This window comes from Pseudophryne corroboree (assembly GCF_028390025.1).
Source record: "Pseudophryne corroboree isolate aPseCor3 chromosome 3 unlocalized genomic scaffold, aPseCor3.hap2 SUPER_3_unloc_78, whole genome shotgun sequence".
NCBI classification, from domain to species: Eukaryota; Metazoa; Chordata; class Amphibia; order Anura; family Myobatrachidae; genus Pseudophryne; species Pseudophryne corroboree.
Window position 1 is genome coordinate 56,756 of NW_026967572.1, and position 72,089 is coordinate 128,844.

Sequence of the window (72,089 nt, forward strand, 5' to 3'; positions counted from 1 at the left end):
CCTTACGGAGTTCCCAGCATCCACTAGGACGTCAGAGAAATGTGAATTGCGGCTCATTCAGTGTGCTATAATGTGAATTGCGGCTCATTCAGTGTGCTATAATGTGAATTTCAGCTCATTCAGTGTGCTACAATGTGAATTTCAGCTCATTTAGTGTGCTACAATGTGAATGTCGGCTCATTCAGTGTGCTACAAGGTGAGTTTCGGCTCATTCAGTGTGCTATAATGTGAATGTCGGCTCATTCAGTGTGCTACAATGTGAATGTCGGCTCATTCAGTGTGCTACAAGGTGAGTTTCGGCTCATTCAGTGTGCTACAATGTGAATGTCAGCTCATTCAGTGTGCTATAATGTGAATTTCAGCTCATTCAGTGTGCTATAATGTGAATTTCAGCTCATTCAGTGTGCTACAATGTGAATTTCAGCTCATTTAGTGTGCTACAAGGTGAGTTTCAGCTCATTCAGTGTGGTACAATGTAAATTTCAGCTCGTACAGTGTGCTATAATGTGAAAGGGGCACCAGTACTAGATAGTATAAGGGGTTCTACTACATGAGACACGCCCCTTTTAAGTGATCACGCCCCCTTTTCTGGAGCGCACGCACATGATTGAGTCCTTTGCTTTTGCTTTCCCCCACTTTAAAATTTCCACCTCGACCACTGATGCTACCCCTGTATATTATGACAATACAGGCCACTCCTACTGTATACTATAACAGCACAGGATGCTACCCCTGTATTTTCTGACAACACAGGCCGCTCCTCATGTATATTATGACAATACAGGCTGCTCCCCCTGTATACTATGACAACACAGGCCACTATCCCTGTATATTATGACAAAACGGGATGCTACCCCTGTATATTATGACAACACAGGCCGCTACCCCTGTATACTATGACAACACAGGCCACTACCCCTGTATATTATGACAAAATGGGATGCTACCCCTGTATATTATGACAACACAGGCCGCTCCTCCTGTATACTATGACAGAACAGGATGCTACCCCTGTATATTATATCAGCACAGGATCCTACCCCATGTATTTTATGACAACACAGGCTGATCCTCCTGTATATTATGACAACACAGGCAGCTCCCCCTGTATACTATGACAACATAGGATGCTACCCCTGTATATTATGACAACACAGGCCGCTCCTCCCGTATACTATGACAGCACAGGATGCTACCGCTGTATTTTGTGACAACACAGGCTGCTCCACCTGTATACTATGACAACACAGGCAGCTCCCCCTGTATACTATAACAGCACAGGATGCTACCCCTGTATTTTATGACAAAACAGGCTGCTCCCCCTGTATACTATGACAACACAGGCAGCTCCCCCTGTATACTATAACAGCACAGGATGCTACCGCTGTATTTTATGACAACACAGGCCGCTCCTCCTATATACTATGACAAGACAGGCTGCTCCCCCTGTATACTATGACAACACAGGCTGCTCCCCTTATACTATGACAACACAGGCTGCTCACCCTGTATACTATGACAACACAGGATGCTACCCCTGTATATTATGGCAACACAGGATGCTACCCCTGTATATTATGACAACGTGGGCAGCTCCTCCTGTCGGGTTCACTACGATCTGCCGGCGGCCGGCCTCCTGGTGACCAGCATACCGGCGCCGGGAGGCCGGCCGCCAGCTTACCAACAGTGTGGTGAGCGCAAATGAGCCCCTTGCGGGCTCGCTGCACTCGCCGCGCTACGGGCACGGTGGCACGCTACGCGCGCCACACTATTTTATTCTCCATCCAGGGCGGTCGTGGACCCCCACGAGGGAGAACAAGTGTCGGTATGCCGGCTGTCGGACTCCCGGCACCGGTATGCTGGTCGCTGGGAGCCCGACCGCCGGCAAACTGAAGACCACCCCTCCTGTCTATTATAACAACACAGGCCACTTCCCCTGTATACTTTGACAGCGCAGGATGCTACCCCTGTATATTATGAAAACACAGACCGCTCCCCCTGCATACTATGACAGCACCGGATGCTCCTCCCTTATATTATGACAACACAGACCACTCCCCCTGTATACTATGACAGCACAGGAGGTTACCCCTGTAAATTATGACAACACAGGCCACTCCCCCTGTATACTATGACAGCACAGGATGCTACCCCTGTATATTATGACAACACATGCAACTCCTTCTGTATAGGAAGACACTACATGCCGCTTATATATAATAATAGTAACAAGACACCACAGACACCTCCCCCTGTATAAAAGGGAAACACAGGTTGTACCCCCTGTAGAGTAGGACAACACATAGCGCTCCCCTATATAGTACAATGCCATTATATGTACAGAAAAGCGGTAACGGCGGGGTCTGCGCCACCTGTATTACGGTAACGGCGGGGTCTGCGCCACCTGTATTACGGTAACGGCGGGGTCTGCGCCACCTGTACTACAGTAACGGCGGGGTCTGCGCCACCTGTATTACGTAACGCAGGGTCTGCGTCACCTATATTACGGTAACGGCGGGGTCTGCGCCACCTGTATTACGATAATGGCGGGGTCTGCGCCACCTGTATTGCGGTAACAGCTGGGTCTGCGCCACCTGTATTATGATAACGGCGGGGTCTGCGCCACCTGTATTGCGGTAACAGCGGCGTCTGCGCCACCTGTATTACGGTAAAGGCGGGGTCTGCGCCACCTGTATTACGGTAACGGCGGGGTCTGCGCCGCCTGTATTACGGTAACGGCGGGGTCTGCGCCACCTGTATTACAGTAATAGGACACTAGAGTGTCAGCCACCTGTACAGGGATAATGCAGCACCAGAGGCTGCTCCAGCTGCACTATAACAAGGCACCAGAGGCTGCTCCCCCTGTAGTACAGAACCTGACACCAGAGCTGCTCAGCCTATAGAATAATAATAATAATAATATCATTACCTGCTGCCAGACACAGCAATGGCTGCTCTCTGCTCCTGCTGCCTTGTGGGAATGATAGAAGGAAGGCGGAGCTCAGACCAGGGGAAAATGGCCGCCGCTCCTGACGTCACTACACGGCCAGGGAACCTATTGTTGCTGCTGCAGCTGATGCAGGCCTGGTCTACAAGAAAATGGCCGCCGGCCACCTGTACTGAGGACATGTACGGTAATAATCATTACAAAAGGCGGGGTTAAGGAGGGAAGGGGCCAGAAACCAGTAAGCAGCCTGTGCCAATCATACCCTACTTCCTGCCTGTGCGGTCCACCATACTTCCGGACTGTGCGTTCCACATACAGGAAGTGAGTTTTTGTCGACTGTTGCAGACTCCTTTTGTCCGTGGAGATCAGGTAATGCACGCTTCGGGCACGGTGGCTCGCTCCGCTCCGCTTCGCTCACCACCTAATTACTAAAGGTAATAGTGGGTGGCGTGGATAGTAGAGGAACTATTCCGCTGCCGTAGCTCCTCCTCCTTGTGGAGTAACTCCTCCCCCTTGCGGAAAAGGTCCCTTAGCCCACTTGATTCTAGCCTCTACCATCAGGTAATGGCGTCTTACTATACAGGGGGAGAAGCCTGTGGTTTCCTGTTATTATTATACAGGGGGAGCAGCCTGTGGTGTCCTGTGATTATTATTATACAGGGGGAGCAGCCTGTGGTGTCCTGTTATTATTACTATACAGGGGGAGCAGCCTGTGGTGTCCTGTTATTATTATACAGGGGGAGCAGCCTGTGGTGTCCTGTTATTATTATACAGGGGGAGCAGCCTGTGGTTTCCTGTTGTCGTTATTATACAGAGGGAGTGGCCTGTGGTGTCCTGTTTTTATTATTATTCTTATTATACAGAGGGAGCAGCCTGTGGTGTCCTGTTATTGTTATTATAAAGGGGGAGCAGCCTGTGGTGTCCTGTTGTTATTATTTTTATACGGGGGGCAGCGGCCAGTGGTGTCCTGTTGTTATTATTATACAGAGGGAGCGGCCTGTGGTGTCCTGGTATTATTATTATTATACATTGGTGGGGGTGGTGATGTCCTACAATACTGGAGGAATGGTCTGAGGTGTCCTGCTTTTAAAGACATCTGTTATTATTTTTATACTGGGGTGCAGCCTTTGGTGTCATTATTTTTGTTATTATTATTAATTTTATTATATGTAATTGTTGGGATTGAAAATATTGCTCAGTATGAAGCAAATGTATATCACACCCCTGGGAGTGTCACAGTGACATCACTTATATCTATAGTAATAACACAGGGATCTGATTGGGGACGTGAGGGGATCTGGGAGTGTCACAGTGACATCACTTATATCTATAGTAATAATACTGGGACATGACTGGGGAGGTGAGGAGATCTGGGAGTGTCACAGTGACATCACTTATATTTATAGTAATAATACAGGGACATGAAATGGGGAGGTGAGGGGATCTGGGAATGTCACAGTGACATCACTTATATGTATAGTAATAAAACAAGAACATGACTGGGGAGGTGAGGGGATCTGGGAGTGTTACAGTGACATCATTTATATCCATAGTAATAGCACAGGAACATAACTGGGGAGGTGAGGGGATCTGGGAGTGTCACAGTGACATCACTTATATTTATAGTAATAAAACAGGAAAATGACTGGGGAGGTGAGGGGAACTGGGAGTGTCACAGTGACATACTTATATCTCTAGTAATAAAACAGGAACATGACTGGGGAGGTGACGGGATCTGAGAGCGTCACAATGATGTCACTTATATCTCTAGTAATAAAACAGGAACATGACTGGGGAGGTGAGGGGAACTGGGAGTGTCACAGTGACATCATTTATATCCATGGTAATAGCACAGGAACATGACTGGGGAGGTGAGGGGATCTGGGAGTGTCACAGTGACATCACTTATATCTATAGTAATAATACAGGGACATGACTGGGGAGGTGAGGGGATCTGGGAATGTCACAGTGACATCACTTATATTTATAGTAATAAAACAGGAACATGACTGGGGAGGTGAGGGGAACTGGGAGTGTCACAGTGACATCACTTATATCTATAGTAATGTAACCCCTCTTTTACCTGGGGGTACAGTGTATATGTGCAATGTGCCTCCACCCAAGCTATTTAGAGCCCAATACTCTAATCACTTAGGAAATAACCTACCCCTGTAGTGGTCGCCTATAACATTAGTATGTGATGTAAGCAGATAGGACTATGCACATTTACCTATCGTACCTTTCCTTTGTGATTTCAGGCTCTTCCACAGATACGAAGAGCGGTAAGTATACTAGTTTTAATATGTAAGAAGTTATAGGCCACCTTATACAGTTATATCATATAATACTCAATCCATGAACTGTTCTAATAATATACCCCACCTATACATAATAATATACCTCACCTATACATAATAATATACCCCACCTATACATAATAATATATCCCACCTATACATAATAATATACCCCACCTATACATAATAATATACCCCACCTATACATAATAATATACCCCACCTATACATAAGGTAATGCATGCAATACATAAAATACGATTCCACAAGAAAGTTGTGGGGTTGTGTTTGAAAAACCACCCGGGTTCTCTTACTATAATCGTGCATGGTTGGGGCCCTTTCGTGTCTGTGTATAAGAAGTACTCTGGGTTATATGGGTATCCACTTGGAGCAATTGTCCTCACGATTGTTGAGCAATCCCTACTTCACGGCAATGAATAGCATGGTTTCCATGGAAGATCTAATTGTAGCGCTCCTAGACAACCTGAAACAGGGAGGTAGTACGTGGAGCTGTCCACCCTGGAATCCCTGACACCCGTGGTCTACTCGTTACATATAGTGGGGTGATGATCTGTGTTACCTGTCCCAGTATAAGCATAGCCCCACTGTAGATCCGTGGCGGTTGCTCCAGAACATACAGAAGTCCCGGTTATTGGCACCTGTCTCTGATAGGCGAGGGGTGATTAGTCTCCCCAGTGTATCATTTCCAAGTTTAGGTGACCCTGCTCCCTCTCCGAGCTGCTTTCATCATTATACACCACCGCACTCTATGACTGCTACCCGGCTGGTCATTATCTAATGGATATGGAGTCTCTAGAGGTGATATTTATACTCCTCAGATCCACCGATGCTGCTGGTCCCTGTGCTACTGTGCTGGGGGCTGGTACTTTAATAGTTAAAGGATGATAGGGGGGTATGCAGATTAGCAGGATTTATATGGGTGCATCCTGCACTTACAATGATAGTGTGCCCGGTCTGGACCTCCCCCCGACTCCGCCTCCACCAACAACTGGGCTCTCCCTGCGGGTTGGATGGGATGAGGGACACAGCTCTGCCTTGGGGGGGGGAAACTGTCTGCTACTGCTGGACTCCTGGTAGCTGCTGCCTGCACTGCGGTCTCCTTCCATGTACTAGCCTGCCCCGCCAGTGCTCTACCTCCCAGCACTCTCCGTGACAACCAGGCACCGGGACGTCCCTGCTTGGCGTCCACCAGGGGAAATTAACACAGCGCTTCCCACCCGCAGCAGAAGACATCCAATTCCTTTCCCCCACAGGGGCTCTCTCACTCGCAGGGAGCCGCCTTCCTGTAAGCTCCCTTGTCTCAGCCGCCAGCCTTTTTCTCTCCCCTTAGTCACCCCACCAACAAAACCACCACTACACGCGCCCAGCCACCTCTCTCAGCACACGGGACCTCTGGAAGCTTCTCCATGATCTCCCCCGCACACTACACGCTTACCAGAGTCCCCTCACCTTCAGCAGGCACAGAATAATAACATGCATAAACACTATACATTATTGGATCACTAGAAACATCCAAGTTATTATCACATATATGGTATACATCAGTTGGCAGCATCTCTATTACCTTATAGAGCTACACATTCATTCATTGATTTGCCCCCTCATACGGGTAAATTTACTAAGGTGGGAGAATTTTAGAACTGGTGATGTTGCCCATGGCAACTAATCAGATTCTACTTACTATGTATCTAGCTGCTTCTAGCAGATAATATATATAATCTGATTGGTTGCTATGAGCAACATCACCAGTTCTAAAAATCTCCCACCTTAGTAAATTTACCCCAAAGTGTCCCAAGGCCTTCAGATCACTAGGGTACTACAGTAATAGTACAGGGACATGACTGGGAGGTGATAGGATCTGGGAGCATCACAATAATGTCACTTCTATCTATAGTAATAATACAGGGACATGACTGGGGAGATGAGGGGATCGGGAGTGTCACAGTGACATCACTTATATCTATAGTCATAATACAGGGACATGACTGGAGTCTGAGGAGACTTGGGAGTACAGTAGCACCGGGGGATGTGTCTGGGTGATGACTGGAGAGGTGACTGCTGGGAATATGGCATTATACAGTAACACCAGGGGATGTGTCTGGGTGATTACTGGAGAGGTGACTGCTGGGAATGGGACATTATACAGTAACACCAGGGGACGTGTCTCGTGATGACTGGAGAGGTGACTGCTGGGAATTGGTCATTATACAGTAACACCAGGGAATGTGTCTGGGTGATGACTGGAGAGGTGACTCCACCTCACTCACTAATACATGAGAGACACAATGACCAGAAGATCTTGGAACTCACCAACAAGATCATTCAGCTGCTGACTGGAGAGGTGACTGCTGGGAATGGGATATTATACAGTAACACCAGGGGACGTGTCTGGGTGATGACTGGAGAGGTGACTGCTGGGAATGGGGCACTATACAGTAACACCAGGGGATGTGTCTGGGTGATGACTGGAGAGGTGACTGCTGGGAATGGGATATTATACAGTAACACCAGGGGACGTGTCTGGGTGATGACTGGAGAGGTGACTTCTGGGAATGGGGCATTATACAGTAACACCAGGGGATGTGTCTGGGTGATGACTGTATCACTGTGTATGTCAGGTTCCTATAAGGTGACAGGATGTCACTGTCTATGTCTCCATGCAGAAGGGGGAGTATATAGAGGAACACAGGGGTCTGCACAAGGACGTGATGATGGAGAATCACCGGCCCCTCACATCACTGGGTAAGAGGAGACTGTCATGTATTGTACAGGGGAGAGCAGGTATGGGGGCCCCCTATATACACACATCATCTGATAATCACATATAAACACTGTACTCAGTCACTGTGTGTCTCCTACAGATGGGCCCAGTAACAGAGATACCCCAGAGAGATGTCCCCGTCCTCTGTATTCCCAGGACTGTACAGAGGAGAATCACAGGATCCCACAGGAGGATCAGGTAGGTGGGATTTAGGGTCTCATCCAATACACCAAAGTGACTGTCACTATATGATGTTCAGAGAAGCTGTGTGCGTATAGTACATTAATATTATACTGTTTCACCTCAATTTAATCAAACAATATGCAAATGCCATTGTATTTTTGGGGTTATTTAGGTAGAACGTCTTTCTCGTATAAAAGCAGAAGATATAAGGAGAGAAGAAAAGACGTATGTGACTGATATAAAGGCAGAAGATATAGAGGGAGAAGAAGAGACGTATGTGACTGATATAAAGGCAGAAGATATAGAGGGAGAAGAAGAGACGTATGTGACTGATATAAAGGCAGAAGATATAGAGGGAGAAGAAGAGACGTATGTGACTGATATAAAGGCAGGAGATATAGAGGGAGAAGAAGAGACGTATGTGACTGATATAAAGGCAGAAGATATAGAGGGAGAAGAAGAGATGTATGTGACTGATATGAAGGCAGAAGATATAGAGGGAGAAGAAGAGACGTATGTGTGGGGTGATCAGCAGTGTAAGGAGGAGGAGATCCCTATAGATATCAGCACAGGTGAGTAATAAACACTTATTACAGAAGTCACATATTCTCATTGCTCAGTCACTACAGCAATCTTTTATTCTACACCCTCCTCCGCCATCAGCCCTGTTCTCAGTTGGGTGTTTATAACACAAGGTTATCCATGACAAACATCAGATGAAGAGAGTTATTACACACATCACTATAGTGTTATTAAAAGTAACAAGCAGAAGTTTATTTTTAGGGATCATAAATAAGTAGTAGTGTGTTTTTTGTGGAGCGTTTCATTTGTATGGGATCTAAATTTCTCAGTTTAGCAACCTTTTATTAAACAACCTTCATTTTGTTGGAGGATGCAGGTATTAAATAACTCCTTGTATATAGTAGACCTATTTGGCCATTTGTGGTCAGGTTTATATCTTTACATTTAGCGAGGTGTAGTCGTGGTGTAAAGGACAGAGTGTGATTCCTGATTAGTTAAAAAAACAAATACCAAATACAGAGCAACATCACCAAACAGGTAATTTCAACTTTAAACTTGTCATTTATTTTGTACTGTCTGGACATGGCTACTACTAACAGATGCACAGACATAATTCTTAAAGCTATGTGTGCAAATGCTAGGAGCTTAGGAGACAAAAATTCCAGAGCTAATTGTGATAATGACCAGGGATAACCTGGATATTGTGGCAATTACAGAGTCATAGTGCAATGAGAATCATGACTGGGCCATAGCTATAGCAGGATACAATTTATTTAGGAAGGATAGAATGGTCAGTATAGGAGGAAGGGTAACAATGTATGTGGGGAAAAAGCATAAATGCTACTTCAATTAATACAAAACATTGAAGACAAATCTGAGGCCCTTTGGGTCACCACAGAAACCGGGGGTGATCTGTAGACCACCTGGCCAGGGGCAGGATTTGGACAGGAATCTATTGTTGGACATCACTAAAATGGCTTTAAAGGGAGAAGTCATAATCATGGGAGACTTTTAGTTTAACTGATGCAAATTGGGAGGAGTATTTTGCAAGTTCAGCTACAAGTGGCAAATTTCTATATTCCTTACAGGGAGCATCTCTCAATAAACAGCAGACATTTCCCTTCTGCATAGACGAGAGGTTGGGAAAGAAAGAAGTAAACCTCCTTTCTCTTTCATCCACTCGGGGACACTGAAGTCTTATACAGTAGGGGTGTGAAGCTTGCAACCGGATGTGTGGCACAATCTAAAAATTAGCATTGTCTGCACAGCCGGCTCCTCCCCCTTCACATCCCTCAGTTTGAAAAATTGTGCCAAGGAGGTACAAGCACAAGAGGGGAGCTCCTCCTCCATTTCAATACCGAGACTGAGTTGCCCTAATGTAAAGGGGGACGAAAGTCTTAAGAATAGAGAGACAATGATCCCTACTAAAGGGGATCTGCATCTCTCCTCAGAAAATCCGGAGCGCAGAGTCAGCAGTGAGTACTGGTTGTAAAGGGGCCCTAGTTACAGTTACACTTACGGTAACCATAGCTTCTTCATGGATCCAGGAGGCAGTTTGACAGACTTCCTCCCGCGGACCGCACACAACGCTGCTACCTTCTGGCTCTAAGCCCTGGAACTCAGCAGCGCAGGTTCCCCTCCTTCCGCTGGCGCTGTGACAGAACAAACGGTCTGAAACACTCCCTGGCCGGCTATACACTCCCGCTTCATGTCAGCTCCCCCGCCCGCTGTCAGCGGCAGCGTATACCGCCGCCTCTTAAACACACAGCGGGGCGCTTGAAAAGAGCGTCCACTCCCGCCGCTCGCTGAAACGACATATCTCTCATGGCTGCAGCCGCAGCTTCCCCTGCACTCGCCGGGACCCGGGCTATATCCCCCGCACACTTCCTTCCGCCGTTGGCGCTAGTACGAGGGCGCGGAGGGCTGGAAAAGATGACGGGGGAACGAGCAGCATCGGCTTCTCATACGCTGCTGCCTTATAACTTAAGCCCTGGTAGCTAGCAGCACAGCTCCTCCGCCGCTCCCCTTCTTTTATAGAGAGTAGAGGCTATTCCATTTGGGGGTTAGATGATGTTTGATGAGCTAGACAAGTGGATTTCGCAGGCAACTGCAGTAACATCTACCTTTCTACCTACTTCTTACTCGAGCACCACGTCACACGTTACAGAAGGTTGCTTGTTACCAGTGTTTAAATTCATTCGATCGCTGTCGTACCGAGCCAGAAGAGGTTTTGGAGCAACAGACTTGTGGAACCAGAGGTAGAGGTCGTTCATAGTCGACACCAGAAAAGAGCGTCCACACAGTCCATTTATTTGCAGCATGAGGGCCTAGGTGCCCATTGCGAGCAGGAGCATTACAGGAGGCAACTTCAAAGACTCCTGCATACAAAGGGTTAAGTCACCAGTCCCAGATCCTCAATGAGGAATGGGATTTTATTCAAAACTTTTGGTAGTGCAAAATGCCTTCATATCCCGATTTGAACCCCTCATCAGCCCCAAGAATCTTTATAAAGATCATAGCAATAGTGGTGACAGGATTGAGACAGTGGTCACGATCATACCTTATCTAGACGATCTACTGATCAAGGCCTCATCTCAGAAACAGCTGATAAAGGATGCTCAGACATCTCATCAATTTCTCATTCAACATGGGTGGATTGTGAACTTCCAGAAATCCAACCTCAGCCAACTCAACGGATTAATTTCCTCGATCTCATCTTGGACACGATACAATTAAGAGTATTCCTACCAGAGAACTAGATCCAGGATCCACAGAGGTTAGTGGCTCAGGTACTAAAGGACACAGACGGGTTCTCTACACCTCTGTGCTACTTCTAAAGAAGAGGGTGGCGTCATTCGCAGCTCTCCGGTATGGAGGACTTCATTCCTGACCATTCCAGATGAAACTCATTGCTCAGGGAGCAGCTTCGCACTGGCTTCTACATTGAAGAATCCAGCATCCACCACGCATACGAACCTACTTGATTTGGTGGTCGTTGCACAAGAATCTCGCAGCAGGCAAGAGATTCGGCATTTGGGATTGGAGGATCCAGACAACGGACGCCAGTCTCAGAGGTTGGGGTGCCGTCCTAGTGGAACAAATTCCTAACGGTTTGCAGATTCAAGATGTAATAAATCCAGTCAGTTATTGTGGGTTTAGAACATGGAGGGGTCATGGTATCCATGGACATAAAGGATGGATGTTACAGGAGTGCAGCCTACCCATAAACATTCTCGAACTGAGAGCAGTTTACAATGTGCTTCTCTTAGCCGCAGACCTAGTCATGGGTGAACACTTAAAGATACAGTCGGACAATGTCACGATGACGGCTTACATAAACCATAAAGGAGGAACAAAGAGCAGGATGGCGTTAAAGGAAGCCACAAAGATCTTTTTGTGGGCAGAAAGGCGAAACATCATCCTCTCGGCAGTGTTCATTCCAGGTGTGGAAAACTGGGAAGCAGATTATCTCAGCCGCCAGGACATGCATCCGGGAGAGTGGTGCCTACATCCACGGATTTTCGAAATGGTGGTGAGGAGATGTGGTCTATCTCAAGTCGATCTAATGGCGTCTTGGCAAAACCATCAGCTGCCTAGATATGTGTCCAGGACAAAAGATCCAGCAGCAGAAGGAGTGGACGCATTAACACTTCCTTGGTGTTACAGGAGGGTTTACATTTTTCCACCTTTCCCACTCATACACAGGGTTCTGAAACGGTTGAAAAGAGAACGAGTGTGGGCATTTCTAATCGCACTAGATTAGCCCCACAAGAGTTGGTACTCAGACCTGCGAGGGTTACTAGTGGAAGATCCTTGGCGGTTACCTCAGAGGTAGGACCTGCTATCTCAGGGACTGTTCCAACACCCACACCTGCACAGGCTGCATTCAACGGCGTGGCTATTGAAACCCGGATCTTAAGAAACAGAAGGATACCAAGAACGGCCATTCCTACAATGTTTGCCGCTAGGAAGCCGGTCACAGCCATGCACTACTACAGGATTTGGAAGAGGTACATGGATTTATGTCAAGAATGTGGGTGGAATTCGATGATCTTCCACTTATCCAGACTTCTACTTTTCCTTCAGGCCGGTCTAGATGTAGGACTGAGGCTGGGCCCTCTGAAGGTTCAAATTTCGTTTCTCTCTATACTATTTCAACAAGCGGTTAGCATTCTTGCCAGAGGTTCAAACCTTTTTACAGGGGGTTCTGAGGATACAACCCCCCTTTTCGTCCTACCACTACGCCATGGGACTTAAATTTGGTGTTGGAATTTTTGAGATCTTCAACTTTTGAGCCGTTAGCAAGAACAGACCTGAAATATCTCTTTTGGAAGGTCCCGTTATTGATTGCTTTGGTTTCGGCCAGGCGGGTTTCTGAGTTGGGAGCCTTATCGTGTAAGAGTCCTTTGAATGTTTCATGAGGATAGGGCAGAACTCCGTACAAGAGCAGGTTTCCTTCCTAAGGTTGGTTTCACGTAAACCAGCCAATTGTGGTCCCATCTTTTCAGGGTCTCGCAGATGGGGAAGTGTCCTTGGATGTTGTCCGAGCTTTAAGGGTATATGTACAAGTTACGTCGTCCTTCAGAAAGTCGGACCATTGTTTGTTCTTTATGATGGGCCAAAGAAGGGTTGCCAGCATCTAAGCAGCCTTTGTCTATAGCTTATATTTCCTGTGGCAAACAGGTTACGGTTCAGACGGGTGCTCATACCACCAGATCAGTGGGTGCCTCATGGGCGGCTGCCCGATGTGTTTCCACTACTCAACAGACAAAGAGGAGGGGGTGCAAATCCCCTCCCTTAAATTCCCTTCCGCACACTGAAAATTACCCTGTAACCATACCTGAACATCTGGTAATAAAATTCAGAGAATTAGTCACAAATGTTTGCAAACACATGTTTAGCTGCTGAGCCACGTCATGCCTTCTCTGATACAGCAGTCCTAACCTACATAATAGCAGTGCCCACATAGGGCCATGTAATTTGTCATAGTAGGCCTCATGATAAAGGCTATTACTAAAACACTTCCAGACAGAGAGCTAACTTACCCGGGAGCCACCCCCAGGATCTCCCATTGGCACTACAAGGAACAGCATGCCTTCCAAATGCTGCTCCCATTCAATTCCACTACTCAACTTTGCTGAGCGGCGACATGGTCCTCAGCCCACACGTTCGTGAAATTTGACAAGTTTGATACCTTTGGGTCCGGAGACTGTAAGTTCGGACGTTTTTTTGTGAGCATTCTTGTTAACTTAATTGCAAATAAAATATAACCTTTAAGAAATATTCACTAAAAATTCATATAAATTGATCCTACTTAATTAAAAGAAAGATTACTATTGACTGAATTGTCTTACTATCAGTATTATATCAATCAGGGTGAAAAATATTTTATTTAGAAGAAATATATTCATATGTGTAATACTTTACCATCTAGAACACTGCCAGACAGCCGTGGGCTCTCCCTATTGTTTCCTGTAAATAGAATCAGTTACATGTGCATGGTATCCACACATACCTTATTCATTATCATTTTCAGAAGGGAACGGCTGAGGCTTATATATACTGTCTATGTATGGTAGGTATCTCTTCCATACCTACCATACATAGACAGGAAAACTATGTATATAGGAAACTATAGGTCTGTAAGACAATACAGAAGGAAACTATAGGTCAGTAAAACAATACAGAAGAAACTATAGGTCAGTAAGACATTACAGAAGAAAACTATAGGTCAGTAAAACAATACAGAAGAAACTATAGGTCAGTAAGACAATAAATAAGGAAACTATAGGTCAGTAAGACTACAGTAAGCCACGATACGTCAGTAAGACAATACAGTAAGAAACTATAGGTCAGTAAGACAATACAATAGGAAACTATAGGTCAGTAAGACAATACAGTATGAAACTATAGGTCAGTAAGACAATACAGTATGAAACTAGGTCAGTAAGACAATACAGTCAGAAACTATAGGTCAGTAAGACAATACAGTAAGACAATATGGAAGGAAACTATAGGTCAGTAAGACAATACAGAAGGAAACTATAGGTCAGTAAGACCATGCAGTGAGAATAGTGGGGATGGCAGTAGTGAATGAAAGGGGGGAGTAGTAGGGGTTAAGGAAAGAGCAGCCGACAAGAGTATTAACATGGGTATTAAAAAAGTTTTTACCAAAACACTAATAACGATTATGGGTCACCGTTGCTGCATAAAGAGAATGATGCCCCTAGCACAGGGGGAAATACTGATCTTAATTGTATGTATGTAAACGCTAGAAGCCTTACAGGAAAAATGGGGTAACTAGAAATCCTTGCAGCAAGCAAACAGTATGATACTATAGGCATTACTGAAACTTGGTGGGATGAATCTCATTATTAGACAGTCAATCCTAGAGGGTTATACGCTGCTCAGGAGAGACAGACTAAATAAACGGGGTGGAGGGGTATGTCTTTATGTAAAGCCATTATTAAAACCTTATATATGGGAAGATATTCAAGAGTGGACTGTAAATACTGTTGAAACGTTATGGGTAGAAATTGCATGCGGGGGTAAAACAATAAAAAAGTTATTGGGGTTCTGCTACAGGCCGCCTGGTATTAATGTGTCTGATGAGAAATTGTTACTGCAGCAAATTGAAAGAGCAGCAGGAGTAGGAGACATAGGGGTATATGCAATTGCGGTCGAATTCCCGAAATTGGCGAAAAACTGGACTTTTTCGCCCCCCAAAAAAATCGTCAATGCAATTCAGAACTTTCCATCAAAAAAACAGAGTTTCAAAATTCGATTTTTTGAAATTCGACTTTTGTCAAATTCGACTTTTCTGCAATGGTACAAATGCTGCAATTCGACAAAAGTATATTCAACTGAAGTTTGGAAATTTGCCAACAGTGCTTTTAGACAGTAAATTCGTCAATTTCAATCCGCCACACTTTGGTGGATGAAACTAATAAAAAAAAATGTAAAACATGTTTTTTTTGGTGGTTTTTTTTTTTTTTGGTGATAGCATATCTATTTATATTAGAAGGGATTAGGTAATTGGTTTGTCTGTTTTGGAGGCACAAGTATTATTTATATATTTTGTAAAATAATATTTTTTTATTTTTTTAGATGGAATGGTAAAATCCCGGAAAAAAATGGCATGGGGTCCCCCCTCCAAAGCATAACCAGCCTCGGGCTCTTCGAGCTGGTCCTGGTTCTAAAAATCCGGGGGAAAATTGGACAGGGGATCCCCCGTATTTTTAAAACCAGCACCGGGCTCTGCGCCTGGTGCTGGTGCAAAAAATACGGGGGACAAAAAGAGTAGGGGTCCCCCGTATTTTTTACACCAGCATCCGGCTCCACTAGCTGGACAGATAATGCCACAGCCGGGGGTCACTTTTATACAGTGCCCTGCGGCCGTGGCATTAAATATCCAACTAGTCACCCCTGGCCGGGGTACCCTGGGGGAGTGGGGACCCCTTCAATCAAGGGGTCCCCCCCCAGCCACCCAAGGGCCAGGGGTGAAGCCCGAGGCTGTCCCCCCCCATCCAAGGGCTGCGGATGGTAGGCTGATAGCCTTGAGAATTGTGAAAGAATATTGTCTTTTCCAGTAGTACTACAAGTCCCCGCAAGCTGGTACTTGGAGAACCACACGTACCAGCATGCGGGAGAAAAACAGGCCCGCTGGTACCTGTAGTTCTACTGGAAAAAAATACCCAAATAAAAACAGGAGACACACACCTTGATAGTAAAACTTTATTACACAACTGCCGACACATACATACTTACCTATGTTGACCCGCCGACTGCCACAGTCTCCGTCGATCCGGGGTACCTGTGAAAAAAAATTAGACACAGCACCACACATGCGACTACAAAAAGGATATCCTGGAGTTAGAAAAGGTTGAGAGGTGGGTGACCAAACTAATTAAGGGCATGGAGACTCTGGAATACGAGGAAATGCTTGCAAGACTAGACATGTTTACACTTGGAAAGAGGAGACTAAGGGGGTAATTCTGAGTTGATTGCAGCAGAAAGTTTGTTAGCAATTGGGCAAAACCATGTGCACTGCAGGTGGGGCAGATGTAACATGTGCAGAGAGAGTTAGATTTGGGTGGGTTATATAGTTTCTGTGCAGGGTAAATACTGGCTGCTTTATTTTTACACTGCAATTTAGATTTCAGTTTTAATACACCCCATCCAAATCTAACTCCTTCTGCACATGTTATATCTGCCCCCCCCCCCCTGCAGTGCACATGGTTTTGCCCATATGCTAACAAGCTTTCTGCTGCGATCAACTCAGAATTAGGCCCTAAGAGGGGACATGATCAACATCTACAAATATATAAGGGGACAATACACAGAGCTTGTGAGGGACCTGTGTTTGGTAAGATCAGCACAGAGGACACGTGGACACTTTCTTAGGTTAGAGGAGAGAAGATTCCGCACAAAGCGGGGAAATGTTTTTTTCGCAGTAAGGACAATACGTGTTTGGAATTCCCTGCCTGAGAGTTATAATGGCGGACTCAGTCAACACTTTTAAGAATGGGTTGGATAAATTCCTAATGGATACGAATATCCAGGATTATGGTATGTAGTCACGCACTATAGTTATTAGAAAAAAGGAATAAACACAACGGCTGACATCAGCATCAGACAAAATTTAGTCCAAAAATAATACTGCACAGGAAACCACAAATAGGTTGAACTCGATGGACAAATTGTCTTTTCTCTTACATCCTAGAGGATGCTGGGGTCCATATTACTACCATGGGGTATAGACTGGTCCAGCAGGAGCCACTGGCACTTTAAGAGTTTAATAGTGTGGGCTGGCTCCTCCCTCTATGCCCCTCCTACCAGACTCAGTTTAGAAATTGTGCCCGGAGGAGCCGGTCACAGCTAGGGGAGCTCTACAGAGCTTTCTTAGTAAAAGTTTTTCTTAGAGTTATTATTTTACAGGGAGTCTGCTGGCAACAGTCTCCCTGCATCGAGGGACTGAGGGGGATGGGGGGGAAGGGTCCGCCCTGCGGGGTCTGAGCCACTGTCTCCGCTGACTGGACACTGAGCTCCAGAGGGGATAGATAGCTCCCCGCCACAGGGGAACGCTCACCCCAGCAGCATGCCGCCACCCCCTTGCAGATGTGAAGGGTGGCGAGTGAGTCACTGCCCCCCTAACAAGCAGGGAGTTGGTGTGAAGATGGCGGCTACAGGGTAGGAGCGCAGTATTAACTTCGCTCCCGGACGGCTCAGCGGTACCTAGGTGTGGCGCTGTGAGGGGCGCCCCGAGCCAGCGCCTGACCCTACACTGACCATTCCAGCCTGTCGGGGTCTGCGGATCTCAGCCAGCACACAAAACCTCAGGCCAAGTGGAAGATCAGTCCCTCCAGTGCAACTCCAGCTATCTGTACAGTACCAGGGGGTTGTAGAAGGGAGGGGAGGCTGTGTAAGACTGTGTCACCTATTAAGGGTCTCCCTATACCTGTAATAGCGCTGTGTGAGTTGGCTCCAATCTCTGTCTGTCTCTGCCATTCTTGGGGGGGGGGACTCTGCCCAGTCCCCTGTGTGTATGTGAGGTGAGTGGGGTGTAACAGCAAACATGTCTAGAGACTCTCTCATATGCTGCAGAGGATTAATCTTCTCAGGAAGATCCCATCCCATGTAATCAGGATTGCACTGTTGTAGCGCAGATCCCAGCTAGAGAACCGGAGTGGTTAGCCTCTCTTAGGGGAACTATTTCTCAGATTTCTGATAGGATTACAAGAACTGAACATGTCACTCAGATATGGCAATCCTCTATGGTTGTATGGTCTGATACTGCTCCCTCAGGGTCCCCTGCGGTACATTCTCACAAACGTGCGCTTGCCAAGATTACGCAGGATGACACGGACACCGATTCTGACACTGCAGACGGTGACGGGGATGTATCGTGGGGGACGGCATCACTTGCTAAGGGGGTGCAGTTGAAGATTGAGGCCGTGCGGGATGTGTTGCGTATTTCGGACACTCCTCCTGAGCAGGTAGAGGAGGCCTTTTTCACGGACAGTAAGAAGGCCCCTCTCACCTTTCCAGCATCTAAGGAATGAAATGCTATATTTGAAAAGGCCTGGGAAAATCCAGTGAAAAAATTACAGATCCCTAAGAAGGGTCTTGGTTGCTTTTCCATTCCCAGAGGATGATAGAAAGAAATGGGAGTCTCCACCTATAGTGGACGCCTCTGTTTCCAGGCTGTCAAAATAACTGGTTTTACCAGTCCCGGGATCTACCGCGTTGAAGGACCCGGCTGATCGCAAGGTGGATGCTACGCTCAAATCCATATATACGGCTTCAGGGGCTATACTGCGGTCTACTATTGCCTGTGCATGGATTTCTAAAGCTATAGCCAGGTGGTCAATCACTCTGCAGCAGGACTTGACTACGATGGATAGAGGTGATGTTGATTTATTCTTACGTAACATTCAGGATTCTGCATGGTTTCTGGTAGATTCCATGAAGGACCTGGGTTCCATGGCTGCGGGGATCTCCTCCATGTCCGTCTCGGCTCGAAGGGATCTCAGGCTGCGCCAATGGTCTGCGGACACGGAATCCAGGGAAAGCGTGGAGAGCTTACCACACATAGGTCAGGCTTTATTTGAGGAGGCGCTGGATGCGTGGATTGCCACAGCTACTGCGGTTAAGTCTCCTTTTCTCCCCTCAGCTGCACCGGCTATGAAGAAGCCTTTTACACCAGCCACGTCACAGTCCTTTTCGGCCCGCGAAGCCTAGAAAGAACAAACCTCACACCTTCTTTAGAGGTGGTCGTGCTAAAGGAAAAATGCCTGCTCCCGCAGGTTCCCAAGGCCAGAAGCCTGCTTCTGGTACCCACAAGTCCTCCGCATGACGGTGGACCACACAGCCTGGAGGAAAGTCAGGTGGGACCAAGACTCCAGCTTTTCAGCCACATCTGGGTGTCGTCTGGCCTGGGCCCTTGGATATAGGATATGGTGTCCTGGGGGTATAGTCTGGAGTTTCAAACTCTCCCACCTCACCGTTTCTTCAAATCAGGCTTACGGGCTTTGCTGGCAGACAGAGCAATTCTTCTGGAAGCTATCCGATAATTGGTAGTGTCCGAGGTCATTGTTCCAGTTCTGCCTCATCAGTGGAACAAGGGTTACTATTCGAACCTTCTTGGTACCGAAGCCGGATGGTTCTGTACGGCCAATTCTGAACTTAAAGTATTTGAAACCTTACCTCCACATTCCCATTTGGTCGCCGCATCAGGCTTATCTCAAGTTTGCACTGTTAGATGTTCACTATCCGTTTCAACCGAGGGTCTTTACCAAGGTGATGGCAGAGATGATGGTTCTCCTCCGCAAGCAGGGTGTGAACATAATTCCGTATCTGGATGATCTCCTATTCAAGGCAACATCCAGGGAGAAGTTATTAAGATCCAATGCTCTCATAACACATCTGCTCAAGGAGCACGGTTGGATCCTGAACCTTCCAAAGTCTCATCTGGAGCTGACAAGGAGGCTGTCTTTCCTGGGAATGATCCTCAACACGGAGGTGCAGAGGGTGTTTCTACCGGTGGAGAAAGCACTAGTGATTCAAACAATGGTCCGGGATGTCTTGAAGCCTTCATGGGTATCGGTTCATTAGTGCATCCACCTTCTGGGGAAGATGGTTGCCTCCTTCGAGGCTCTGCAGTATGGAGGATTCAATGCTCGCTCCTTTAGCTGGATCTCTTGGACCAGTGGTTGGGATCTCACCTACATATACATCAGAGGATACATCTGTCACCAAAGCCAGGATTTCACTCCTCTGGTGGCTACAACTACCACACCTTCTTGAAGGCCGAAGGTTCAGGGCTCAGGACTGGATCCTTCTAACCACGGATGCAAGTCTAAGAGGTTGGGGAGCAGTCGCTCAGGGAGAAACCTTCCAAGGAAGGTGGTCGTATCAAGAATCCCTTCTCCCAATAAACATCCTGGAGCTAAGGGCCATGTACAATGGCCTTCTTCAAGCAGCACACCTACAGGATTGAGCTGTTCTGGTGCAGTCAGATAACGTGACCACAGTGGCCTACATAAACCAACAAGACGGAACGAAGAGCGGGGCTGCAATGTCAAAGGTGTCAAGAATCCTCCTCTGGGCAGAAAGGCACGCAGTGGCGATGTCAGCAATCTTCATTCCGGGATTAGAAAGATGGGAAGCAGACTTCTTCAGCAGACAATATCTCCATCCAGGAGAGTGGGGCCTTCACCCAGAGGTGTTCGAGGAGGTAACCGGTTGGTTGGGGGTTCCATGATGGCCTCCTGTCTCAACAAGAAGCTGCGGAGGTACTTTTCCAGGTCGAGAGACCCGCAGGCAGTGGCGGTGGACGCACTGGTAACACTGTGGGTGTTAACGTCAGTGTATGTGTTCCCTCCACTTCCTCTGATTCCAAGAGTTCTTCAACTTGTAAGAAGAACAAAGGTTCTGGCAATCCTCATTGCTCCAGACAGGCCAAGGAGGGCTTGGTACGCGTATCTGCTGGATCTTCTGCAAGATCCACAGCCCTTACCTCTTCGGGAGGATCTGCTGCTGCAGGGGCTGTTCGCCTATCAAGACTTACCAAGGCTACGTTTGATGTCATGGTGGTTGAGCACCAGATCTTAGCTCGGAAGGGTATCCCAAGCGAGGTGATTCCTACCCTGATACAGGCTAAGAATGGGGTAACGTCTAAATATTACCATCGAATTTGGAAAAAATATGTGTCTTGGGGTGTATCCAAGAAATTTCCTGCTGTGGTGTTTCAACTTGGATGTTTGCTCCTTTTCCTGCAAGCAGGTGTGGATATGGGCCTGAGATTGGGATCTATCAAGGTTCAGATCTCGGCTTTATCCATTTTCTTCCAAAAGCAATTGGCTGTCCTCCCTGAAGTTTAGACCTTTTTGAAGAGGTTCTGCACATCCAGCTTCCCTTTGTGGCACCAATGGCATCCTGGGATCTTGGTGTGGTATTAGTTCCTGCAGTCGGATTGGTTTGAGCCTCTACAGGAGGCTAAAATCAAGTTTCTCACATGGAAGGCGGTCACTTTGTTGGCCTTAGCTTCCGCTCGACGCGTGTCGGAATTGGGGGCTTTGTCCTGTAAAAGTCCCTATCTGATCTTCCATGAAGATAGGGCGAAACTCAGGACTTGTCCGCAGTTCCTGCCTAAGGTTGTATCAGCTTTTCATATCAACCAACCTATTGTGGTGCCAGTGGCTACTGACACCTCAATTGCTTCAAAGGCCTTGGATGTTGTGAGGGCTTTGAAGATTTATGTGAAGAGGACGGCTCATCATAGGAAAACTGACTCTGTCCTCTATGATCCCAAGAAAATTGGGTGTCCTGCTTCTAAGCAGTCGATTTCACGCTGGATCAGGTTCACCATCCTACATGCATATTCTATAGCAGGATTTCCGTGTCCAAAATCTGTAAAGGTCCACCCTACTCGTAAGGTGGGCTCTTCCTGGGCGGCTGCCCGGGGTGTCTCATCTGTACAGCTTTGCTGAGCAGCTACTTGGTCTGGGTCGAATATGTTTGCTAAGGTTTACAAGTTCGATACTTTGGCCTCTGATGACCTCAAGTTTGGTCAAGCAGTTTTGCAGGAGCCTCCGTGCTCTCCCTCCTGTTCTGGGAGCTTTGGTACATCCCCATGGTACGAATATGGACCCCAGCATCCTCTAGCATGTAAGAGAAAATAGGATTTTAATTATCTACCGGTAAATCCTTTTCTCATAGCCCGTAGAGGATGCTGGGCACCCACCCAGTGGTTTGTTTTCCTGCTTTGGTTTTATAGTTCAGTACTGCCTGGTTCCTAGGTAAGTTCTGTGCTTACTGTTTCAGTACTGTTTCAGCTGTTGCTGATTTTCCGGCATGTTGGCCGGATTTGCCTGTTGTGTGAGCTGGTATGAATCTTGCCACTATCTGTGTATTTCCTTCTTTCGAAGTATGTTGTCTCCCCGGGCACAGTTTCTAGAGTCTGGTAGGAGGGGCATAGAGGGAGGAGCCATCCCACACTATTAAACTCTTAAAGTGCTCATGGCTTCTAGTGGACCCGTCTATACCCCATGGTACTAATATGGACCAGCATCCTCTACGGACTACGAGAAAAGGATTTACCGGTAGGTAATTAAAATCCTATTTTTTTAAACCTTAGATACTATGTTACTATGTAATACAGAAGGAAACTATAGGTCAGTAAGGCAATACAGTAGGAAACTATAGGTCAGTAAGACAATACAGTAGAAAACTATAGGTCAGTAAGACAATACAGTAAGAAACTATAGGTCAGTAAGACAATACAGTTAGAAACTAAAGGTCAGTAAGACAATACAGTAAGAATCTATAGGTCAGTAAGACAATACAGTAGGAAACTATAGGCCAGTAAGACAATACAGTAAGAAACTATAGGTCAGTAAGACAATACAGTTAGAAACTAAAGGTCAGTAAGACACAGTAAGAATCTATAGGTCAGTAAGACAATACAGTAGGAAACTATAGGTCAGTAAGACAATAGAGTAAGAAACTATAGGTCAGTAAGACAATACAGTAGGAAACTATAGGCCAGTAAGACAATACAGTAAGAAACTATAGGTCAGTAAGACAATAGAGTTAGAAACTAAAGGTCAGTAAGACACAGTAAGAATCTATAGGTCAGTAAGACAATACAGTAGGAAACTATTGGTCAGTAAGACAATACAGTAAGAATCTATAGGTCAGTAAGACAATACAGTAGGAAACTATTGGTCAGTAAGACAATACAGTAAGAAACTATAGGTCAGTAAGACAATACAGTAAGAAACTATAGGTCAGTAAGACATTACAGTAGGAAACTATTGGTCAGTAAGACAATACAGTATGAAACTATAGGTCAGTAAGACAATACAGTAGGAAACTATAGGCCAGTAAGACAATACAGTAAGAAACTATAGGTCAGTAAGACATTACAGTAGGAAACTATTGGTCAGTAAGACAATACAGTAGGAAACTATAGGTCAGTAAGACAATACAGTAGGAAACTATAGGCCAGTAAGACAATACAGTAAGAAACTATAGGTCAGTAAGACAATAGAGTTAGAAACTAAAGGTCAGTAAGACACAGTAAGAATCTATAGGTCAGTAAGACAATACAGTAGGAAACTATTGGTCAGTAAGACAATACAGTAGGAAACTATTGGTCAGTAAGACAATACAGTAAGAAACTATAGGTCAGTAAGACAATACAGTAAGAAACTATAGGTCAGTAAGACATTACAGTAGGAAACTATTGGTCAGTAAGACAATACAGTAGGAAACTATAGGTCAGTAAGACATTACAGTAGGAAACTATTGGTCAGTAAGACAATACAGTAAGAAACTATAGGTCAGTAAGACATTACAGTAGGAAACTATAGGTCAGTAAGACAATACAGTAGGAAACCTCTAAAAAGCCTTTATAAACGAGTTCCTCCTAACACCGCACAACTGCTCAGTGTGCAGACATTTGTGAGCAAAATAAAAAACCTATGGAGAATTATCACCAATAACTTTTTGCTGCTAATTGGACAGGGAGTTTTTGCGATGAACTGAATCCCCCCCACACAGTGTTTATACATACAGTATGATGTTACATTGAGATTACCGCTGGAGGAAACTCTGCCACAATATTATTAAATGTGTAATTTAGCCCGTCCTCGTATGGGTGTAATATATTAATATATTCTTACTGAACAGGATTACCAGCACTGAATCAGTTATCACCCAATATAATATACATGCCGCTGTTTAACAACAAAAACCACTTGTTTCTTTAGAACTTTATTCACCTTTATACATTTACCTTTATGTTTAATATATCACTGATTTATCTTGCATAGTTTACTGTACTTAATAAAGGTTATATATTATTTATTAGTGCACAAACAGGACAGCACTTTCTCTTCTTTGCTGTTTTATTATTGCAAAGCCCATGTCACCTGTAGTAATCCCACATGAGCGTCCATGTCACTTCTAGTAATCCCACATGAGCGTCCATGTCACCTCTAGTAATCCCACACAAGCGTCCATGTCTCCTCTAGTAATCCTACATGAGCGTCCATCTCACCTCCAGTAATCCCACATGAGCGTCCATGTCACCTCTAGTAATCCCACATGAGCGTCCATGTAACCTCTAGTAATCCCACATGAGCGTCCATGTCACCTCTAGTAATCCCACATGAGCGTCCATGTCACCTCTAGTAATCCCACATGAGCGTCCATCTCACCTCCAGTAATCCCACATGAGCGTCCATGTCACCTCTAGTAATCCCACATGAGCGTCCATGTAACCTCTAGTAATCCCACATGAGCGTCTGTGTCACCTCTAGTAATCCCACATGAGCGTCTGTGTCACCTCTAGTAATCCCACATGAGCGTCTGTGTCACCTCTAGTAATCCCACATGAGCGTCCATATCACCTCTAGTAATCCCACATGAGCATCCATGTCACCTCTAGTAATCCCACATGAGCGTCCATGTCACCTCTAGTAATCCCACATGAGCGTCCGTGTCACCTCTAGTAATCCCACATGAGCGTCCGTGTCACCTCTAGTGATCCCACATGAGCGTCCGTGTCACCTCTAGTGATCCCATATGAGGGTCCGTGTCACCTCTAGTGATCCCACATAAGTGTCCGTGTCACCTCTAGTGATCCCACATAAGCGTCCGTGTCACCTCTAGTGATCCCACATGAGCGTCCGTGTCACCTCTAGTAATCCCACATGAGCATCCGTTTCACCTCTAGTGATCCCACATGACCGTCCGTGTCACCTTTAGTAATCCCACATGAGCGTCTTGTCACCTCTAGTAAACCCACATGAGCATCCGTGTCACCTCTAGTAATCCCACATGATTGTCCCTGTCACCTCTAGTAATCCCACGTGATCGCCCGTGTCACCTCTAGTAATCCCACGTGAGCGTCCACGTCACCTCTAGTAATCCCATGTGAGCGTCCACGTCACCTCTAGTAATCCCACGTGAGCGTCCACGTCATCTCTAGTAATCCCACGTGAGCGTCCACGTCACCTTAATTAATCCCACGTGAGCGTCCACGTCACCTCTAGTAATCCCACGTGAGCGCCCACGTCACTTCTAGTAATCCCACGTGAGCGTCCACGTCACCTCTAGTAATTCCACATGAGCGTTCAGTGTTGATCAAGCTCCAGTCTAAGCATCCTATCTTTTTTTGTTTTTTAATAAACATAAAAGCATTATATATTGTATCCTGTGACACCCTGGGTCTTGTCTACTCATTATATATATTAATGTATTTTATTTCCGGCAGATGGACACACAAGCAGGAATATCTCAGCAGGACATCTAATGTTATCCCCGGATTGTGACATAAAATATACTGACAGTAGACAGGATTCTCCAGGAGATAATCCCATTACCCCAATTATACATCCAGCTCTATCAGCTGATAACCCTGATCCTGGGAAATGTTCTCCTGATCACTCTGATATTGGTGCATCTGTTACAGCTCTGACAGTAGATACAGTGTTTCCCTGTTCTGTAGATGCCAAATGTTTTACACAGAACACAAAGCTTATTACTCATCAGCCAGCTAAGGCAGGTGAGAGGCCATTTCCATGTTCTGAGTGTGGGAAATGTTTTACATCTAAATCATATCTTGTTAGACATGAGAAAAGTCATACAGGTAAGAAGCCGTATTCCTGTTCTGAGTGTGGGCAATGTTTTACATCTAAATCATATCTTGTTAGTCATCAGAGACGTCACACAGGTGATAAGCCGTATTCCTGTTCTGAGTGTGGGAAATGTTTTGCACAGAGATCACATTTTGTTATTCATCAGAATGCTCACACAGGTGAGAGGCCATTTTCCTGTTCTGAGTGTGGGAAATGTTTTACATGTAAATCAGTTCTTGTTACACATCAGAGAAGTCACACAGGTGACATGCCATATTCCTGTTCTGAGTGTGGGAAATGTTTTTCATCGAAATCACATCTTGTTAGTCATCAGAGAAGTCACACAGGTGAGAAGCCGTATTCCTGTTCTGAGTGTAGGAAATGTTTTGCACGGAAATCAGCTCTTGTTAGACATCAGAGAAGTCACACAGGTGAGAAGCCATATTCCTGTTCTGAGTGTGGGAAATGTTTTGCACACAAATCATATTTTGTTATACATCAGAGAAGTCACACAGGTGAAAAGCCGTATTCCTGTTCTGAGTGTGGGAAATGTTTTTCATCGAAACCAGATCTTGTTAGTCATCAGAGAAGTCACACAGGTGAGAAGCCGTATTCCTGTTCTGAGTGTGGGAAATGTTTCGCACAGAAATCAGCTCTTGTTACACATCAGAGAAGTCACACAGGTGAGAAGCCATATTCCTGTTCTGAGTGTGGGAAATGTTTTGCACACAAATCACATTTTGTTAGACATCAGAGAATTCACACAGGTGAGAAGCCGTATTCCTGTTCTGAGTGTGGGAAATGTTTTTCATCGAAATCACATCTTGTTAGTCATCAGAGAAGTCACACCGGTGAGAAGCCGTATTCCTGTTCTGAGTGTGGGAAATGTTTTGCACACAAATCACATTTTGTTATTCATCAGCATGCTCACACAGGTGAGAGGCCATTTTCCTGTTCTGAGTGTGGGAAATGTTTTTCATCGAAACCACATCTTGTTAGTCATATGAGAAGTCACACAGGTGAGAAGCCATTTTCCTGTTCTGAGTGTGGGAAATGTTTCGCACAGAAATCAGCTCTTGTTACACATCAGAAAAGTCACACAGGTGAGAAGCCATATTCCTGTTCTGGGTGTGGGAAATAAACTCTTGATAGACATGAGAGAAGTCACACAGGTGAGAAGCCATATTCCTGTTCTGTGTGTGGGAAATGTTTTGCATATAAATCAAATCTTGTTCCAAATCAGAGAAGTCACACAGGTGAGAAGCTGTTTTCATGCCGTGAAATCAATACGCTCTTGTTGAACATATTAGACATTACCCAAGTACGGAACCATTTAAATCTTCTGGAGTATAATTATCACTGTCATGCAATGTTCCTCAAGGGTGAATCCTATCTCTTATGCTTTATAAAATATACATGCTACCACTGGGTGATATAATCAGACGTCATGGCCTGGTCTACCACTGTTATGCAGATGACCTGCTTTTTGCTCCATGTACTGAGAACCTAATACCAATCCTAAATGGTTGTCTAGCTGAGCGCCAGGGGTGGATGATGCCAGTTGGCTGTGACTCAGTCTTTGGGAAACATAATAGAAGCTCACCAACAAAGGACAAGACTACAGCTTTACCAACCATCTGGATTTATGCTTTGGTGTTCAGAATTGCAAAATAGTGAACATGTGCTGAATCTTTGTGTTGTCCTGGTATGTGGCTGACACAGACATCAGGTATCCGCCACATAAAAATCCTCATTCTTCCATCTGTGGACCGTAGCCAGAATCAAGCACTTGATTCCCTCAGAAGTTCATAGACTACTGCAATACCATCTACCTGGGTCACCCAGCAAAATAATTACAGAGCTTGCAGCTAGTACAGAATGCAGCAGCCAAGCTGTTACCTAACCAGCCCGTTCCTGCCTCCTAACACCCATTCTCTACTCCCTTCACCGGCTGCCTGTAAGATGACATCTATTTCATTATTGGCTAACTGACCTTCCCAGACCAACATTACATGGTCCAAGGTACTAGAAGCAGCTTCTGCCTCCTTACTGCCCTGCTTGCTTGCTTCTACAGATGGACTGTTACCAGCAGTACCAAGAATCTCCTGTCATTCATTTATGGGTCGAACGTTTAGCTTTGCAGCCCTGACCATGGAACTCACTGCCTTGCACAGTCGAAGAGGCCTCCACTCTAGAGACCTTCACAAGCAGACTGATGACTGTTACTCACGCTTTTCATTAATGTACCTCTATTAACTTCCTAAATAATACATCCCAAATGCTTAGGTCTTTTTTCTGCTGTTTATTTTGTATCTTGTGCTTTGTGTAAATGTGAATGTCTAATACCAGTTTGCACAATCTGTATTGCTGCACGACAGTATGGCGGCCATTGGAACGTGTTTTCACTTCTAGTTTGCCTAACTTGTTGCAGACACTCATCTTGATAAGGAGTGCTGAGTGTTTTCTGATACAAGATCCTATCCATATATACCCTGTACATTATCATGTGCATTAGAGTCACCCGGGTTACATCTGCGGTGGTTTGTTGTATGTTACATCTATATGGTGCGGATACTCCTCTGTATGATATCATAATAAAAGCTTTTGTTTGCATCTAATTATTGCATTAAATCTTTTATTTTTATTCTGTTTTATATTCCCGTCTGAGTAATTACGCCATAATGTCTAATCTCGGAGTGGACCCCAGAAGATGCAAAGAAACCGTGTAAGTTTTCCATCATTGTGTTTCATGTAAGCATACAGGTAAGTGATGGCACGGTGGTCACTGACCGTCACATTCCGGTGGTATAATGGAAGTGGACTGTCTGGGCTTATTCCAGTCCACTGCAGAAATAAAAAACTCAGCCTTTATCCTGCTTAAAAAAATTACAAAGCCCATAAATCAAGCTTGGCCGGACAAGACAGAAGCCACATTAATGGTGGCACATCATATAGGCTGAGGACCCATGCTTCTGGGATATATGGCATAACTCCCTCTTCGCCCCCACAAAAACCTTCCCTTCACCATTCACAATGTCCACCATTGCCCCTTCAGAAGGGACACAACTTTCCTTTGCTTGTTCCACCTCCTCCTCTACAGAGCCCAGGATCACCATCATGACCATTTCATGTTAATCTGGAGGCCTGGCATCTGGGAGGTTGGTGGCCTGAGATAGCCACAGAACCACCAGGTAGTGGGCAAGAAGAATCCACAGCCTCCTGAGGAACTGGAGAGTCCAAGGATCCACCCCACATGGGTGTGGAGTGGGATCCACCCCACATGAACCACAGGGACTGGCTCACCAATTTCCTTCCTAAAAGCTGCTCTTTACCCAGTTTGGTACCTGTGGGATCCCACTCCAATTTCCCTTGAGAGTTCTTACCCTCACTAATCCCTTCTGAACCTACCAGTTCCTTCCCCTTCCAATCACTCCTCCTTTTTAAGCTTTTCACCACCTGCTGTGTGAGTCCCATCCAACTACTCCATTCCTTGTCTCCTTGGTGTAGCAACCCCCTTCTCCCCTCCCCCCCACACCCCACTGCTACACTGCAGTTAAGCGGTGAGACTTGCTGCTAGCAGTACTCACTACTCAGCACACACACTCACATCATGATTACACAGCTGTGCCAGAGACACTGTCTCACTGACAACCAGGACGAGACACTCCCAGAAAGGCATGTATGTATGAGTACGGAGAGAGTGGGCGCAGTGGGGCTGCATGACTGACAGCCAGGACGAGACACTCCCAGAAAGGCATGTGTGTATGAGTACGGAGAGAGTGGGCGCAGTGGGGCTGCATGACTGACAGCTGAGCCTGTCACGTCAGTGAGGTGACAAAATGCAAGATATATTTACCTAGCTAAATCAGGCACTAATGCAATGTTACATGTATTAAATGAGCACCAAATATATTGATTATTAGATAGCAGCTCCTATGCGGCAACTGGATGCCTTAGACGATATAGATTGTTTAAGTTTCAATAGAGACATAAAAGAGCGCTGATGGTATATAAATAAAAATATTTCTAATATTTATTAGAGTTCAACACAATAAAAACAGTTATGCCAATAATAACCAGATAAAATGTAGCCACAATATTTCTCAAACGTCCTAGAGGATGCTTGGGACTCCGTAAGGACCATGGGGTATAGACGGGATCCACAGGAGACATGGGCACACTATAAGACTTTTACTGGGTGTGAACTGGCTCCTCCCTCTATGCCCCTCCTCCAGACCTCAGTTAGATTCTGTGCCCAGGAGAGACTGGACACACACTAGGGGAGCTCTACTGAGTTTCTCTGGAAAAAGACTTTATGTTAGGCTTTTTTATTTTCCGGGAGACCAGCTGGATACAGGCTCCCTGCATCGTGGGAGTGAGGGGAGAGAAGTCAGACCTACTTCTTCTTAGTTAAGGGCTCTGCTTATTAGGCTACTTGCCACCATTAGCTCCAGAGGGTTCAATCACTTGGTGCGCCTAGCTGCTTGTTCCCTGAGCCGGGCCATCATCCCCCTCACAGAAGCCAGAAGAAAGAAGCCAGGTGAGTATACAGAAGACTTCAGTGACGGCAGAAGACTTCAGTAACGGAGGTACAGCACAGCGGTATCGCTGCGCTCCATGCTCCCACACACCAACAGCACTCACAGGGCGCTGGGGGGGAGCGCCCTTGGCAGCAGGTTACTGATGTTCTAAATCTGGCATAAAAAAGCTTATTCGATACCTGGGCGCCGGATCCCAGACCCCCGCCGGTATGAAGCAGCGCACTGCGCGCCATTACTCCCACGCCGACGGCTTGTACATGGGTGCAGGGCGCAGGGGGGGCACCCTGGGCAGCGGTTTATACCTTTTTTTAAGGGTGGCTACACGATATACAGTGTGTGGACACTGTATAGGGACCCCCGCTGGCATAAAAAACGCTGTATTACTAGCGGGCTGAAGCTTAGCCCTCATAACACTTTCAGCACCATTTTTCTCCATGTCCCCGCCATAACAGTGAAAACAGTACAAATGTGGGGGGGCACAGTGTTTAGTGCTATATTGACAATATAACACTTTGTTAGATAAATGGGCTTGTAATACTGTGTGTTGTGAATGTATCCCTGTGTGTTCCCTGGTCAGACATTCCCACTATAGCTTTTTAGTCGACATATGTCGACAGGCATGAGAACTCTGTCACAAAGTTAGGGGATCGCTGTCGGCGTCGCTGACGCCTGTTGTTGCTTGTTGCAGTAGATGCAGTGTCAGCAGGTCGGTAGTTTTTTGCTTTGCAAAAGTAATCACTGTAGGGGAGACACAGTAGTAGGTGGGTGACCCTGTCGGCACCAACTCTTATTACTGGGTGTAAATTAACATACTGTAACTGCCTTATACCTATATATATATGTATATGTATCGTATGGTTCCTTGGGCCTGTAGCTGGAGCACAGATATGGTAGTATGTGTGGGGGAGTGTTATATATGTATACTTCCCACGGACCTCTCGGGATCACCAGAATGTTATTTTGCCTGGTTACTACTCCCTGCTGTCAACGATTATTAGTTTTTCTGTTGACCATACGTTGTCCTGTCAGATCCACAACTGGTTTTTCAGTACATGATCATACACATTCAGAACACATGTCACTAGGGACCCTATGGTTCCGGACAATCCGCTTATATGTATGATATATATATATATATATATATATATATATATATACAGGGCCGGTTCAAGGGCGCAGAGCGCCCCGGGCAGGAAAGGGGCGTGGCCTAATACAGGGGGCGTGGTGAGTCACGCCCCCTGTACATTGAAAGCGCCGCTTGAATGCTGAGCGGTGCGCGATGACGTCATCGCGCACCGCACAGCAAAAGGTCCTCTCCACGAAGAGAAACTAGACGCTATGCAGTTACTCTCCACGAAGGGAAACTAGACGCATAGCCTCTAGTTCCCTTCACAGGAGGCGCCGAGGACGGGGACGGCAGCGGGCAGCGGAGGCGGACGGAGGACACAGCGGGCAGCAGTGACGGATCTTGCCACGGTGCGGCGCCCTCCGGATGGCGCCAGTGCCCTCCGGAAGGCGGCGCCCCGGGCAAAAGTCCTGCTTGCCCGTGGCAAGAACCGCCATTGTATATATAATATAGGATGTGTGTGTAGTTGTGTATTACGTTATGATTTATAATGAGTGCTGAGGTAAAAGTATTATTTCTCATGTGCTGGTCACTCTGTTGATAAAGCTCTAGGTCGGCCGTGACAAGCTGAAAGGAGTCCGAATGTTTATTCTTTTCCCGCTGCGGATTGAATACTGTGAAAGTCAACTCCTGGTCGACACGGGGCTCTGTCACACAGGATCGTACACAGGAAGCTGAGTGATATTTTATTTTCTATGCTCAGGAGTTATTTGCATTACATGCACATGGGGGAGTGTGTATTTTCGGAAAGGCATCCGATAGTATTACTCTAAATAGAGAGAGGGGATGTTTCTTGTGACTGCACAAGAAATGCTGAGGCTGACTCCGAGAGTTACTGGAGTGTTTCCCTGGGACGGTGTACCACTGTGTGGGGAGGCCTCAGTCCAGTCAATCTCAGTGGATACCACTGGTGGGTCTAACTTCGTGAGTTAGATTCCCTCACAACGGTTGGTGACGCATTCTGTTGTGGGATGTTTTTATACCGTTCTTTTTTCCCTTTCGGTGCAGATTGTGGATGGTGAAAAGGTAAGAGTTCTGCAGCCTGGTTAGGTTTCCTAGAAGCAGATGTCGTTTTCTGTTTCTACCACATCCACCGCAGGTTGCTGGGTCTGTCTGGCTGGAGCCCACTCTGGTGGGAACTCATCTACTACTCTTTAGTCAGTCTGAGAATGGCCTTGGACCTGTGAGTTAATAATGGATTCTAAAGGGGGTCATGCTGGAGTTACAGATGATTCCCCTCACTGATTTTTTGAATAGATCTTACCGATTCCCCTCTGGAAAGGGAGGTAGTACGCGACACCATACCAGAGTTGCGTCAGGTTTAGGACATTGTCCTGCTGTCCCTAAAAAAAAGAAGAAAAAAAGAAAAGATTTCTACTTACGAAGGGAGCTCCAGCACGTAGAGGTAGAAAAGGGGTTAAATGCGTTTTTCTCCGCATTCGGCTTACCTGGGTTGATATCCAGGGTTGTCTTTGCCATTTCACCGGAGTGATGGCAGTATGATGGGTTTCTTTCAATAGTAAGAGCCATTGTTATTCTGTACTGAGACGCTCTCCTGTTTAAGGCGAGGTCAAGAAACAAGTGGTGCAAATCGTTGTTTCTCTCTGACTGTTTTTCAACACTGGGGAAGGCTGTTGTTCCCAATGACGCAGATGTCGGAGGTGGGTATCAGAGTAGATACTGAGCGGTTGAAGTTCTGTGTGTTCCTGTGGAAAGAGGTCTGAGGATCCGGAGTCGGATCAGATTTGCATTGATGAAGAAGATGGGTGCGGCCTAAGAGGCCTTTTCATGAGCAGGTCAAATGCCAGAGTGGTTTTCACAGTTCATGATTGCTTTATAAATCTGTGCACATAGGCCACAAATACAGCTGATAGGAATCAGTCAAATATAATCAATTATTAGCAAGATTTATAATCCAAAAAAGGACACACTAGTCATACTGCAAAGTATGCCTATACTGTGTTTGAACAGATGAGTTGCTCTTAGGACAAACTGAGACACTCTATTTAGCCTGAATTTCTACAAATAAACAATTAACACCTGACATAATAGGTGGTTTTGACACATTTGTCTCCTTTCTCCTTAATTGTACTTGACTGATTCCTATCAGCTGTATTTGTCCTATGTGCACAGATTTATAAAGCAATCATTCTTCTCCGTTCTTTTTCTTATATACCCAATTCATGCCATATTGGCATTTATTGCTATTATTTTCTTTCCTTACACTCCTGCACATCTGTGCCCATGTGCGCTCTCCAGTTCTTCTCACCACGGTGGTGGTGACCAATTTCTGTGGAAGCCCCAGCTCTGGACAGCAGAAGCACATCTCTGCTTACTAGGAATAAGTACTCACTCATCCACCTGTTTACGGCCATACTCCACAGGAGACGCCTAATCTTGTCTGATCTTGGAAGCTAAGCTCTGGAAGGCCTGGTCAGTACTTGTTTGGGAGACTGCCAAGGAACACCAGGTGCAGTAAACTTGGTTGGAAAGCAGAAGGAACATTCCCTTAATCTTCAACCTTATTTCCCTTTTTTCTTCTTTCATTAGAACTAACAGAACGACCCTCCCAAGCTTTACAGGTGTACTTTCCCACAAACGTGCTGTGTCTCAACACCACCTCTTCATGACTTAAACCACTATATGTTGGTCATCACTAATTTCCTATCAATTCAGCAGATTGTACACTCTTGTCTAATCCGCTGCATTAAAATGCCTATGGTGACATCTATACAGAAGGTGGATCCACACCACATTAGGCAACAAACCTTTCAATCTATTGGTGCTCAGATTAACTCACGGGATATCACTTTAGGAGACTTTGACTATCCACTCATTGTCAGTGGACATATGTTAAGCCACTCCTGTGACTATATATAATACATTTTCACCTTGGCAGTATTTACTGTTAATTAATCTTATACAATTCTGGTATTTATATTTTTATTTAAAATACTTGATCTTGATTGTCACACTATATCTTATATGATCCTAAATAAAGGTTCATTTTTATTGTCTCATTTTTTCATAAAGAGTGCCCCAGCACAGAGTCTTTCTTTTTTCCTCCTTATTTACAACTGGCATGGGTTAGGGTTAATACATTGATTAATCATTTTGCTATCCTTTACCGATGCAACATTGGTTGTAGCCAATTTCTCCCTATCGAAATATGGTGGCGGTGGTGCGCTCGCAATCGCTTTCCCGCTAGGTTTGGAACTCGCCGTGTGAGCCATTTCCCTTTGCACCTCCCCCTCTTGCTGCCACAGATTTAAACAGACGGTATGTCTGATCCTGTTTTCTAGATTTGATCAGACATATTCTAATTCTTATGCTCTGCAGTATCTCTGGTTCAAAAGTACCCATCTTAGGGAATGATGCCCTTTCTTCAGCAGTCATATGTATCCATTCATTGCAAAAAGCCTCCGCATGTGAACCATATTTCCCACATATTATCAACCTTGCTGATCCTTTTGGCCGCACCTCTTCAGCCTGAACCCTGACTAATGTATATCTTCTGCTTGTGCAATTGGATTCCATTGCAGACTTTTTAAACACAATACTCAACAGCACAACGAACAGACGGTGTAAGTTCTCCGAGCGCTTACACCCACTCCTTCTCCGCTGACGTACCACGACTCACTCCGTGACCACCATGTACCTAATGAGGACCCTATCAGCAACTGGTTTCTATTTACTGGAATTTGTGTAGGGAGAGAAACAGACTATCGATCCCCCTTTCCAATGAACGTCTCACCTTGGACAATTTCTTCCTGAGAAGAAGAAAAAGGCGCCAGTACCTTTAAATCCTGGGGAATTCCCTAATATATTGGAAAAGAGGGGAAATTGCCAACCCTTCAATAAAGATACAAACAACTGGACAATTACCAATAAGTGCGCAAAAAGGATGAGTATAAATTAAATATAAATTAAAAGGTTTAATACTTCAATTAATAAACATAAAACATATCCTCAGAATGACCACATTTTGTTTAACATTAAATGGAACGATCAATTAAAATATACATCTACCAATGTCCATATCGATACCTCATTTCAAGAGGCTCGAATGATAAACAGAGATTGTGTCACACTCCTATAGAGTAGCTTGATATGATACTTTGTATAAAAGAATATAAAATATTTGTTGTTTCATATTGCAGAAACTTGATTGATATTAAGTACAATTTTCAGGCTGGCCAGCCTATTTGATATTTAAAGCTGTTGAACTCACTCTGTTTCCAAAGATGTATTAATATCCAGCAGCCAGTGGCAATAAATGGTCATAAATGGACCGATTAAAGTACCTGTTATGTTCAAAGGGGAACTAGTAGCCGTGCTGCAGAACTGCGGGGTCCGGTAGGTAAGTCTCCCGCCGTGAGACTAGAGGGTCCTGTAAGGTCAGGGTCTCGCCACAAGGCTGAACCATTGTATAATCTGAGGGCACCAGGAGTTGAAAAGCCGCCGTCTGGATGCAGGTGCTGCCGTCTGGATGCAGGCGCTGCCGGATGCTGTGCCACTATGAACCGCCGTGTGTTCCACGGTCTGGGCACCTGGAGCTGATGAGCCCGCCGTCTGGATACAGGTGCTGCCGGAAGCTGTGCCGCTGTGAGCCGCTGTGTGTTGCACTGTCTGGGCTTCCCAGGCAGTGCAGCTGGAGAATCCGTTGTGGGCTCAGATAGTGCACGGATGTTTATCAGGCTGCTGGCGGCTAGGGCAGCCTTTAAAGAAGTCGTCCAGGGATAATAGGTAGATGCTCTGTGATGGAAGGTCACTCAAGTAGCCATAACTAACGCGTTTCTCGACCTTGGCACTGGTCGTTTCATCAGAGAAGGGTAGAATAAAGTGAAGTCTGTGTCCAGCTATATTTAAGGATCCAGGATAATTACTTAATACAAACAGCGGAGAAGGATGATTAATTATTACAAGCAGCTGTAGTATTTTACTCACATCCACTTAATAGACCAAACTAAGAGCAATAAGGAATCCTCATCTCACATATAGAGAAATATATATACATAATACAACAAAATCCATATAATTATTATTTCTCAGATAATACCTAAAGTGCATATATATATATATATATTGGGTAGAGGAAGTATGGCACTACAGGTGTGTGTGAAATAGAATAATGAAAATAAAAAAATGCAACAAGATCAGACACTCCTTAAGTGATTCAAGGCGTCAGCTAACCCTTAAGTATTAGGCAGGGATAAACTGCCTTAATTAAAGAATGCAAAAAAGGGGGGATAAGGGTTTCAGCGACCAACGGTGTCTGGTAGAATATGATATATATGAGAAAACTTACTGGATACGTGTAAAATAACAATACATTTATTTATGCAATATAAAATATATATATATATATAATATAAAACCAACTATAATTAATATCAGGGTGGTTTAAAATCCGGAGGACATATGCTATTAACTAATAACAGGTAAAAGGATAGCTAAAAAAATCGATAAATTACATATAATAAAAGGCAATAAATAATAAAATATCAGATAAGAGAGTGCTGATTATCTTTTTAAAAAGTGGAGAGTCAATGGAAGTACAACCAACGCGTTTCGTCACTCAGACTTCATCAAGGGGTATGGGACCACTGGACAGGCACTCTTATTTATAGCACATGTAATTAGCAATGGATAATTGTGACATCACTTCCTGTAAGGACTGATACTATTACTCCATGTAAGTTTTTTTAACATAGGCATAAGCATGTGGTAGTACACTAAATAACAACCTCAGAGGACTTATAAAAAAAAAAAACGAGGTTCAGAATGTATAATATATGTGAAAACAGTCCGGGGACGGGCTCGACGTCACTTCCGCCTCACTTCCTGTGTAGGAGTCTTCTTATTGCGCGTGCGCGTTAGCGCCACGCTTCCGGTCAGCGGATCAATGTGTTTATATTTCTCTGCCCCGCTTCCGCTCTTGCCGTCGCGTCACTTCCGGTCACGGACAGGATCCTCGTCTGTAGCGTGTATAGGCTGGGCGGCTTGTCAATCATCGCGGCGGCCATTTTATAGAAGTCTTTAATATCTAGGACGTGTAGCAGTGCTGGATTTCACTCTTTGACAGCTGGAATTATCATCTGTGTTTATATTGAGGCAGGTTGCGGCGGCCATCTTATTGAAGTCTTTAACATCCAGGGCATATAACAGTGCAGAATTCCGTATTGGAAACAGCGCACATATATAAAAGTAGAAATAAAGAAATGCATACGTTAGTGTCTATTTTATTAAAGGATTTTTAATTATTATACTGTAGTCTAATACTTTATATTGGGGTAGCCTGGTAATAATATAGATGGAAATTACTGCGGAAACAGGGTGTTTCTACTTATATATCGAGGTGGAGGATATAGGTTAATTGTGGAGTTAATCCATATAATATTATATTTATACTAGTCGCTTTGTAGCATATATCAGAATATTTTAAACCCATTTTGGACTTAGGGTATAGCGAAAAATAATGTACCCGTCATAGAGGCATAAAAATGAGGATAGTTATAAAAGTGGTGATAGTCGGTGAAGATATATAGGTTTAAAATGACATCCGACATTAGTTATGTGCATATGTGCTAAATAGTGTGGAATTATATAGAGGAGGATTAAAACTGGTGAAATGGTGAGAGTAATCAGTCATATACTAATTCTTATAGGCCCTACACACTGGCCGATATACTGAAAGATATGAACGATCTCGTTCATAAATGAACGAGAACTCGTTCATATCTTTCAGTGTGGAGACTCCAGCGATGAACGATGCGCGTCCCCGCGCTCGTTCATCGCTGGTCTCCCGTCGGCTGTGCATGCAGGCCAATATGGACGATCTCGTCCATATTAGCCTGCACTTCAATGCAGCCGGGTGACGGGGGGAGTGAAGAAACTTCACTCCCCCCGTCACTGCCCCCCCGCCGCCGGGTCGCTCGTCGGCCGTATCCGCCGTCGGGCAGTTCGGCGGCGGGTCGGCCAGTGAGTAGGGCCCTTTAGTGACATATATATAGAAAATGCATCTGTGTATGACTGATAGTGAAGATTGATTATATACTTAATTAATTACAATTATAATAAACTACTGTGCAGTGATGATTTAAACGTGTATACATATATTAATATTATTCGGAGCCTGACAAGGCTCGCTCTTATACAGTGCCCAATCTTCGCAAGTGGTTACCCACTTGGTACTGGTTGGGCCCAACACTGCTTAGCTTCCAAGATCGGGCGGGATTGGGCGTAAGACCAGTGCGGTATGACTGTACCATATAGTGAAATTAGTCAGGCACATACTATTAAAGATTTTTATTAGGATCATTAGCAACTATATACAGTGTTTTACATATAGTGATAATTGGAATAGAATAAATCCGATCAGGTGAATCGTGCTTGGAAAAGGAAGAAGTAGCTTGTCTGCAATCAGAAGAGTTTTGAAGGGGGTACTTCTCTCATAAGAATGGGGCGATCTCATATCCCTCATTGAAGCCCATGGGGTGTCTAGTTTTCAGTTGGAATATCCAGAACATCTCTCTTTGGATATAGGAAACTAGCTGTCAGCCGTGAATGACAAGGATCTTAGCATAAAGGGCTGAATACACATATTAGATGAAGGGACACTGATTGCCAAATCTCTAAAAATCTATATATTCAAATATGGTGACAATCAATAGCCCTCACTAACAGTCTTTAGGAAGAGGGAGACTGTCTAAGCTGCAGCTTAAGGTGTGTACACACGGGTCGATTTTTTCTTCCGATTCTGACTATATAGTCAGAATCGGAAGAAAAGATAGTGCAGATCGCAAGGTGACAGTCACCTTGCGATCCCGATCCGATGCCGATGCGCGGCCCCGCGTGGTCGGCATCGGCCGAAAAAATAGGCTGTGCAGGCAGGTCAATCCTGACTATCTCTATAGAAGATATAGTCAGGATTGACACTTAGCCAAAATCGCACATAGCCAGCATCGCAAGCACACTCATTATGTGCTTGCGATACTGGCTAAGTGCCGACCCGGCCCCCTGTCGCACGGTGAGAATCGGATAAGTCCGAATCTCACCGTGTGTATGCACCAGCTATTCAAATGGATATATTTAATGACAGCTAGTAGAGTGTAACAAATTCTTGATACTGTGCTGCTAGCTATAGACATCAGCAGTGCTGCAACAAAACAGGTACAACCGTGTATAATTGTAACATATTCAGATATCTAATGAGCCCTACTCACTGGCCGAGGTGCCCGACGGCCGATACGGCCGACGAGCGACCCGGCGGCGGGGGGGGGGGGCAGTGACGGGGGGAGTGAAGCTTCTTCACTCCCCCCGTCACCCGGCTCCATAGACGTGCAGGCAAATATGGACGAGATCGTCCATATTGGCCAGCATGCACAGCCGACAGGAGACCAGCGATGAACGAGCGCGGGGACGCGCATCGTTCATCGCTTTAGTCTCCACACTGAAAGATATGAACGAGATCTCGTTCATTTATGAACGAGATCGTTCATATCTTTCAAAATATCGGCCAGTGTGTAGGGCCCATGAGACAGCAATACCATAATATTGTTACATAGGAATAAACTGGCAACATTGAGAAGCCAGTAGCAGCTGCATGTTTCAATTCTATACACAGAATATAACATACTGCAGTTACTGAACTGCCAATATATAGGAGCCAGAGGGCAGTTACGTGTCCTAAAGACATTATTGAAGTAGCTACCAGCAAACAGAATCTATGTTTTCTCTGACGTCCTAAGTGGATGCTGGGGACTCCGTAAGGACCATGGGGAATAGCGGCTCTGCAGGAGACAGGGCACAAAAGTAAAAGCTTTAGGATCAGGTGGTGTGCACTGGCTCCTCCCCCTATGACCCTCCTCCAAGCCTCAGTTAGGTTTTTGTGCCCGTCCGAGCAGGGTGCAATCTAGGTGGCTCTCCTAAAGAGCTGCTTAGAGTAAAAGTTTTGTTAGGTTTTTTATTTTCAGTGAGTCCTGCTGGCAACAGGCTCACTGCTACGAGGGACTTAGGGGAGAGAAGTGAACTCACCTGCGTGCAGGATGGATTGGCTTCTTAGGCTACTGGACACTAGCTCCAGAGGGACGATCACAGGTACAGCCTGGATGGGTCACCGGAGCCGCGCCGCCGGCCCCCTTGCAGATGCTGAAGAAAGAAGAGGTCCAGAAATCGGCGGCTGAAGACTTCCCAGTCTTCTTAAGGTAGCGCACAGCACTGCAGCTGTGCGCCATTGCTCTCAGCACACTTCACACCAGCGGTCACTGAGGGTGCAGGGCGCTGGGGGGGGCGCCCTGGGCAGCAATGAAAGTACCTATACTGGCTAAAAATACATCACATATAGCCTCTGGGGCTATATGGATGTATTTAACCCTTGCCAGGAATCCAGAAAAAACGGGAGAACAGCCCGCCGAAAAGGGGGCGGGGCCTATCTCCTCAGCACACAGCGCCATTTTTCCCACACAGAGCTGCTGGTGGGAAGGCTCCCAGGCTCTCCCCTGCACTGCACTACAGAAACAGGGTTAAAACAGAGAGGGGGGGCATTTTTGTGGCGATATTATAATATATTAAGATGCTATAAGGGAAAACACTTATATAAGGTTGTCCCTGTATAATTATAGCGTTTTGGTGTGTGCTGGCAAACTCTCCCTCTGTCTCCCCAAAGGGCTAGTGGGGTCCTGTCCTCTATCAGAGCATTCCCTGTGTGTGTGCTGTGTGTCGGTACGTGTGTGTCGACATGTATGAGGACGATGTTGGTGTGGAGGCGGAGCAATTGCCTGTAATGATGATGTCACTCCCTAGGGAGTCGACACCGGAATGGATGGCTTATTTATGGAATTACGTGATAATGTCAACACGCTGCAAGGTCGGTTGACGACATGAGACGGCCGGCAAACCAATTAGTACCTGTCCAGGCGTCTCAAACACCGTCAGGGGCTTTAAAACGCCCATTACCTCAGTCGGTCGACACAGACACGGATACTGACTCCAGTGTCGACGGTGAAGAAACAAACGTATTTTCCAGTAGGGCCACACGTTACATGATAAGGGCAATGAAGGAGGTGTTACATATTTCTGATACTACAAGTACCACAAAAAAGGGTATTATGTGGGGTGTGAAAAAACTACCTGTAGTTTTTCCTGAATCAGATAAATTAAATGAAGTGTGTGATGATGCGTGGGTTTCCCCCGATAGAAAATTATTGGCGTTATACCCTTTCCCGCCAGAAGTTAGGGCGCGTTGGGAAACACCCCCTAGGGTGGATAAGGCACTCACACGCTTATCAAAACAAGTGGCGTTACCGTCTCCAGATACGGCCGCCCTCAAGGAGCCAGCTGATAGGAGGCTGGAAAATATCCTAAAAAGTATATACACACATACTGGTGTTATACTGCGACCAGCGATTGCCTCAGCCTGGATGTGCAGCGCTGGGGTGGCTTGGTCGGATTCCCTGACTGAAAATATTGATACCCTTGACAGGGACAGTATTTTATTGACTATAGAGCATTTAAAGGATGCATTTCTATATATGCGAGATGCACAGAGGGATATTTGCACTCTGGCATCAAGAGTAAGTGCGATGTCGATGTCTGCCAGAAGATGTTTATGGACACGACAGTGGTCAGGTGATGCGGATTCCAAACGGCACATGGAAGTATTGCTGTATAAAGGGGAGGAGTTATTTGGGGTCGGTCCATCGGACCTGGTGGCCACGGCAACAGCTGGAAAATCCACCTTTTTTACCCCAAGTCACATCTCAGCAGAAAAAGACACCGTCTTTTCAGCCTCAGTCCTTTCGTCCCCATAAGGGCAAGCGGGCAAAAGGCCAGTCATATCTGCCCAGGGGTAGAGGAAAGGGAAAAAGACTGCAGCAGGCAGCCCCTTCCCAGGAACAGAAGCCCTCCACCGCTTCTGCCAAGTCCTCAGCATGACGCTGGGGCCTTACAAGCGGACTCAGGTGCGGTGGGGGGTCGTCTCAAGAGTTTCAGCGCGCAGTGGGCTCACTCGCAAGTGGACCCCTGGATCCTACAGGTAGTATCCCAGGGGTACAGATTGGAAATTCGAGACGTCTCCCCCTCGCAGGTTCCTGAAGTCTGCTTTACCAACGTCTCCCTCCGACAGGGAGGCAGTATTGGAAGCAATTCACAAGCTGTATTCCCAGCAGGTGATAATCAAAGTACCCCTCCTACAACAAGGAAAGGGGTATTATTCCACACTATTTGTGGTACCGAAGCCAGACGGCTCGGTGAGACCTATTCTAAATCTGAAATCTTTGAACACTTACATACAAAGGTTCAAATCAAGATGGAGTCACTCAGAGCAGTGATAGCGAACCAGGAAGAAGGGGACTATATGGTGTCCCTGGACATCAAGGATGCTTACCTCCATGTCCCAATTTGCCCTTCTCACCAAGGGTACCTCAGGTTCGTGGTACAAAACTGTCACTATCAGTTTCAGACGCTGCCGTTTGGATTGTCCACGGCACCCCGGGTCTTTACAAAGGTAATGGCCGAAATTATGATTCTTCTTCGAAGAAAAGGCGTCTTATTATCCCTTACTTGGACGATCTCCTGATAAGGGCAAGGTCCAGAGAACAGTTCGAGGTCGGAGTAGCACTATCTCGGGTACTGCTACAACAGCACGGTTGGTTTCTAAATATTCCAAAATCGCAGCTGATCCCGACGAAACGTCTGCTGTTCCTAGGGATGATTCTGGACACAGTCCAGAAAAAGGTGTTTCTCCCGGAGGAGAAGGCCAGGGAGTTATCCGAGCTAGTCAGGAACCTCCTACAACCAGGAAAAGTGTCAGTGCATCATTGCACAAGGGTCCTGGGAAAAATGGTGGCTTCTTACGAAGCGATTCCATTCGGCAGATTTCACGCAAGAACTTTTCAGTGGGATCTGCTGGACGAATGGTCCGGATCGCATCTTCAGATGCATCAGCGGATAACCCCGTCTCCAAGGACAAGGGTGTCTCTTCTGTGGTGGCTGCAGAGTGCTCATCTACTAGAGGGCCGCAGATTCGGCATTCAGGACTGGGTCCTGGTGACCACGGATGCCAGCCTGAGAGGCTGGGGAGCAGTCACACAGGGAAGAAATTTCCAGGGAGTGTGGTCAAGTCTGGAGACTTCTCTCCACATAAATATACTGGAGCTAAGGGCAATTTACAATGCTCTGAGCCTGCTTCAAAGTCAACCGGTGCTGATCCAGTCGGACAACATCACGGCAGTCGCCCACGTAAACAGACAGGGCGGCACAAGAAGCAGGAGGGCAATGGCAGCAAGGATTCTTCGCTGGGCGAAAAATCATGTGATAACACTGTCAGCAGTGTTCATTCCGGGAGTGGACAACTGGGAAGCAGACTTCCTCAGCAGGCACGACCTCCACCCGGGAGAGTGGGGACTTCATCTGGAAGTCTTCCACATGATTGTGAACCGTTGGGAAAGACCAAAGGTGGACATGATGGTGTCCCGTCTGAACAAAAAACTGGACACGTATTGCGCCAGGTCAAGAGACCCTCAGGCAATAGCTGTGGACGCTCTGGTAACACCGTGGGTGTACCAGTCGGTGTATGTGTTCCCTCCTCTGCCTCTCATACCCAAGGTACTGAGAATTATAAGACGTAGAGGAGTAAGAACTATACTTGTGGCTCCGGATTGGCCAAGAAGGACTTGGTACCCGGAACTTCAAGAGATACTAAGAAGGGACTTGCTTCAGCAAGGACCATGTCTGTTCCAAGACTTTCCGCGGCTGCGTTTGACGGCATGGCGGTTGAACGCCGGATCCTAAGGGAAAAAGGCATTCCGGAAGAGGTCATCCCTACCCTGGTCAGAGCCAGGAAGGAGGTGACCGCACAACATTATCACCGCAATTGGCGAAAATATGTTGCGTGGTGTGAGGCCAGGAAGGCCCCCACGGAGGAATTTCAACTCGGTCGATTCCTGCATTTCCTGCAAATAGGAGTGTCTATGGGCCTCAAATTGGGGTCCATTAAGGTTCAAATTTCGGCCCTGTCGATTTTCTTCCAGAAAGAATTGGTTTCAGTTCCTGAAGTCCAGACGTTTGTCAAGGGAGTACTGCATATACAACCCCCTTTTGTGCCTCCAGTGGCACCGTGGGATCTCAACGTAGTTCTGGGATTCCTCAAATCACATTGGTTTAAACCGCTCAAATCTGTGGATTTGAAATATCTCACATGGAAAGTGACCATGCTGTTGGCCCTGGCCTCGGCCAGGCGAGTGTCAGAATTGGCGGCTTTGTCTCACAAAAGCCCATATCTGATTTTCCATTCGGACAGGGCAGAACTGCGGACTCGTCCCCAGTTTCTCCCTAAGGTGGTGTCAGCGTTTCACCTGAACCAGCCTATTGTGGTACCTGCGGCTCCTAGGGACTTGGAGGACTCCAAGTTGCTAGATGTTGTCAGGGCCCTGAAAATATATGTTTCCAGGACGGCTGGAGTCAGGAAAACTGACTCGCTGTTATCCTGTATGCACCCAACAAACTGGGTGCTCCTGCTTCTAAGCAGACGATTGCTCGTTGGATTTGTAGTACAATTCAGCTTGCACATTCTGTGGCAGGCCTGCCACAGCCAAAATCTGTAAATGCCCATTCCACAAGGAAGGTGGGCTCATCTTGGGCGGCTGCCCGAGGGGTCTCGGCTTTACAAATTTGCCGAGCTGCTACTTGGTCAGGGGCAAACACGTTTGCAAATTTCTGCAAATTTGATACCCTGGCTGAGGAGGACCTGGAGTTCTCTCATTCGGTGCTGCAGAGTCATCCGCACTCTCCCGCCCGTTTGGGAGCTTTGGTATAATCCCCATGGTCCTTACGGAGTCCCCAGCATCCACTTAGGACGTCAGAGAAAATAAGAATTTACTTACCGATAATTCTATTTCTCGTAGTCCGTAGTGGATGCTGGGCGCCCATCCCAAGTGCGGATTGTCTGCAATACTTGTACATAGTTATTGTTACAAAAATTGGGTTATTATTGTTGTGAGCCATCTTTTCAGAGGCTCCGCTGTTATCATGCTGTTAACTGGGTTCAGATCACAGGTTGGACAGTGTGATTGGTGTGGCTGGTATGAGTCTTACCCGGGATTCAAAATCCTTCCTTATTGTGTACGCTCGTCCGGGCACAGTATCCTAACTGAGGTTTGGAGGAGGGTCATAGGGGGAGGAGCCAGTGCACACCACCTGATCCTAAAGCTTTTACTTTTGTGCCCTGTCTCCTGCGGAGCCGCTATTCCCCATGGTCCTTACGGAGTCCCCAGCATCCACTACGGACTACGAGAAATAGAATTATCGGTAAGTAAATTCTTATTAAAACTGTGATTCTCATTAATAAAAGTTATATCTCTGTGACTGTTGCATAAATAACAGCTAGGACATATGACATCATGACACACACCTGTTGAGATACCCGCAATACTGATACACAATTTTATTTTAGGACTACCACTGATTTAAAATTATAACAGGACTCCCCCTATAGTAGTTGCTTTATAAATTAAGGTTTTCTGATGAATGCAATAAAACCTACATAAATAATAAATATATTTCCCTATATCGGAGACAATTTAAGAATAATTAAGTGACACCAAGCACTATACCTCTCAGTTATTATTCTATACATATTGGTAGCCAAAAAATAGGAACTATTCCTTAAGGCTACCATAACCAACATATGTGTGGGTCACTCTATATTAAAGCTTGGATTGTTATACCCCACTATTAACTTCACTGTTACTATCAACCAATCAAATAAGGTCTATTCCTTTAATGGTACAACAGTGACTTACATTGATCAATGGGAAATCGGTATGTAAATGAGAAATACATTAACTATTTGAGGACACACATAATAATCCTCAGTGTCAATACATTATAGACGCACAGGAAATGAATTGCGTCTACAGGTGGATTGCTTTCTAAGAAAATTTGGGGCTGCTATACCCCTAATATAAGCAATTTATAGTCATACTCCGGACAAACAAAGCTGGTGTGTAATATACACGTAGGCCGTTTTCTGTTAAAGTGGGGTTTTATTATAACCTCCGAAGCTACCCACACATACAATAGATCTTTTGAAGGTATAGTTAGTGCGTAGGACTCCTGATGCTTGGAGATCTGTATTTCAGCAGAGAATGATACCTACAATAATAGAAAAAAATTAAGACTAAAGCAACTACATATACTCAAAGACTACCTTATTTAGAATTGGGTGATATATGTGCATCTATTTGAACCCACAGTCCACATATCTCTACTGGACAAGGGGGAGTACCTGTCAGATGGTAATCTTCATGGAGTGAAGAAGACACACACATGAATGAGTAAATATCTAGACCATTGATGTAATATAGCGGGTTCCAACATCCTAGCTTGTGATATTGGATAAAGACCGTTGATACATAAGTCATTTCAGCAACTCCTAAGAATCAGACGTGAAACACATGTGGACACGTTTTTAACTCTTTATTCACAATTTTCCAGTCTTTTCACATATTTGTTAGTATTGTCATTTTAACTCTTATGTTTCACTGTTGTTCAGGACGATAATCAACTTTATTTTAATGCATATCAAATAAAGGTTATATTTTAGAATAAATTCATATCTCTTCAGTGCGTCAACAATACAGACTTCCTTCTGTCTCTTCTCTCTCACATTCCAATATCTGTGCTCACACTGCTTTATTGTGGGGACTGGGGACCAGCAGTATTATATAGTAGGAGGACAGTGCAGAGTTTTGCTGACCAGTACCACCAGTATTATACGTTCTCTACCTGAAAAACGCTCCTTATCTGTGCTGCATTGTAGTATATATAGTATGGGTGCAGTGCATAATTTTGCTGACCACCATTATATAATATATAGCAGTACAGTACAGAAGGCCACTGCTTTACCTACCTCTGTGTCGTCAAGTATACTATCCATCCATACCTGTGGTGCATTTCAGTTTTGCACAGTTTGCTGACCACCAGTATATAATATATAGCAGTACGGTACAGAAGGCCACTGCTTTACCTACCTCTGTGTCGTCAAGTATACTATCCATCCATATCTGTGGTGCATTTCAGTTTTGCACAGTTTGCTGACCACCAGTATATAATATATAGCAGACGCAGTACGGTACAGAAGGCCACTGCTTTACCTACCTCTGTGTCGTCAAGTATACTATCCATCCATACCTGTGGTGCATTTCAGTTTTGCACAGTTTGCTGACCACCAGTATATAATATATAGCAGTACGGTACAGACGGCCACTGCTTTACCTACCTCTGTGTCGTCAAGTATACTATCCATCCATACCTGTGGTGCATTTCAGTTTTGCACAGTTTGCTGACCACCAGTATATAATATAAAGCAGTACGGTACAGAAGGCCACTGCTTTACCTACCTCTGTGTCATCAAGTATACTATCCATCCATACCTGTGGTGCATTTCAGTTTTGCACAGTTTGCTGACCACCAGTATATAATATATAGCAGTACGGTACAGTCGGCCACTGCTTTACCTACCTCTGTGTCGTCAAGTATACTATCCATCCATACCTGTGGTGCATTTCAGTTTTGCACAGTTTGCTGACCACCAGTATATAATATATAGCAGTACGGTACAGTAGGCCACTGCTCTACCTACCTCTGTGTCGTCAAGTATACTATCCATCCATACCTGTGGTGCATTTCAGTTTTGCACAGTTTGCTGACCACCAGTATATAATATATAGCAGTACGGTACAGAAGGCCACTGCTCTACCCACCTCTGTGTCATCAAGTATGCTATCCATCCATATCTGTGGTGCATTTCAGTTTTGCACAGTTTGCTGACCACCAGTATATATAATATATAGCAGTACGGTACAGAAGGCCACTGCTCTACCTACCTCTGTGTCGTCAAGTATACTATCCATCCATACCTGTGGTGCATTTCAGTTGTGCAGTGTATATATAGTAGGCAGTGGCGGTTCTTGCCACGGGCAAGCAGGACTTTTGCCCGGGGCGCCGCCTTCCGGAGGGCGCTGGCGCCATCCGGAGGGCGCCGCACCGTGGCAAGATCCGCCACTGCTGCCCGCTGTGTCCCCCGTCCGCTGCCCGCTGCCGTCCCCGTCGTCTCCTGTGAAGGGAACTAGACGCTATGCGTCTAGTTTCCCTTCGTGGAGAGTAACTGCTGAGCGGTGCGCGATGACGTCATCGCGCACCGCACAGCAAATGTCCTCTCCACGAAGGGAACTAGACGCATAGCGTCTAGTTTCTCTTCGTGGAGAGGACCTTTTGCTGTGCGGTGCGCGATGACGTCATCGCGCACCGCTCAGCATTCAAGCGGCGCTTTCAATGTACAGGGGGCGTGACTCACCACGCCCCCTGTATTAGGCCACGCCCCTTCCCTGCCCGGGGCGCTCTGCGCCCTTGAACCGGCCCTGGTAGTAGGCCATTGCTATTGATACTGGCATATATTCCACACATTAAAAAATGGAGAACAAAAATGTGGAGGATAAAATAGGGAAAGATCAAAATCCACTTCCACCTCGTGCTGAAGCTGCTGCCACTAGTCATGGCCGAGATGATGAAATGCCATCAATGTCGTCTGCCAAGGCCGATGCCCAATGTCATAGTAGAGAGCATGTAAAATCCAAAACACAAAAGTTCAGTAAAATGACCGCAAAAATCAAAATTAAAAGCGTCTGAGGAGAAGCGTAAACTTGCCAATATGCCATTTACTACACGGAGTGGCAAGGAACGGCTGAGGCCTTGGCCTATGTTTATGGCTAGTGGTTAAGCTTCACATGAGGATGGAAGCACTCATCCTCTCGCTAGAAAAATGAAAAGACTTAAGCTGGCAAAAGCACAGCAAAGAACTGTGCGTTCTTCTAAATCACAAATCCCCAAGGAGAGTCCAATTGTGTCGGCTGCGATGCCTGACCTTCCCAACACTGGACGGGAAGAGGTGGCGCCTTCCACCATTTGCACGCCCCCTGCAAGTGCTGGAAGGAGCACTTGCAGTCCAGTTCCTGATAGTCAAATTGAAGATGTCAGTGTTGAAGTACGCCAGGATGAGGATATGGGTGTTGCTGGCGCTGAGGAGGAAATTGACAAGGAGGATTCTGATGGTGAGGTGGTTTGTTTAAGTCAGGCACCCGGGGAGACACCTGTTGTCCGTGGGACGAATATGGCCATTGACATGCCTGGTCAAATTACAAAAACAATCACCTCTTCGGTGTGGAATTATTTTAACACAAATGCGGACAACAGGTGTCAAGCCGTGTTTCTTCTTTGTCAAGCTGTAATAAGTAGTGGTAAGGACGTTAACCACCTCGGAACATCCTCCCTTATACGTCACCTGGAGCGCATTTATCAGAAGTCATTGACAAGTTCAAAAACTTTAGGTGACAGTGGAAGTAGTCCACTGACAACTAAATCCCTTCCTCTTGTAACCAAGCTCCTTCAAACCACACCACCAACTACCTCAGTGTCAATTTCCTCCTTCCCCAGGAATGCCAATAGTCCTGCAGGCCATGTCACTGTCAAGTCTGACGAGTCCTCTCCTGCCTGGGATTCCTCCGATGCATCCTTGAGTGTAACGCCTACTGCTGCTGGCGCTGCTGTTGTTGCTGCTGGGAGTCGATCATCCTCCCAGAGGGGAAGTCGGAAGACCACTTGTACTACTTCCAGTAAGCAATTGACTGTCCAACAGTCCTTTGCGAGGAAGATTAAATATCACAGCAGTCATCCTACTGCAAAGCGGATAACTCAGGCCTTGGCAGCCTGGGTGGTGTCAAACGTGTTTCCGGTATCCACCGTTAATTCACAGGAAACTAGAGACTTGCTTGAGGTACTGGGTCCTCGGTACCAAATACCATCTAGGTTCCATTTCTCTAGGCAGGCGATACCGAGAATGTACACAGACCTCAGAAAAAGAGTCACCAGTGTCCTAAAAAATGTAGTTGTACCCAATGTCCACTTAACCTCGGACATGTGGACAAGTGGAGCAGGGCAGACTAAGGACTATATGACTGTGACAGCCCACTGGGTAGATATATTGCCTCCCGCAGCAAGAACAGCAGCGGCGGCACCAGTAGCAGCATATTGGAAATGCCAACTCGTTCCTAGGCAGGCTACGCTTTGTATCACCGCTTTCCAGAAGAGGCACACAGCTGACAACCTCTTACGGAAACTGAGGAACATCATTGTAGAATGGCTTACCCCAATTGGACTCTCCTGGGGATTTGTGACATCGGACAATGCCACCAATATTGTGCGTGCATTACATGTGGGCAAATTCCAGCACGTCCCATGTTTTGCACATACATTGAATTTGGTGGTGCAGAAATTTAAAAAAATGACAGGGGTGTGCAAGAGATGCTGTCGGTGTCCCGAAGAATTGCGGGCCACTTTCGGCATTCAGCCACCGCGTGCCGAAGACTGGAGCGCCAGCAAACACTCCCGAACCTGCCCTGCCATCATCTGAAGCAAGAGGTGGTAACGAGGTGGAATTGAACCCTCTATATGCTTCAGAGGATGGAGTAGCAGCAAAAGGCCATTCAAGCCTATACAGCTAACTGTGATATAGGCAAAGGAGGGGGAATGCACCTGACTCAAGCGCAGTGGAGAATGATTTCAACGTTTTGCAAGGTTCTGCAACCCTTTGAACTTGCCACACGTGAAGTCAGTTCAGACAGTGCCAGCCTGAGTCAAGTCATTCCCCTCATCAGGCTTTTGCAGAAGAAGCTGGAGAGATTGAAGGAGGAGCTAAAACAGAGCGATTCCGCTAGGCATGTGGGACTTGTGGATGGAGCCCTTAATTCACTTAACCAGGATTCATGGGTGGTCAATCTGTTGAAATCAGAGCACTACATTTTGGCCACCGTGCTCGATCCTAGATTTAAAACCTACGTTGTATCTCTCTTTCCGGCAGACACAAGTCTGCAGAGGTTCAAAGACTTGCTGGTGAGAAAATTGTCAAGTCAAGCGGAACGTGACCCGTCAACAGCTCCTCCTTCACATTCTCCTGCAACTGAGGCTGTGAGAAAAAGGCTAAGAATTCTGAGCCCACCCGCTGGCGGTGATGCAGGGCAGTCTGGAGCGAGTGCTGACATCTGGGCCGGACTGAAGGACCTGCCAACGATTACTGACATGTCGTCTACTGTCACTGCATATGATTCTGTCACCATTGAAAGAATGGTGGAGGATTATATGAGTGACCACATCCAAGTAGGCACGTCAGATAGTCCGTATGTATACTGGCAGGAAAAAGAGGCAATTTGGAGGCCCTTGCAGAAACTGGCTTTATTTTGCCTAAGTTGCCCCCCCTCCAGTGTGTACTCCGAAAGAGTGTTTAGTGCAGCCGCTCACCTTGTCAGCAACGAGATTACTTCCAGAAAATGTGGAGATGATGTTCATCAAAATGAATTATAATCAATTCCTCCGTAGATATATTCACCAGCAATTGCCTCCAGAATGTACACAGGGACCTGAGATGGTGGATTCCAGTGGGGACGAATTAATAATCTGTGAGGAGGGGGATGTACACAGTAAAAGTGGGTGAGGAATCGGAGGATGAGGAGAAGGTGGACATCTTCCCAGTTTGTGCAAGGAGAGATTGATTGCTTCTTTTTTGGTGGGGGCCCAAACCAACCAGTCATTTCAGTCACAGTCATGTGGCAGACCCTGTGGCTGAAATGATGGGTTTGTTAAAGTGTGCATGTCCTGTTTATACAACATAAGGGTGGGTGGGAGGGCCCAAGGACAATTCCATCTTGCACCTCTTTTTTCTTTAATTTTTCTTTGCATCATGTGCTGTTTGGGGACTATTTTTTAAATCTGCCATCCTGTCTGACACTGCAGTGCCACTCCTAGATGGACCAGGTGTTTGTGTAGGCCACTTGGGTCGCTTAGCTTAGTCACACAGCTACCTCATTGCGCCTTTTTTTCTTTGCATCATGTGCTGTTTGGGGGCTATTTTTTTGAAGTGCCATCCTGTCTGACACTGTAGTGCCACTCCTAGATGGGCCAGGTGTTTGTGTCGGCCACTTGGGTCGCTTAGCTTACCCATCCAGCGACCTCGGTGCAAATTTTAGGACTAAAAATAATATTGTGAGGTGTGAGGTGTTCAGAATAGACTGGAAATGAGTGGAAATTATGGTTATTGAGGTTAATAATACTATGGGATCAAAATGACCCCCAAATTCTATGATTTAAGCGGTTTTTGACGGTTGTTTGTAAAAAAAACCACCCAAATCCAAAATACACCCGAATCCGACAAAAAATTTTCAGGAAGGTTTTGTCAAAACGCGTCTGAATCCAAAACACGTCCGCAGAACCGAATCCAAAACCCGAAAAATTTCCGGTGCACATCTCTAGTAAAAAGTGAGTTGTGTCTTTAATGTGTGAAGGTAAAGAGATAACATATTTCTGTAAATGAGCATCCACAAAAGAAGAGAGGTTCGCTCTAAGACAGGGCTGGCCAAACCGGTCCTCGAGATCTACCAACAGTGCACATTTTCCAGGCCACCTAGCTGGTGCACAGGTGTAGTCATTACTAATTAATGTGCTGCATTCATTCCTATCTGACAATTCTACAGATCTCCAGGAGGCCTGGAAAACATGAACTGTTGGTAGATCTCGAGGACCGGTTTGGCCAGCCCTGCTCTAAGAGATCCCATTCCAGAGTTAATTGGTTGACCAATTATCTCTGGAGTGGGTTCTCTTACAGCGAACCACTCTTCGAATCATACGCTCTATATGATTTAGAGCACAGGTTCTCAAACTCGGTCCTCAGGACCCCACACAGTGCATGTTTTCCAGGTCTCCTCACAGAATCACAAGATAATTATCTCCACCTGTGGACCTTTTAAAATGTGTCAGTGAGTAATGAGTACACCTGTGCACCTGCTGGGTTACCTGCAGAACATGTACTGTGTACCGAGTTTGAGAACCACTGATTTAGAGGATGGAGCAGCAGCAAAAGGCCATTCAAGCCTACACATCCAACGATATAGGCAAAAGAGGGGGAATGATATATAAATGATATACTTGGTTATAGGAAAACATTTCCCTCTCAATACCAATATTATTACATATGTGTTGAATTGAACATATATGTTTCTTTGTGCCTTTGAGAACGATCCCACTGTAATACATTATAGGTAATGTGATACACTACGGGTAGTAACAAAGTGGTCATTGTAAAACATAGTGGTTACCAGAAAAGCCCACTTAGGTTGTATGCAGTAGTAACGCTCTGCAGGGAGCACTTAGGTTGTATGCAGTAGTAACGCTCTGCAGGGAGCACTTAGGTTGTATGCAGTAATAATGCTCTGCAGGGAGCACTTAGGTTGTATGGAGTAGTGATGCTCTGCAGGGAGCACTTAGGTTGTATGCAGTAGTAATGCTCTGCAGGGAGCACTTGGGTTGTATGCAGTAGTAACGCTCTGCCGGGAGCACTTGGGTTGTATGCAGTAGTAACGCGCTGCAGGGAGCACTTGGGTTGTATGCAGTAGTAGCACTTTGCAGGGAGTACTTAGGTTGTATGCAGTAGTGACGCTCTGCAGGGAGCACTTAGGCTGTATGCAGTAGTAATGCTCTGCAGGGAGCAGCTGTAAATCAGTATTTTTCTGAGATCACAATCCCGTTGTGAAAGGATCTCATTAATGTGATAAATAAAACCTGTGTTTAAATCTCTTTTATATTTCTCTTGCTTATATCAGTTATTGCTCTACCCATATACACATACATAGTTAGTGCTGGTATATAAATTATTTTATATCTTTCATTAATTTTTTTGTCTTTCCAGTCTGACAATCAATTGCCTTATGTCATGCCTATTGAAAAATCTATCTTAAATAAAAATAATAAAAGTTATGTTTTAATTTATTCATGAAACAAAGAAAAAAAGAGTGCGCCACACATTAAGGCTTCTTTAGATATAAGCCCACTAGCTGTTTATTCTAAACCCCCTAACCAGTCATTGCAATTTGCTTAATGGCGCACCTCCAACCAGATTAGCTAATCTTTGGTATTAACACTTTCGGATTATTCCCTCTATCGGTTGGTTCATACATAGAAGGATCATAAAACAATTATCATTTGGGCCTGTGCATAGTCCCTCAGACTTAACATCTTCCCTGGAAATACTGGTGGATGGAGTCCTTCATTTGCTTTGCCAGGATTCAAGGGTGGTCAATCTGTTGAAATCAGAGCACTACATTTTGGCCACCGTGCTCGATCCTAGGTATAAAGCCTACGTTGTATCTCTCTTTCCGGACACAAGTCTGCAGAGGAGGAAAGACCTGCTGGTGAGAAAATTGTCAGCTCAAGCGGAACGTGACCCGTCAACAGCTCCTCCTTTATTTTCTCCAGCAACTGGGGCTGCAAGGATAACATTTCCGAGCCCACCTACTGGACACAAAAGGAACAATACAATGACACATTAACAGGAAATTGTTTCTGTCACCATAGCGACAATTATCTGGAAATAAGATAATACACAGACACATAAAAAGACTCAACGGAAATCTTTTGTTTTTAAACAGCTTTATTTCATATCTTTAATACACAGATTTTTCTCTATATTTTAAACTTAATTAATTAATCAACTGGCATCACCCACACCTGGAGCTCAGCTAGACAACCATTTAGGATTGGTACTGGGTTCTCAGTACCTGGAGCAAAAGACAGGCCATCTGTACAGCAGTAGTAGATGAGGGCATGATATCTGATTATTTCACCCTGCGGTAGCATGTATATTGCAAAGAGCATAGGAGATAGGATAAGAACCTTGAAGAACAACGCATGGCAATGATAAGTATACTCCAGAAGATTAAAATGGTTCCTCACCTGAGTGATGTCTATTGTGTGCAACAAGAGCTGATTTACTTCTCAGAGTATGGAAATGGCTTCTCATCTGTGTGACTTTGCTGATGGGTAACAAGTTGTGATTTGTGTGTAAAACATTTCCCGCACTCAGAGCAAGAAAATGGCTTCTCACCTGTGTGACTTCTGTGATGTGTAACAAGTTGTGATTTCCGTACAAAACATTTCCCACACTCAGAACATGGAAATGGCTTCTCACCTGTGTGACTTCTGTGATGTATAACAAGACCTGATTTGTGTGCAAAACATTTCCCACACTCAGAACATGGAAATGGCTTCTCACCTGTGTGACTTCTGTGATGTATAACAAGAGCTGATTTGTGTGCAAAACTTTTCCCACACTCAGAACATGTGAATACATTCTCACCTGTGTGACTTTGCTGATGGGTAACAAGTTGTGATTTTTGTGTAAAACATTTCCCGCACTCAGAGCAAGAAAATGGCTGATCACCTGTGTGTATTCTCTGATGTGTAACAAGATATGATTTACGTGTGAAACATTTCCCACACTCAGAACATGGAAATGGCTTCTCACCTGTGTGACTTCTCTGATGTATAACAAGACGTGATTTCCATGCAAAACATTTCCCACACTCAGAACATGGAAAAGGCTTCTCACCTGTGTGAATGCGCAGATGTATAACAAGTTGTGATTTACTTACACAACATCTCCCACACTCAGAACATGGAAATGGCTTCTCACCTGTGTGACTTCTGTGATGTATAACAAGTTGTGATTTACTTACACAACATTTTCCACACTCAGAGCAAGAAAACAGCTTCTCACCTGTGTGACTTCTGTTATGTCTAACAAGAACTGATTTGCGTGCAAAACATTTCCCACACTCAGAACATATCAGTGGCCTCTCACCTGCCTTACCTGTCTGTGGATTAATATGCTTTGTGCTCTGTGTAAAACATTTGGCATCTATAGAACACGGAAACACTGTATCTACTGTCAGAGCTGTAACAGATGCACCAATATCAGAGTGATCAGGAGAATATTTCCCAGGATCAGGGGGATCAGCTGATAGAGCTGGATGTATAATTGGGGTAATGGGGTTATCTCCTGGAGAATCCTGTCTACTGTCATTATCTGTTATTTCATAATCCTGGGATACCATTAGATGTCCTTCTGAGATATTCCTGCTTGTGTGTCCATCTGCTGGAAATAAAATACATTATGGAAATGTGACATTTTCTGTAACAATATTAATCTTGTAAACAATAGGAGAAGACGACTCTCTGGGACACTTAATTGTAAATGTGTGTGTATAATAAAACATAACTTCTAATGAAGGCTTTATAATATTGTGTCTCAGACTATCACTGTGTCCACCTTCCTGAGAACTCTCACAATAACAAATGTAATATTATAATAAGACTTAGATATATCTCTCTCTTGTACTGGTAACTATCCATGAAGTATAAATGGAGATGTAGTCACTCGCCAAGTCCTATGTCAGCACCAATGTAAAACAATGGATGGGGAACATATCGTATGAATTGGAGATTCTAGATGAACAATAACATCAGTCATATGAGCTGATGGATCAGAGAAATGTCTCCTAACGTTACTCCTGGAAGCATTGGTAAGGTAGCATTCCTTCATGTGTGTGCTTATACGCGGGTAAGCCTGTACATGTGTTACTCACCCTTATATAAGGTATATTGCTACAGCAGAGTAGGTGTGGAACAAGGTACTTTACATGCAATATACCATATAATACCCTGTAATCATCATCATCATCTGCTAGGTTATACTCTACTTTCTCTTATGTACTAGAGGATGCTGGGGTCCGTTTAGTACCATGGGGTATAGATGGGTCCTTTGGGAGCCACTGGCACTTTAAGAGTTTAATAGTGTGGGCTGGCCCCTCCCTCTATGCCCCTCCTACCAGAATCAGTTTAGAAAATGTGCCCAGAGGAGCCGGTCACAGCTAGGGGAATTCCTAGGAGTTTTCTTAGTTTATCTTCTAGAGTTAGTTAGGTTACAGGAAGGCTGCTGGCAACAGCCTCCCTGCTTCGTGGGACTTAGGGGGGGTCGTGAATAGGAACCAACTTCCTGAAGAGTTAATGGTTCTCTACTCCGCTGACAGGACACTGAGCTCCTGAGGGTGCTGATCGCAAGTTTTGATGTCCGCTTTTACTCCCGCAGCATGGCCGCCACCCCCTAACAGAGCCAGAAGAAAGAAAAGTGGTGAGTATAGCGCCGGTGGCCCAGTTAGCGGGTCACCAGCGGGTATGGCGGCACAAGGGTGGGAGCGCAGCTCTGACAGGCTGCGCTCCAGGAAGGCTCAGCAACACACAGTGTAGGCGCTTTGAGGGGCGTCCTGAGCCAGCGTGGATAAACCCTACACTGGTCACGCAGGTAACAGGGGCTAATCCCGCTGTTATCACTAAAATCCTCAGGCCAGTATAAACAATCAGTGCGGGAAGCCGTGCCATTACAGGGGGCGGGGCTTTTCAGAGCACTCACCAGCGCCATTTTCTCCCTGCAGATCATAGGAAGAGACACTGACAGGGAGCGCTGCCCTCCACATAACTGCAGCATTCCTCTGCGGTACCAGGGGGGGGGAATGTGATTATAGTACTGATTACCCTATTAAGGTTAGTTAGTCAGCGCCAGGCATTTATCATAATAACTGCCTACAGGGGCGCTGTGTGGCTGGCTCCTTATACTCTATGACTCTCTGAAGGTACTCTGGGGGAAACTGTGTCTGACATTTTCCTGTGTGTGTGTGTGTGTGTGTGTGTGTCTGTGTGTGTGTGTGTGTAAGTGTGTATATCCACATTACCATGTCTAAGGGCTCTGTGTCCTGTGCTGCAGAGTGTGTATCTTCTCCTGAGGAGTCTATTCCATGTACTCAGGACTGCAATGTGCTGTCTCAGCCTTCTGAATCTGAACCCCCATGGGTGGATTCTTTAAGGGGAATGATATCCCAGATTTCAACAAGGATGTCACATACTGAGAAAGAGACGCAGGTTTTGAGACAATCTGTAGTGGGTTTGAAGTATTCAGCTCCCACTACTTCATCTAAAACCCCACCTACATACCCCAAAAACGTACACTTGCCCAGATAATGCAAGCTGACACTGATACCGACTCTGATACAGGGGGCGGTGATGGCGATATGCAGGGGGGGATGCATCCATTGCTAAAGGGGTGCAGCTAATGATTGAAGCCATTAGGGATGTTTCTCTGAGAAGGTTCCGGAACAAGTAGAGGAATCTTATTTTACAGTAAATAAGAAGTCCTCGCTTACCTTCCCTGCTTCTAAAGGAGTTAAACTCCTTGTTTGAAAAATCCTGGGAAAACCCAGAGAAAAAAATTCCAGATCCCTAAAAGAATTCTCTTTGCTTTCCTTTTCCCTGAATAGGATAGGAAGAATTGGGAAAACCCACCTATAGTAGACGCTTCTGTATCTAGGCTTTCTAAAAAGGTGGTTTTACCTGTCCCTGGTTCAATCGCTTTAAAGGAGCCGGCTGACCGCAAGATTGAGACTACACTCAAATCACTATACACTACTACAGATGTGGCTTTAAGGTCCACTATTGCTTGTACGTGGATTTTTTACGCCACATACAAGATTCAGCAGGTTTCATGGTGGAGGCCATGAAGGACATTGGCCTGCTACTTCCATGGCTATCTCGGCACGCAGAGGACTCTGGCTACGCCAATGGACTGCGGATGCAGAATCCAAGAAAAGTGTGGAGAACATGCCAGTCACAGGTCAGGCACTATCTGGGGACGCATTGGATGCGTGGATTTCCACTGCAACTGCGGGTAAGTCGACATTTCATCCGTCCACAGCAGCCCTAGTTAAGAAATCTTATCCTTCGTCCACACTGCAGTCCTTTCAGACCGCAAAGTTTAAAAAATCCAAACCCCCTCCCACCTTCTTTAGAGGAGGTCGGGGAAGATCCAAAAAACCTGCACCAACAGGTTCCCAGGAACAGAAACCAGGTTCTGCTTCCTCCAAATACTCAGAATGACGGTGGACCTCTCAGTCTGGAGATCAGGCAGGTGGGAGCGAGACTAAAAGATTCCAGTCACATCTGAGCGTCATCATGCCTAGACCTCAGGGTGACGGATATTGTTACCAAGGGGTACAGACTGGAGTTTCAGGAACTCCTACCTCACAGTTTCTTCAAATCAGGCTTACCAGCTTCGCTGACAGAAAGTGCTATTCTACAGGAAGCCATTCAAAAATTGGTACGAACAAATGTTATTGTTCCAGTTCCACCTCACCCAAAAACCAAGGGTTATTACTCAAACCTGTTTGTGGTACCAAAACCGGACGGTTCGGTAAGGCCTATATTGAACCTGAAGTTGTTGAACCCCTACTTGAGGGTTTTCCAAATCAAGATGGAGTCTCTGAGAGCGGTGATCTCAGGTCTGGAGGAGGGAGAAATCCTAGTATCCCTTGATATCAAGGATGCGTACCTTCACATTCCATTCTGATCCCACCTCACCAGGCCTATCTACGATTTGCACTACAGGACTGTCACTATCAGTTCCAGACGTTACCATTTGGCCTCTCCACAGCAGTGAGGGTGTTCACCAAGGTCATGGTGGAGATGATGCTCCTCCTTTGCAAATTGGGAGTGAACATAATTCCATATCTGGATGATAGGCTGATAGAGGCATCTCAACTCAACTACTCTGGGATCATGGGTGGATCCTGAACTTTCCAAAGTCACATTTGGAACTGACAGGGAGACTGCCCTTCCTGGGGATGATACTCGACACAGAAATGCAGAGGGTGTTTCTACCGGTGGAGAAAGCATTGGTGATCCAATCAATGGACCGGGATGTCTTGAAACCTCCCCGGGTATGGGTTCATTGATGCATTCACTTTCTGGGGAAGATGGTATCCTCCTACGAGGCTCTACAATACGGAGATTCCATGCACGGTTCTTCTAGCTGGATCTCCTGGACAAGTGGTCGGGATCGCATCTTCACATGCACCAGCTGATATGCCTGTTGCCGAAAGCCAGAATTTCACTACTCTGGTGGCTGCAAACTTCTCACCTGCTGAAGGGCCGCAGGTTCGGGATTCAGAATTGGATTCTTCTAACCACAGATGCAAGCCTCAAAGGTTGGGGAGTAGTCACCCAAGGGGAAAACTTCCAAGGAAAGTGGTCATGCCAGGAATCGGTCCTTCCAATATACATTCTGTAACTAAGGGCCATATACAATGGCCTTCTACAAGCGGCTCATCTTCTGCAAGATCGAGACATTCAGGTTTAGTCAGACAACGTCACAGCGGTGTACTACATAAACAGGCAGGGTGGAGCGAAGAGCAGGGCTGCAATGTCAGAGGTAACAAGAATCCTCCTCTGGGCAGAAAGACACACACTGGCACTGTCGGCGATCTTCATTCCGGGAGAGGACAACTGGAAAGCAGACTTCCTCAGCAGACATGATCTCCATCCAGGAGAATGGGGCCTCCACCCGGAAGTATTCACAGAGGTAACACGCCGATGGGGTATACCTCAGATAGACATGATGGCCTCTCGCCTCAACAAGCAGCTTCAGAGGTACTGTTCCAGCTCACGAGACCTACAGGCAGTGGACACCCTGGTGACTCCATGGGTGTTCCAGTCAGTGTATGTGTTCCCTCCACTTCCACTCATCCCAAGGATTCTCAAACTAATAAAAAGATCAAGAGTTCCGGCGATCCTCATTGCTCTGGACTGGCCAAGGCGGGCTTGGTACGTGGATCTTCTGGCATTACTGCTGGAGGATCTGAGGCCTCTTCATCTTCGCGAGGACCTTTTACTGCAGGGGCCATTTGCCTATCAAGACTTACCGCGGCTACGTTTGATGGCATGGAGGTTGAACGCCAGATCTTAGCTCAGAAGGGCATTCCGAATAAGGTTATTCCTACTCTGATCCAAGCTAGGAACGGGGTAATGTCTAAGCATTACCATCGAATTTGGAAAAAGTAAGTGTCTTGGTGTGAATCCAAAAAGTTTCCTACGGTGGAGTTTCAACTGGGACATTTTCTCCTCTTTCTGCAAGCAGGTGTTGGCCTACGCTTGGGCTCCATCAAGGTACAGATTTTGGCCTTGTCTATTTTCTTCCAGAAACAATTGGCTGCTATCCCTGTGGTTCAGACTTTCTTGAAGGAGTTCTGCACATCCAACCACCCTTTGTGCCTCCTATGGCACCTTGGGATCTTAATGTGGTGCTGTAGTTCCTGCAATCGGATTTCTTCGAACCTTTACAGGAGGTGGACGTAAAGTTTCTTACTTGGAAGGCGATTCCTTACTTATAAGAAATATTAAAAAAGGTCTGGAGACCCATTGTCTTTCATTACATTTCAAAAAGGTCCACAATTGTGCAGTTTCTGACATTGTGGGCTTTTATGGAATTAAACATATTAAAAATAATATTCGGTATAGGGACACAATGTCCCAACTTGCAAAAGCTGAAATGAAGGCGATTTTTACATATAATACTCTCATTCCAACTGGGCTCAACAGTGATTTCGAGCTAAAATGGTTCCTTTGATTTTTTGCCAATTCATTATAATATCTCTGATTTAGATACTATGTAGTCTTAGTCAGGATTACAGAAACAATGTATGCATATGGTTAGGCTCATCATTATATTGCTTATTGGTATTGCTATTAAGTGATCAGGAATATGGGTACATCAGTATCTATTTTAAACAATAGAATTAACTGGTCCCATATGGCAGGTAAAACCTCATGTTTACCAAGGGGACTAGTGAGGATCACGGAGGGGAGGGGCTTCCACGGGTCATTGCAATTAGTTTTGTTATTGTTATGTACATTCTGACTGACGTTACCATCGCTTAAAAAAAACCCTTGTATCATTGTAGGGCACTTTATTATGGCACAGTAATTTGAGTGGTGCTGTATCACAATGTACGATCTTTGCCCTCCTTGCTAAATTCATTCTGTTTATCGTTAAGAAATACAGTTCATGACCGAATCCGGAGTATTAAACTACAACTACCAGAAGCCTTTGGGAATCTCCGCTGGTCCGAGCGGCCGATACGTCATTTCCGCTTCCGGCGGAAACACCATATATGGACTGCATATTGGAATAAGAGAACTACGATTCCCATAAGGCTAAGCGCCGTTCAGCGCGATCGATCGGGAACGGATGTTCTACATATAATATGTGAATTTTATGAATGCTGTGTTAACAACATTGTATGTATCATAGTGCATTATGTATTTATTTTGGATTTTGAATACATTATTGTAATCGGGATTATTAAGGAACAAGAAGTGGGCTAATTGACCGTTCCACTTCCTGCTACTCACAGATAGGCTAGTGGCCTCATAAATACCTAGTCTCCTCACAGTCCAGATATGTCTTGACAAAGGTCACACGACCGAAACGCGTCGACATTATCTGGACTGTGAGTAGCAAGATTCCACATTTTTTTAATTTGTACTTTTAACGGCCAACAAAATTTTTTTTAACAGGAAATCATTTTTTCACATTTTTTATGTATGTTGCTTAGACTTTTCAACTCTATTTGAAAAATCTTTTGTTTTGTTGGAATGGATTAAAGAACTATTTGTTTTTATGAGTACCATTCGCTTTTGGAATTTTCTTGGAAATATTATACATCACCAAGTGTGAATAGTAGACTTTATAAGATCCTTCCCGCCATCACACACTGATTGGTGAAATTGTGGAAGAAAGAATAGACAGAATAAACCATTTGAGTCCGAAAAGATACCCTGATAGGATTCCACTATGCCACTTCAACGTGAGTCTGGGTACGCCCACATTTGAGTGCTAAGGTGTGAAAGATACCGCTATAGGAACGTTTGTCATACATCTTGTGTGAGTTCGGGTACGCCTGTGTACTAATCCCTTCTGGATTAAATTTTTAGCTCATGGTTTGGGAGAGTTTCTATATAAAAGATACCTTTATGGGCACATTACCATCTATCTTTTGATGTGAGTGGGGTACGCGAAAAACATTAGTTCTTCACCAAATATTAGTGCCTCATTATTTGTGCACATTGTTTCCTAAAACAATACTACACACTGTTTGTTGTTATTTTCCTCTTTCTACATATTTGTGAGCTACTAAATCAGAGCATTGGAGTTTGCTGACAGCATTACTCGGGAATAAAGAAACCTTGATAGGAACAGAACTTCCAGTTCCAGTGTGAGTTGGGGTACGCCTCATTTTATGAAAAATAGAAAGTTCAAAGATACCTTTTGAGGACTGTCCTCTACATTCCCTGTGTGAGTCTTGGGTACGCCTATGTATGATTAATCCATCACAACCTAATGTTTGGTCACTTGGATGCTGCTAACACCACTGCATTGAAAGATACCTTTATGGGCACATCTATATCTATCTCAGTGTGAGTGGGGTACGCGAGACAACTGTGGATCATCATTCATTCCAACTGTTCTATAATTGTTTTATTACTGGACTATTAGCAATACTACACATTGCATGTTATTTTTTTACTCCACATGTACGGATAACTTCGACTCAATTTAACTGGACGAGATCACAATACTTCCATAAGGAGTGAACCAATTCTGAAGTCATCCATCTTTAAGAGGAACGTATTGTATATATCATTTATCCTATAAGCGCCCAGGACACAGTCTGGTGTCTATCTTTTGTTGTATATCTATGTTCTATAAATGTGGTGACATTTATTTTGACACCAGAAGTGTACAGGCGGCTTTGTGCCCAGGGAACCTGTTTTACTGTTTTCATATTTTGCCTTACTTGGCCTTGGCTTCTGCCAGACGTGTATCAGAATTGGGGGCATTGTCGCTCAAGAGCCCCTACTTGATTTCACATGAGGATAGAGCTGAGCTCAGAACGCGTCAGCAATTTCTCCCTGAGGTTGTGCCGGCTTTTCATATCAACCAACCTATTGTGGTGCCAGTGGCTACTGACATCTCAATTACCTCAAAGTCCTTGGATGTCGTGCGGGCTTTGAAAATCTATGTGCAGAGAACTACTCATCACAGGAAGTCAGACGCACTATTTGTACTTTATGATCCCAAAAAGATTGGGTGTCCTGCTTCTAAGCAATTTCACGCTGGATCAGGCTTACTATCCAGCATGCTTATTCCACGGCAGGATTGCCAATTACAAAACCTGTTCAGGTGCACTCTACCCGTAAAGTGGGTTCTTCCAGGGCAGCTGCCTGGAGTGTCTCGGCTATTCAGCTTTGCCGAGCAGCTACATGGTCACGTTTGCTAAGTTTTACAAGTTCTATACTTTGGCCTCTGAGGACCTCAAGTTTGGTCAATCAGTTTTGCAGGAACCTCAGCACTATCCCTCCTGTACTGGGAGCTCTGGTACATCCCCATGGTACTAAATGGATCCCAGCATCCTCTACAAACTACGAGAAAAGGATTTACCGGTAGGTAATTAAGATCATATTTTCTCTAACATCCTAGTGGATGCTGGGGACTCCGTAAGGACCATGGGGAATAGACGGGCTCCGCAGGAGACATGGGCACTTTAAGAAATAATTTAGATTCTGGTGTGCTGTGGCTCCTCCCTCTATGTCCCTCCCCCAGACCTCAGTTTGAATCTGTGCCCGGACGAGCTGGGTGCTGTTTAGTGAGCTCTCCTGAGCTTGCTATAAGAAAGTATTTTGTTAGGTTTTTTTTTATTTTCAGGGAGCTTCTGCTGGCAACAGACTCCCTGCATTGTGGGACAGAGGGGAGAGAAGTAGACCTACTTAAATGATAGGCTCTGCTTCTTAGGCTACTGGACACCATTAGCTCCAAAGGGATCGTGCACAGGCTCTCACCCTCGTCATCCGATCCCGGAGCCGCGCCACCGTCCTTCTCGCAGAGCCGGAAGACAGAAGCCGGGTGAAAGAAGCAAGAAGACTTCGAAATCGACGGCAGAAGACTCCAGTCTTCACTGAGGTAGCGCACAGCACTGCAGCTGTGCGCCATTGCTCCCACACTAAACCAACATACTCCGGTCACTGTAAGAGTGCAGGGCGCAGGGGGAAGGGGGGCGCCCTGGGCAGCAATTAGAGACCTCTTTGGCAAAAGTTTGCATATATACAGTTGGGCCCTGTATATATGTATGAGCCCCCGCCAAAAATTGTACATGAAAGCGGGACAGAAGCCCGCCATCGAGGGGGCAGGGCTTCTTCCTCAGCACTCACCAGCGCCATGTTTTTTCTCCACAGCACCGCTGAGAGGAAGCTCCCCAGTCTCTCCCCTGCAGTTACACGGTAGAAGAGGGTAAAAAGAGAGGGGGGGCACATAATTAGGCGCAAAAATCAATATAAACAGCAGCTACTGGGTTAACATTAAGTTACTGTGTTATTCCTGGGTTAATAGCGCTGGGGTGTGTGCTGGCATACTCTCTCTCTATCTCTCCAAAGGGCCTTGTGGGGGAATTGTCTTCAGATGAGCATTCCCTGAGTGTGCGGTGTGTCGGTACGTGTGTGTCGACATGTCTGAGGTAAAAGGCTCCCCTAAGGAGGAGATGGAGCAAATGTGTGTGTGTGTGAGAGGGTGTCTCCGTCGACAACGCCGACACCTGTTTGGATATGTGTAATTAAGTGCTGAGGTGAATTTATTGCACAAAAGATTAGAGAACAGACAGGAAATCTACCCATGTCTGTCCCTATGTCGCAGAGACCTTCAGAGTCTCTCAATGATCACTATCCAAAATAATAGACACTGATATCGACACGGAGTTTGACTCCAGTGTCGACTATGATAATGCAAAGTTACAGCCAAAATGGCAGAAAAGTATTCAATATATGTTTATTGTAATAAAAGATGATTTGCATATCACTGATGACTCATCTGTCCCTGACACAAGGGTACACATGTTTAAGGGGAAGAAAGCTGAGGTAAATTTCCCTCCTCTCATGAGGAAAAAGAGCGGGAATCTCCAGACAAGAGACTGCAGTTTCCCACAAAGAATTCTCAGGCAGTATCCTTTCTCCACTAGGGCCAGGATACGATGGGAATTTTCCCCTAGGGTGTCACGTTTGCCCAAAAGGTAACCCTGACGTAGCAGCTATTCTCAGGGATCCTGCAGATAGCGTGCACATTCTGGTACACTACTCAGACCGGCGATTGTGTCGGCATAGGTTTATAGCGCTGTGAGAGCGTGGACAGGTACCTTATCAGCAGAGATTGAGACCCTAGTATGTATGTATGTATATATATATATATATATATATATATATATATATATATTCCATAGCCAAAAAACCTTACGGTTTCACATGTTCCATTAAGGCTTCTTAGACATGATCGAAATTTCAGAAACCTGTTGTAACTCTTCCACTCAAACTCCAAAAAGCAATGTTATTCCGATCATTAAGGCTGACGCCTTAATGGACGTGTTCCTTGCGCAATACAGATATGGTATGCCATCACAGCCTGTGGGTAAGTGCAGATTCAGCACTCTCACAGAGTGAGATTGCTGTCACTCACACAATGGTGGAGCTGCTAATTCACAGATTTGTGTGCTCATTGGAATACACACATGCAGTCTATGCAGACTGTGTGTATGCAGCCAGCGACAAACGATTCGCGGCCCCGCGGGTCGGCAACAATCGTCGCTGTCGGTAGTGCATGCAAGAAGGATGTGGACTGTCGTCCATGACCTTCATGCAGGGCTGGCGGGGGCGTGACGTCACTGAGCGATATGAGCGGTAATATCGCTCAGTGTGTACAGTCGGCCGCCGGCCGGCCCAGGAGGGGAAACATTAGACGATGTCGCTCACAGAGCGACATCGTTTAATGTGTATGGGCCTTTAGACTTTGGTCAAAATATTTTGCTGCCTTTGCAGCTGATGCAGGGAGGGGGGTAGGCGGCAGCAGCCTGTGACTGAGGCTGGAGGTAGGCGTGAAATGCACTGCTTGTACGTGTGAGTGCGTGGTGTCAGGTGCTGTGCGTGTATATGTGTGTGTGTCAGGTGCTGCCTGTGTATGTGTGTCAGGTCCTGTGTGTGTGTGTGTATGTGTGTGTCAGGTGCTGCGTGTATATATGAGTGTGTCTGATGGTGCGTGTGTATGCGTCAGCTGCCGCACGTGTGTGTGTGTCAGGTGTTGCGGGTGTATATGTGTGTGAGTATCAGGTGCTCCGCGTGTGTACAAGTGTATGTCTGGTGCTGTGCATGAATACGTATGTCTGTGTCAGGTGCTGCGTGTGTACATGTGTGTGCATTAGGTGCTGCGCGTGTACATGAGTGTGTGTCAGGTGCTGCGCGTGTACATGAGTGTGCGTCAGGTGCTGCGTGTGTACATGTGTGTGCGTCAGGTGCTGCGCGTGTACATGAGTGTGCGTCAGGTGCTGCGCGTGTACATGTGTGTGCATTAGGTGCTGCGCGTGTACATGAGTGTGCATCAGGTGCTGCGCGTGTACATGTGTGTGCATTAGGTGCTGCGCGTGTACATGAGTGTGCATCAGGTGCTGCGTGTGTACATGAGTGTGCATCAGGTGCTGCGTGTGTACATGAGTGTGCGTCAGGTGCTGCGCGTGTACATGTGTGTGCATTAGGTGCTGCGCGTGTACATGAGTGTGCGTCAGGTGCTGCGTGTGTACATGAGTGTGCGTCAGGTGCTGCGTGTGTACATGAGTGTGCATCAGGTGCTGCGTGTGTACATGAGTGTGCATCAGGTGCTGCGTGTGTACATGAGTGTGCATTAGGTGCTGCGCGTGTACATGAGTGTGCGTCAGGTGCTGCGTGTGTACATGAGTGTGCGTCAGGTGCTGCGTGTGTACATGTGTGTGCATTAGGTGCTGCGCGTGTACATGAGTGTGCATCAGGTGCTGCGTGTGTACATGAGTGTGCGTCAGGTGCTGCGCGTGTACATGTGTGTGCATTAGGTGCTGCGCGTGTACATGAGTGTGCATCAGGTGCTGCGTGTGTACATGAGTGTGCATCAGGTGCTGCGTGTGTACATGAGTGTGCATTAGGTGCTGCGCGTGTACATGAGTGTGCATCAGGTGCTGCGTGTGTACATGAGTGTGCGTCAGGTGCTGCGTGTGTACATGAGTGTGCGTCAGGTGCTGCGCGTGTACATGTGTGTGCATTAGGTGCTGCGCGTGTACATGAGTGTGCGTCAGGTGCTGCGCGTGTACATGAGTGTGCGTCAGGTGCTGCGTGTGTACATGAGTGTGCATCAGGTGCTGCGTGTGTACATGAGTGTGCATCAGGTGCTGCGTGTGTACATGAGTGTGCATTAGGTGCTGCGCGTGTACATGAGTGTGCATTAGGTGCTGCGTGTGTACATGAGTGTGCGTCAGGTGCTGCGTGTGTACATGAGTGTGCATCAGGTGCTGCGTGTGTACATGAGTGTGCATCAGGTGCTGCGTGTGTACATGAGTGTGCATCAGGTGCTGCGTGTGTACATGAGTGTGCGTCAGGTGCTGCGCGTGTACATGAGTGTGCATCAGGTGCTGCGTGTGTACATGAGTGTGCGTCAGGTGCTGCGTGTGTACATGAGTGTGCATTAGGTGCTGCGCGTGTACATGAGTGTGCGTCAGGTGCTGCGTGTGTACATGAGTGTGCATCAGGTGCTGCGTGTGTACATGAGTGTGCGTCAGGTGCTGCGTGTGTACATGAGTGTGCATCAGGTGCTGCGTGTGTACATGAGTGTGCGTCAGGTGCTGCGTGTGTACATGAGTGTGCATCAGGTGCTGCGCGTGTACATGAGTGTGCGTCAGGTGCTGCGTGTGTACATGAGTGGGCATCAGGTGCTGCGCGTGTACATGAGTGTGCGTCAGGTGCTGCGTGTGTACATGAGTGTGCATCAGGTGCTGCGCGTGTACATGAGTGTGCATCAGGTGCTGCGCGTGTACATGAGTGTGCATCAGGTGCTGCGCGTGTACATGAGTGTGTGAGTAAGGTACTGCGTGTGTATGTGTCTGATGGTGTGCGTGTATATGTATGTGTCAGGTGCTGCGTGTATATGCATGTGTCAGGTGCTGCGTGTATATGTATGTGTCAGGTGCTGCATGTTTATTTTATTGTGTCTGATGCTACGTGTGTGTGTCAGGTGTCGCACATGTATATGTGTGTGTGTCAGGTGTTGCGCGTGTATGTGTATGTCAGGTGCCGTTCCCCTTCTTCCCATCCCAGCTCTCTCTGTAGAATACAGCTCTGCACCCAGAGAGAGGGAAAGACCAGGGGGCTGATCACTGCACTGCTCACTTTTTGGTCATGAGTTCGGCCTTCTGTTTCTTCCAGTGCTGTGTTCCTGCAGCCTAGCCCTCCCTGTTGTGCCAGAGAATCAGCCCTTCCTTCCCCTGCCAGAGAGAGAGAGCCCGAGGCAGGGACACTCTTCCCGTAGCTGGCCTACCCCCAGTACTTCAGCACTGGCCATGCGGCAGTCAACAAAGGAGACCAGCAGGGCATACTTGCCTACTCTCCCGGAATGGCCGGGAGGCTCCCAAAAATCGGGTGACCCTCCCGGCCCCACGAAAGAGCAGGCAAGTCTCCCGGAACGAGCTGTCACCCTGCCCGTCCGCCCACTTACTGTGTAAAGTGGGTGGTCCGGGCAGTTGAAGACAAGATTCTTGTCATAGCCACGCCCCCTGCAGTGTAATGCCGGGGATCGCGGCATTACAGAGCGGGGGCGTGGCTTAAACGATGTGACATGTAACTCCGCCCCTGGCCCGCCCCGCCTACGGTCCACCTCCTCCCCACGCCAGAGCCTGCCCCTGCCCCCCTGCTGAGCCGACCTGGCTGCTCTCTCCCGCAGAGAGCAGCCAGAATATCGGCAAGTATGCAGCAGGGGGTTCTGGCAGCATCAGCTGTGGCCGCAGCTGGATCGGGGAGGCCTGTAGTGTCTGAGGTGGGCAGCACTTCCTCCGCCGCTGTCACCTTCCCCTGCCGGAGAGAAAGCCAGAGACATACCCTTCCTGCAGCTGGGCTACCCCTATCACCTCAGCGCTGGACAGGCAGAAGTCTATGGAGGGGACCGGCAGGGGTTTCGGGCTGCAGCAGCAGCGGCCGCAGCCAGATCAGGGAGGCCTGCAGGGTCAGAGCTGGGCAGCACTTCCACCAACACTGTCACCTCTGTGCTGGGCATGTACACCAGTCCGTACGGACGGAGATGTCCACAACAGGCAGCAGTATAATGAGTCAGACAAACTCATTACACGCCGCCCACTGCTGCGCCGCATGCCCTCGATGGAGGAAGCCTAGATGCGGTCCCCAGCTGCAGCGAGGGAGAAGGGTGATCACATCACCCTTCAACCCGGCACCTCACAATCAGCTGGGGATCTGCAGTAGCTTCATAACTCTCTTCCTCTCTGACAGCACAGCAGCCCCTCTGGGTCCCATGTAGCTCTGCCCCCCTGCTCAGAGTTCACTCGGCCTCTCCTGATTAAAAAGAAAATAAGAGCCTGACCTGCTGCTCAGATGCGAGGAGGGGACGGGCGGTAGGTCCTCTGTGAGTGCACTACACAGTCAAAATTAACTCGGACTCCTCACAACAGTGTGGACTGCGGGCGACGTCAGATGCCAATTTGGTTGTGCTTGCCACACTACCTGCCCATCAAGCCCAACGTGGTGCCATGGTGCCAGCCCCGCCCACTATACGGATTCCATTTTGTATTAGGAACCCTATAACAGCATTCCGACATCCCTCCCTATGACGCTGCCATCCATACACTGCCGCTCTCATACATCCATACACTGCCGCTCTCATACATCCGTACACCGCCGCTCTCATACATCCATACACTGCCGCTCTCATACATCCATACACTGCCGCTCTCATACATCCGTACACCGCCGCTCTCATACATCCGCACACTGCCGCTCTCACACAACTGTACACTGCCGCTCTCATACATCCATACACTGCCGCTCTCATACATCCGCACACTGCTGCTCTCATACATCCATACACTGCTGCTCTCATACATCCGCACACTGCTGCTCTCATATATCCATACACTGCCGCTCTCATACATCCGTACACTGCCACTCTCATACATCTGCACACTGCCGCTCTCATACATCCATACACTGCCGCTCTCATACATCCGCACACTGCTGCTCTCATATATCCATACACTGCCGCTCTCATACATCCGTACACTGCCACTCTCATACATCTGCACACTGCCGCTCTCATATATCCATACACTGCCGCTCTCATACATCCGTACACTGCCACTCTCATACATCTGCACACTGCC

General features: G+C 46.1%; 1 protein-coding gene and 2 pseudogenes across 1 annotated transcript; 2 read left to right on the plus strand and 1 right to left on the minus strand.

Annotated features, from left to right (window-relative positions):
• Window positions 1-17,226: 17,226 nt before the first annotated feature.
• On the plus strand, window positions 17,227-27,658 carry LOC134984731 (gastrula zinc finger protein XlCGF57.1-like). The gene is made up of 4 exons (XM_063950235.1): window positions 17,227-17,299; window positions 18,617-18,751; window positions 19,191-19,325; window positions 26,088-27,658. Exons 1-4 carry the CDS (start codon window positions 17,227-17,229, stop codon window positions 27,515-27,517), a joined length of 1,773 nt encoding a protein of 590 aa, XP_063806305.1. The 3' UTR covers window positions 27,518-27,658.
• A 6,748-nt stretch (window positions 27,659-34,406) lies between these two features.
• LOC134984733 (5S ribosomal RNA) lies at window positions 34,407-34,525 on the plus strand (annotated as a pseudogene).
• Window positions 34,526-39,193: 4,668 nt separating this feature from the next.
• LOC134984732 (5S ribosomal RNA) lies at window positions 39,194-39,313 on the minus strand (annotated as a pseudogene).
• Window positions 39,314-72,089: the final 32,776 nt, after the last annotated feature.

What these genes read in the sequence shown, in the direction of transcription:
- LOC134984731 (XM_063950235.1), top strand. Translation starts at nt 17,227, where the DNA reads ATGGCGGACTCAGTCAACACTTTTAAGAATGGGTTGGATAAATTCCTA. An exon ending in TACGAATATCCAGGATTATG is followed by an intron (nt 17,300 to 18,616) that starts GTATGTAGTCAC and finishes CTGACACTGCAG; the next exon opens with ACGGTGACGGGGATGTATCG. An exon ending in GGAGGCCTTTTTCACGGACA is followed by an intron (nt 18,752 to 19,190) that starts GTAAGAAGGCCC and finishes GGTTTCTGGTAG; the next exon opens with ATTCCATGAAGGACCTGGGT.